Source organism: Thalia democratica, chromosome 2, assembly GCF_965202585.1.
Source record: "Thalia democratica chromosome 2, ktThaDemo2.hap1.1, whole genome shotgun sequence".
Classification (NCBI taxonomy): domain Eukaryota; kingdom Metazoa; phylum Chordata; class Thaliacea; order Salpida; family Salpidae; genus Thalia; species Thalia democratica.
Window position 1 is genome coordinate 80,491,003 of NC_139166.1, and position 72,089 is coordinate 80,563,091.

General features: G+C 26.5%; 4 protein-coding genes across 4 annotated transcripts in view; 3 read left to right on the forward strand and 1 right to left on the reverse strand.

The window, feature by feature from the left end:
* Positions 1 to 27,368: 27,368 nt before the first annotated feature.
* LOC145829005 (uncharacterized) lies at positions 27,369 to 37,799 on the forward strand. The gene is made up of 7 exons (XM_082936747.1): positions 27,369 to 27,510; positions 33,630 to 33,749; positions 34,151 to 34,350; positions 34,960 to 35,064; positions 36,263 to 36,360; positions 36,720 to 36,819; positions 37,294 to 37,799. Exons 1-7 carry the CDS (start codon positions 27,369 to 27,371, stop codon positions 37,501 to 37,503), a joined length of 975 nt encoding a protein of 324 aa, XP_082792873.1. The 3' UTR covers positions 37,504 to 37,799.
* A 6,642-nt stretch (positions 37,800 to 44,441) lies between these two features.
* LOC145849832 (ras-related protein Rab-2A) lies at positions 44,442 to 57,763 on the forward strand. The gene is made up of 8 exons (XM_082954908.1): positions 44,442 to 44,527; positions 45,265 to 45,336; positions 46,301 to 46,368; positions 46,873 to 46,955; positions 49,458 to 49,550; positions 51,538 to 51,649; positions 55,577 to 55,645; positions 56,862 to 57,763. The coding sequence occupies exons 1-8, from the start codon at positions 44,482 to 44,484 to the stop codon at positions 56,958 to 56,960; spliced, it is 642 nt and encodes a 213-aa protein (XP_082811034.1). The 5' UTR covers positions 44,442 to 44,481; the 3' UTR covers positions 56,961 to 57,763.
* Positions 57,764 to 64,597: 6,834 nt separating this feature from the next.
* Positions 64,598 to 70,265, forward strand: LOC145829006 (uncharacterized). The gene is made up of 7 exons (XM_082936748.1): positions 64,598 to 64,784; positions 65,225 to 65,361; positions 65,703 to 65,976; positions 66,521 to 66,633; positions 68,430 to 69,109; positions 69,393 to 69,558; positions 70,065 to 70,265. The coding sequence occupies exons 1-7, from the start codon at positions 64,598 to 64,600 to the stop codon at positions 70,242 to 70,244; spliced, it is 1,737 nt and encodes a 578-aa protein (XP_082792874.1). The 3' UTR covers positions 70,245 to 70,265.
* Positions 70,266 to 70,359: 94 nt separating this feature from the next.
* The window catches only part of LOC145829007 (integrin alpha-D-like), an 8,513-nt gene continuing 6,783 nt past the window's right edge, over positions 70,360 to 72,089 (reverse strand). Inside the window, exons 8-11 of the mRNA XM_082936749.1 lie at positions 72,039 to 72,089; positions 71,715 to 71,820; positions 71,324 to 71,400; positions 70,360 to 70,374 (exon numbers count right to left, since the gene is read on the reverse strand). The exon at positions 72,039 to 72,089 is cut by the window's right edge and continues 58 nt beyond it. Of these exons, the coding sequence (XP_082792875.1) occupies positions 70,360 to 70,374; positions 71,324 to 71,400; positions 71,715 to 71,820; positions 72,039 to 72,089 (249 nt within the window). The remainder of the gene's footprint in view (positions 70,375 to 71,323; positions 71,401 to 71,714; positions 71,821 to 72,038) is intronic.

Here is a 72,089-nt window from a genome sequence, read left to right on the forward strand (position 1 = left end):
ATTCTAACCTAAAGTTTGATCAATCAAATGAGAAAAATTTAAGTCACTTTTACGGCAGTAATTCAAATATCGAGCAGCTTAAACGACAGTTCGACATTCTACAAAATAAAGTGAACAAAATTCTTAATTGTTATACAGATTCGAATCAGACTAATGGTAATCATATCTCTTTCAATCAAGAATCTTCGCCCGAGAATCAAAACTTCTACAAAGCAACAAATTCAAGGCGTTTTCCCGAGCGAATGTTTAGAAAAATTAAAGGAAAAATCCGAGAGAGGAGTTCAAATTGTTTGAGCTTCAGTGTGAAAGCCAGGGCATTTTTGATGATACAACTCAGTTTGAAATTATAATCAGAATATGGCCAATTGATGATATACTTTACTATGTAAAAATTGGTAAACCATCTAGCTATGTCTGTTTCAAACAAGAAATCTTAAGCTTGACACCATGCTTACCGGATATACACAAACCTCCACCTATTTGGAGTCATACCCCAACTTTTAAAGACATTCATCAGTTGGTATCGAAAAGCCTTACTTGCTCGCCAGATGAACTCTACAAACATCTTACTATTAATTATAGTCCCAAATGGGCGAGTAAAATTCTAATAAAAGACCTTAAACTTCCTATCAAAAAGTTTAAGAACCGTCTTATGTGGATTCTCGAACAAGGCCCAACTGATTTGAAAATGAGTTATAATAGTAAAAAATCAAATAACCAATATAAGTTGAATAATAAATTTAAAAGGACATTTCATTAAAACCGAAATGAAAATTATTCGCAACCTAATCAAAACATAAACAACTACTCAAAAGACTATAGACAACATCAAAGTAATTTTAGTAATAAAAAATTTAACAGATGTCGCTATCATGTTCGTTTTGGTGAGAAAGCTAAAAATTGTGAAGGCTTGCAATGTAAAATGTACAAAAAATTTGTAGAAAATAAAATAAAATATTTTAAGCAAAAATCAACAATGGTAAAAAAAGAACTATTTATCGAAGAAAGGTTGAAAAGAGGAAAATTGAAGTGCACATGTGAAGATAAATCAATAAGAATCAAAGAAGCAAGTTCGTGCTCAACCTATAAAACACTTAACGAAAAACTTAAACAAAAGTCAACTGAACCAAAAAGAAAATATAGCAAATTTCGAGAAAATGAAGTACTCTGTGAAACAAAGTCAAATATAAGTACCAAACTACTAGTTATTACAGATAAATATAATAAAATACCTTATTTGTTTGATATCAATGCACAACATTCGATTATTTCTAAAGGATTAATTAGTTCATATGAAGAAGATGAATTAGTACCTGAAATTTGGAACGTCTGGGGAAATAATATGAAAGCTTTAGGATATACAACTCTAAAAGTCAACATTGGTTTACAACAAAATTTACCTCACAAGTTTTATGTAATAGAATCAAACAACCCTTTTGCTATTCTTGGCTCAAATTTTATAGTAAAAAGAAATTTAACAATCAATGCAAAGGAAAAAACGATAACACAAACAGAAACAGGAGTTAAACTTAAACTTGAACTGTCAGATCCTTTTCGTAAAAAAACCATTAGAAAAGAAGTGAAAAATTATTTAGAAACTTTTCCCGTAATCGCAAAAGAATCAAGTAACAGAGAAAAACCTCAACATAATCATGTTCTTGATATAAAACTCAAAAACGAAGTCTTGCCTCGTCATAAAAAAGCTATAGCACCGAATGCAATAATATCAAAAACAAAAGAAAACATCTTCAACAAGTTGTCAAAAGGAAGCATTCCAAAAACAATTAATAATGATAAAAACAACCTCCCAATATCATTTTTACCAACCGTCAAAAAATGTGTAAACAAAACAATTAAATTAACTAAAGCTGTAATTTTGTTTTCTAAAAAGTGGAACAGTACTCAGAAAGTAATTTCGTTACATAGTAATCGATCTCTTAGTTGTTTAATAGAAACAAAAAAAATTACAAGAGACAACTTTTATCTCCAACAAAAAAATGACCTTAAAGACTACACGCATCTAGTCACTTAACGATATTAAGACAACATAAGTTCTGTCAACTGGAATAAGTTCTTAATCCTGTCACATCTACGTTCATTTTTTTCAAGTTTCTTTTGTCAGTGAATAACGAGCTATAAGTTTTAAACTCATTCTAGTTCTTTTATATATTTATATATGTAATGTATATATGTGTATATACTAATTTTATTCTTTTCCTAACATGAGACTTAAAACAAAACACACTTTTTTTTTCCCTCTTTCTAACAATTTTTTTTCGCTTACACAATAACCAAACTAAATACTGCAAGTTTACAATTTAATAATTAAATTATCTGTTCTTGCAATTTTACAATTTTTTTTCTCGCGCAGCTGTACGATAAAAAAAAAGAGAATAAATGATTCTTCTGTTCGTTTTAAATTTAATTCCGGAAGCGTTCAAATTATAATTTTTCTAAATCATTGATATTTTTTTCCGGTATGAATTTGACCCCAGATTAATAAGAATTCAATTTCAAATAAGCACTTGGTCTTTTTCTGTTTATAACTTTAAGAATTTAATTATTTAAATCGTGCTCTAAAAAGAGTGCGCAAACTCACTAACCTGAAATCAAAAATTAATAATTATATACTTATTAAACTTATATGTTGAAAGCAAAAAAGAAGTATTTTTTCTATTACAAGCTGGTCTATTTTAAAGTAAAAATCTTTGAAAAGAAAACATTGTTTTTCTTGAACATCTATTCAAAAAAAAATTAAACTGCTCAAATCTTCTCCCTTTCAAATGATTTTTTTGCCGACTAGTACAATCAACTAAACTGAATGCAGCAAACTTACTGAACTCTAAGATGATAATGGTTTGCCTTTTTACAACTTTAACTGTTAGTCACTCTCGTACACTTGCACGTGAAGTTTGCAGCAATGGAGTTCGTATATAACAGGTGATATTTTGTTTTCAACCCTCAATTTTTTACGACACACGTGTTATTAAAGTTCGAAATATGCGCAGTCAAAATTAACTCCCAAGAGTTTAACTATTGCGCTAAGCTAACTTAAATAACTTTATAAAAAGCTTCTGACAATCAAATTAATTTCCCGTATTTTTGTTTTATCACTTTTGCAGTTCACAAAAAACTTGAAGTATAAATAACTTCCAGCTGTTAAGCTAACTTTTTTTGCCACTAAACAAACTTATTAAAATGTTCCTTCAATCAAATTGCTTAATCTAAATATTTTGAAATGTCGCTTTTCCACCTATCTCTAATTTCAAGTTATTCACTGACAGTGTGGAAGTGAGTTTATAGCATGTTAGTTTTTCAAAAATATGTATATTTTTCGAAAAAAAAATTAAAACTAAAATAAAAACAAAATTATAAAACAAAAAAAAAAAACACATTCTATTAATTTATTTATCTATATATATTTTTTTTTCTCTTGTTTTCTTTGAACTTCATAAACTTTTATTAATATCTTATATCAATTAAGTAAAAGTCGATTTTTTTCTCTTCTAACCTTAAAAAATTAAAAAATCAAACCAATTATCAATTTAGACTTTTTCGAATTCTTACTTCAGATGTTTTTAATTTTTTTTTAATTTAACTAATTCATTCATAAAAAATATTATAACTTTGATATGATAACGTTTCATACTAATTAGAATTAACTTTTTTTAATTTTTTTCTTTGGATAAGTACATGTCTTGTATACGGATAATTAGGTAAGAGTTAAAAACAAATTCTAGTTTTCTTTTGACATTGTTTTTACTATTGTCGTTGTAAACCTGTATTTTTTTTCTTGCTTTATTCTTACGCGATGTCTTGGATCTTGATATTTAAGTGTTTGAATTTTCTAATTATTGGTTTTTCATTAACTATTAATTTTTTTTTTTTGAACTCTAAAAATTAGAAATATCGTTAGACTTTTTATTTACACTCTATACTAAACTGTAATTTTCATTTTTATGTGTCGATGAATTTATGTATAATTAATTTTTGGATTGGTTAAAACTTCCGATTTATTTTTTTTTTCTTCTAAACATGATATCGCTTTATTTTTTTTTTTTATTTCACAAGCTGTTTCAAACTTGGAATTTATAAGTTAATATTCGTCTACCTAATAATTTTTTTCTTATTCATTAATTTTTTATTTTTCTACAATTTAAAAACAAAAAAAAAAATTTTTGGTAAAAAAATAAAAATAAAATAGACAATAGTCGATGTAGGACACTTATGCAAAATCTTATTTTGCCTTGTGTCCAAATTTTGATAACTTAAAGAAATTAATGTTAATCACTTGATATTATATTTTTCCTTTAAAAAAAACAACAAATAAATATAGTAAAACTAATTCCCAAAAAAACTATTTTTCACAAACAAAATAAGTGCTAGTTAAAATGATTTTTGTCTTTGATTTCTTGATTGAACTGGAAATAGCTTGTTTATGGGTGTGGCTAAGGGAAAATGAGAGAATCAAATGATAGATCGCGTGATTATTGAAAATTCTAGAAAAAAGAATCGAAAAACTATAAATACGCCCAATCAGAGCGTGAAGCAGGTCATTTACCTCGAAACAAGCACGAAGCGACACTCTGCTGCTCGCAAATTTAAGCGTTAGCCGCCATCTTGGAAAAGCTAGATGACACCCGAGAAAACCTTCTTATACAACAACGTCGACGGGGCGAACAACTCGATTTGAGTTGTTAACGTGCCATAATCATAAGCCTACGCATACTGTAGCAGACAACTTCTTTGGATCAATTTGAACACTGAATTCCACGATTGAGTCCACAGCGTTCAAAGAAACAAACTTGAACATTCATCTTATTGAGCAAGCCCACACAGATTGTGGCGTCAACCTTAGCTACACTTCTACAAACAAGTTGTTTTCGTACTTTTAAATAATTCTGTCGTAATATTTATACATATTTATATTATCGTATCTACTTACTATTGTACTTGTATTGTAATATTTATACATATTTATATCATCGTGCCTATTTATATTGTATTTTATCGCCACGCTCCGATTACGGGAAGGAAACGGAAGAAGATCAAGCCACGTACATCAAGATTCTGTAAACGAGACGGACCAACGTCGAGTGCCAGAAACTGAGCGACCGGAGACCAGTGACACGTCTCCAGTGACACGTCAAGGAGGGAATCCAGAGCACGTTTTCCTTCTAATTGTTAACTTTAAGTGTTTAGACTTATTGTGAGCTGTCATTGCGTTTATTTGTACATAATAAAACAACATTACTTAGTTTTATTATATTTGGTTATATAGATTATATAGTTATGTTCTTAAAACCCCTAAAAAAGACATTAGTCTTGAAAGTGCCACGCACACAAACGTGCACCGAAATGAGTTGTTCCGAGACTACTGCTAACCTGGAATCTGATGAGATTGTCGAGCCTGAGACCGAGGCAATTTCGAAGGAAATCAGTGAGGCTCCTAGTCTGGGTAACAATAGTTGCTAATACCAACGTAGTTTTAACTAAACTGCATCATAAAACCTAAACTTAAAACAAATAATTTCGTTAATTTTCATATAATCTGTAAATCTTAAATCTACTAGTATAGACGTTTATTTAACTGAAGTTTTTTTATTTTAAAATGAAAAAACTAGTTGTCTCAGTTACACATACTAGTATAGTAATAATAACGTTTAAAGAAGTTACAAAAATAACGTGTTAAAGTATAATAATCCTGAACAGCTTGAGCAGCAGCTCAATGAGCTGCAAAAATAAACTGGAAGAAAGCTGGTGTTTTTGATAGATGAAGAGTGTGTTGCTTACAGGTGGGTGTGTTTTAAAGATATTCAGGTCGTATGAAGATCATGTAGACTCAGTTGCAGATGTGAGCATATTTTCAGTCAAAATTGTATTTTGAAGTAGTTTAAGTGAACTACAACTGCCCCAATTGTAGGTAGTAGACGTTTTGAAAATTCTCAAATAATTTTGCAAGAATTTTTATACCAGGTTGTTATGATTTTCGTTTTTAATTGTATTTTTTTAGTTTTAATTTTTTTTCTAGAAACTAAATCTAAGTTTAAATTACAAATATTAGTATAATGAACTTTTATCAATTAGTATATTATAAATTTCTGTAAGAACAAGAGTTTTATTCATATTTAAATGCATTATATGGTTTTAGATACAACACTTTGAAAAGTAGTTATATGAGTCTTTGAGCTAATTAAGAAAATATTCATTATTTATAAAACATTCTTAATTTCTAACACTTTCTTTTATTTTTACTTAGAAAAGTAGTTATATGAGTCTTTGAGCTAATTAAGAAAATTTTCATTATTTATAAAACATTGTTAATTTCTAACACTTTCTTTTATTTAGCCAGTTTGTAATTTATCGACATAAACTTTAGAATTAAGAACGTAGTTTTGATCACGGTAATATGTAGAGTTGCCAAAATTCGAAAAAAACAAAGAATTCACAATACTGAAAAAGCGTTTCTTTGTGATTACTCAAAATTTAATGCTTGAGTAACTGTTGGGATAACTGCTATTAGAAATATGGCAACCGTAAATGAGCATCTTGCTTTAAATTATTTGAGCTTCTTTTTTTTTTAAGCAAATTACTGTTATTAAGTATACAAAAAAATTACTTCTGACAACTTTTTACTGAACTCAACTAAAATTTGCAATATATACTTACTTGAACACATTTACAGTTTTTATTATTTAGTTAAACTTGTTTTTTTTATTAAAAGCATAAATAAAGCTATGTTATAAATCATTTACAGAGTAAACATTGTTATAAATAAGTTTTTCTTTAACTTGAAATGTTTTATACGATAAACACTATACTATCTTCTTTGTAATTTAGTTTACCAAAATAGATTAATTTCTAAAATAATATATATGTAACTGAAAAAGCGTAATTATTTAAGATGTCAAGTGTTTAAGTTTTCAAAGCTTATGTTGTTACAACTAAAGATGTTTATAAAAACTTTTGTTTTAAAACATGAAATTATTATTATTATTTTTTTCGATGAACTTTATTTTCTTTTACTTTCTAATAAATATAATTATTTAGTTAATTCCTTTGAATATATAAACTAATAATTACAATAATTGTTCTGTGATATTATGGCTAAAAGAATAAAATAAAAAAGCCAGTTTTGTAAATGATCCAGAATTGCATCAGTCAAAATTGCATTTATAGTTAAGAAGATTGAAAATAAATTAGTCTAACTTGCCAAACTAAGTGTAAGCTTTGAATTTTTTGAAATCTTTTTAAACCAGCTTTTATTTATTCATTATTGGAGTTAAGTAAAATATAGGAAAATACTCAATGCTTAAACTTTTCTTCTGCTAAAAAATTGTTTAAAAATTTTCTAAAACTAATTTATATTTTACTTATCTCAAAGTCAACATTTTTTTTACCATTGTCTTAGTAAACCAAATTTTACTGAGCTGCTTAAAGAAAATATTTTTAATAAAAATAACAAAGAACTATTTTAATTTTAAGTCAATTTTATAAAATTCAATAAATAATTATATTTAAAACATGTTTATAAAGTTATTTTTTTTGCTTAACTAATTTCCAAGGTGCGTGTCTAGGTTTTCTTAAATAAGGTAGTATAATTCTTTTTATTCAATAACAGAGTGATTTTTTCAGTAGCTTTTTTAAAGATCTACTGGAAAAACTGTTTCACTGCTGTTCCACTTAGTTAAATATCAAATATTATAAAATCAGTAAAACAGAAAGAAAGTTGATATGTTGTAAGTTATGTTTCAAGATATAGATCTATAGATATAGAATTCAATGTCCTTGCAGGAGATATTTTAGTCAAGACTTTCCAGATGTAGTGAGAGAGCTGAATTTATTTGTTTTTATATGGTTTATAATAAAATTCCTTTTTAAAAAATGTTTTTTCTTGCAAGCAAATTTTTGATCTAAATTTTTAGTAGTAAAATAAAACATAATTTTATACATTCTTAAAGTATGTTCATGCTTAATTTAATTCTTGTTGAAAAGTTTTGACCACATTTAAAGTAGTTATTGTCTATTATGGTCTATAATTTGCTATTTAATATTTACAGGGTTGCTAAAAGAACTTAAAAACTTGGAAAAACCTAGAAAAACCTGGAATTTGACAAATTATGTAAAAAAATATGGAAAAACTTAGAACTTTGAACAAAAATTACTAGAAAAACCTTGAATATTTAACAGTTTTAATATGTAAAGTAGAAAAATTTGGGTTTGACACAAAAATTTCACATATAGATAAAAAATTTTTGTCATCATCAAAAACTTATTTTTTATTTGGAAATACGTTGTAAGTAGCTTTACAATATCTTTTCAATGTTTTTATACTATTTAACATAGTTTCTCACCTTAAATATAACTTTAAACTAAAAGTAGACCTAAAGTTGTGTATTTTAAAGGAAATTTTGAAAGCCTAGAGAAAATTTGTCTTAAATATTTGGTAACCCTGTATTTAAATAACCTTCATTCATGGGCTACAATTGACGTCTTCCAGGTAAAAAATCACCAGTCATTGAGGTAACAGGTAAATAAAACTTTCTACCCAAACAAATTTTACTTGTATATTACCTTTTTTAAGGTAGCATTAATCACTTATTTTATCTCACTTTCTTTCATTTTGGTCTTTTTTATTTAGTAGTGCTAATAGTAATATTTTAATAGGATATAGTTTAATATCTTTAAAATCTAAACTTACACCATATCAACTTTCTTTCTGGTTGACTTGTTTTATAATATTTGATGTTCAACTAAGTGGAACAGTAGTGAAACTGTTTTTCCGGTAGATTACTTTGTATTAATAGCTTAATAAAGCTACTTCAAAAAATACATTGTTATTAATAGAAACTATTTTTTAACATGAGTTTAGAGAAATTAAACTAGAAATATTACATTAAACTTTCAAGGAGCAAGATTTACACTTACTTTCTGATCCTTCTAGAATCCTTTAAAGTTTTAATTTAAGTTTAACCACAACCATATAGAATAGGGGGTTTTAAAAGTCAGAAGTCAATTTGAATAAAATAATAACTCATAAAAAGTTTTTAAAAATTGAGTCCATAAAGTCAAAATAGAACTGACAAAACTTTAGTCCACAAAGTCAAATAACAGCTGAAAAATTTAGCACACAAGTCAAAATAAAACTGACAAAATGTCCTCAAAAACACCATAGAATGAAAGACTATAGTCCACAAAGTTAGAATAGAACAAATAAGTCACAAAGACTGATGACCAATTTTAAGAAAAGTGAGTCATATAAGTTTTTCTGTAGGGCTTTAAAGTCTTGATAGAAAAATAGAAAAAGACCGTGTTTATTAGCAACTAAACAGCAAAGACCTGTTTAAGTACACTATAATCATACAACTATCTTAAATAATCCACACAACTTTGTGGAATGCAGTGTTGTTACTTATTTTTAATTCCATGGGTTACACAGACTCTATGAAACCACTCAAAACAGACTCGTGAAATATAATTATTTTAACTTAATGTAACGAATTAGTTTTTCAGCAATGCTGTTTAATGCTAGACGAAATTTACCTTTTTAATATGTACTTTAGCTTAGTTTTGCTGTTTTTATATTAAAGTGTTTAGATAAGATGTTTAACATTTTGCAAAAAAAGCTTTTTTAAAGTAAACGACTTCATTACCAAGATTCTAAACAGCTCTAGTGTTTAATTATCAACTTTTTAATTATCTTTTAAGCTTTAATAAGTGTCACACTCTTTAAAATAGCTTTAATCTCTTTTTTACTTCAGACTTTTTATTGTTTCTTAAACAACTAAAATCAAACTTTTGTAGTTTAGGAATGTATATTGAAAAAAATTTTTAGACGTTACCTAGTGATTAGTTGATACAATACTACTTACTACTTTTTTAATAACTTTTAATTTTTTATCAGAAAATTTACTAATGATAACTATTAAACATGGCAAATAAAACGTTTAACAGTCACAAAAAACTTCCAAAAGACTCACAAGTATGTTGGTTTATAAAAAATATTAAATTTACTTAACGAATGAAATTAAGTTTATTTAGAAAATATAATTGACAAAAGCTTTAAGCTGCATAACTTCTGAAGATTTAAAAACTCTTTTTCTAATAAGGAAATCTGTTCACCCTTTGAAATCATCAGACTATATTTTAAAAGTACAACACTCAAAAACTAAAATTTAAATGGTACTATCTTAATTAGTTTTTTAATTTTTTTTATATTTATTTAAATGTTTTTTTTTGTAGATTTCATCTAGAAAAAGAAAGTTTGAGGATTTTGATTCGGACAAACAACCAGTCAAAGAGCGAAAAGTTGCAAGAAAAAAATCATCTAAGAAGGTAAGAATTAGTTGAAAAATAAAGTTAATTGTTTAATAAAACGTAAAAATAAATTTAAATAGTTATTTTTAGGGTTCATTTTAAAGCCAATGGGGGGTTAAACACTTTCTTATTACCTAAATTAATACCGGCTCTTATTTAAAAACTTATAGTATATAATTTAAGATAGTTTTAACTGCACAATAAAATTACAATTAATTTTTGTGATACAATAAGTTTTGCAAAAATAAAAGCAACAAAACCATATGAGTTTAAAATTTTCAAGGACTATTTTTCAATTGAAGAACAATTTAAAAATCACTAAAAATCTATCTTCTCCTTCATTTTTAAAACAATTTAATTCAAATTTTTTACTTCTTAGTTATACAAACAACTTATAAGAAGCGGATATTAAAAAGTCAATAAAAGAATTTATGACCAAAAATAAAAATAAATCTTATTTTTTACAAAAAGTTAAAAATATTTTTCCTAAATTTTGTTTAAAATTTGTAGAAAATTACTTTAAAAAGTTTTAAAACCATTGCTCAAAAACTGAAGGAGTAAATGTTTATTTTTGTGTTTTTAGTTTTCGCCTATCATCAGGAACCTAACGAATTGTATCTTTGAATGCTTATATCTAAAGAGTTACTTTTAACTTTAACAAGCAGTAAAAACTAACAAGTAACTTATGTAGTTATGTAATATTTAAGACTAAATTTAAAAAAATATTCTTTCCCTTATTCTCTTAAAATAATTTTGTTATATTACTAGGAATAGTTTAGAATAGTTTATATTACAATTTACTTCTGTTGTTATATTTAGAAACAAGCTAGGTTTTAATATAACTGTAATTTTAAATAGAAAACAATTAACTATACTTTAACAAAATTTGGATAGCCAACTTAATTATTAATTACAAACAATTTTAAAGGACGCTTCTCTGAAGATAAAACTAATAAGATCTGATGAAAATAAAACTTCGTTGCCTGCTATTGAACTAAAATTACCAAAAGACTTTTCACTCAAGGAGGTAAAAATTTGTCTAAAATTAAAATCAAACAATCCCGAGTGTAATCCACTTACCTTAGAATGTAAGCTAGACAACCCGTTTAACTCCCCACAAAGTCAAGATTGTAACGAAGACAGTCCTGTTTATAACAAGGATAGCCCTTGCAACGTTTCAAGTCAAAGATTTAGTCCAGCTTGTAGTACAACTAGTTTAGATGATAATTTATGCAGCCAAGAACGGCCAACTGTACCTCCTAGCAATTATTGTAGCCCGCCTAGCAGTACTTATTTACCCAAAAGTCTGGAATATACTCCAACTAACCCTACTAGACCTAGAAGCTCAGAATATAGACCAACTAATCCTACTTATTCACTTAGAAGTCCAGAATATACACCAACAAGTCCTATTTACTCACCAAGTAGTCCAGAATATAAACCTACTAGTCCTACAAACTCACAAATAGATCCAAGTTATAGACCATCTAGTCAATCTGACTTCACACTTAGTGCAATTGACGATATTCCAATTGATCCACCAGAAAGTCCTGATTTTAGTCCATTTTATCCACCACTAAGTCCTGGACTTAATCCATTTTACTTTCCACAAAGTGCAACTATTCCTACGTGTTTGTGTCAATACTGTAGCCGTTCAAGTCCTACTTCTTTGTTACAAGGTTTGGAATGTATTCCGACTAGCCCTTCATATTCACCAAGCAGTCCAGAATATAGACCAACTAGTCCTACCTGTTCACAAAGAAGTTTAGAATATAGCCCAACCAACCCTACCTATTCACCAAGAAGTCCTGAATACAGACCAACTAGTCTTACCGGTTCACAAAGAAGTTTAGAATATAGCCCAATCAATCCTACTTATTCACCAAGAAGTCCAGAATACAGACCAACTAGTCCTACCGGTTCACAGGGAAGTTTAGAATATAGTCCAACCAATCCTACCTATTCACCAAGAAGTCCAGAATACGGACTAACTAGTCTTACTGGTTCACAAGGAAGTTTAGAATATAGCCCAACCAATCCTACCTATTTACCAAGAAGTCCAGAATATACACCAATTAGTCCTTCCGGTTCACAGAGAAGTTTAGAATACAGTCCAACCAATCCTACCTATTCACCAAGAAGTCCAGAATATAGACCAAGTAGTCTTACCGGTTCACAAGGAAGTTTAGAATATAGCCCAACCAATCCTACTTATTCACCAAGAAGTCCAGAATACAGACCAACTAGTCCTACCGGTTCACAAGGAAGTTTAGAATATAGCCCAACCAATCCTACCTATTTTCCAAGAAGTCCAGAATATAGACCAAGTAGCCCTACTTATTTACCAAGTCCAGGACTTAATCCATTTTACTTTCCACAAAGTCCGTTTTATGATCCATTTAGTCCTACTTATCCATCAGAAACTACAGAAGAAAATGCAAAAAAGCTGGTAGCTTTGAAAGGCAAAGAGTATGAAGCTGACGAGTCACTCACAGATGAAAGATGCGGATTGTGCTTGGGTGATGTGGAGGTTGGTATGAAAATGGTTCGATTGAGTTGCAATTGCAAACATTTCTTCTGTTATGATTGCGTTGTGAAGTGGTTTAAAGAGAAAACCAGTTGTCCAAACTGCAGACAGTAGAATTTTTTTAAAGTTGTTAATGATCTTCTGCAGGACTTTATAGTTTAAATCAGCGATTCTAAAACTGGGGTAAATTTACCCCTTGGGTTAATTCCCTTCTTTTAGGGGGTAAATTTTCTTTATTACATGTTATGTAAACTGATGCTTATTAATTTTATACATAGTTTATTAGTTAATGTTAAACTAATATTTTTAAGTTTAAATAAACTCTTTTAATTTTTTGTTTTTATACTTAATAAGCTTTAAGTTAAAATAATCTAATTTTTTTCCTCAAAATTAAAGATTATTTTGTAATTCGCGGGTAAAATTTGGTAATATTTGGTAATAATCTTTTAGAAAGTGGTTAAAAATTAAAAAAACAATTATGAACAGCTGGTGTAAATATATAATTTTAATAAATTTTTGGTAAAAATTTCGATACCTGCAACTAAACTCAATTAAGAAACGTTAGTTTAATGACGGTTTAATCTTTTTAAGTATATTAAGAGCTTTTTTGGATTTGGATTAAACTTATGTACATTTAGTTGTTTTAATTTTAGTTACATAGTAATAAACTTGCACCAAGAAGTATAAATTACATAAGTGTTTTTTTTTTAATTTGCACATTTATAAAGCAGTTTTTTTTTCTCATGTGGTATTACAAAATAACTTTTTATGTTTAAATTTAGAGTTTTTTGTTTAGAGTAAAAACGGTAATGGAAATATATTTTGATTAGTATCCTTAAAAAAACTATACTTTTAAAAAAAAAAAGCGTTGTACCTTTTGATTGGAATTATGTTTACACTTGCTTTGTTTTGTTTTATAATATTAGTATCAAAAGTTTACAACACATAATCTAGACGCTTCAAAAGGCTTGTCTAAAATGTTTCTATTTGAATGTTCTGTTGTAATTTATTGAGAACTTTTTGTTTATGTTAAAAATAAAGAAAAATTGTACAATTTTTTAATCGATTATAGTTTTTAGATATTCAGCCAATATTCATGATTGAGTAATTTAAGTATATCTGTTAGGTGTGACCAAATTAATGTCACATTTCACACATAAATTGTTTAGAACTAAATTAAAATAAGTATCTTCTTTATAAATTTTTTAGTTAAAATCAACTGGTAGAAATTTGGAATAAAAACTAAATAAATTTGTCTGAAATAGTTTTTTTTTTTCAAACAAGTTTGTTTTTTTTTAAATAAGTTTGTTTTTATAAGTTCTGTACCAACACAACAACTTGTGAATATTAATAGATTAAATAAAAGGTCAAATATATATTCATTTATTTGTTTATTTATTTACTTTTATTTTTATGTAAGTCCTGAAAAAGAGAGGCCCTCTACAACAAATTTTAGGTGCCTCTATAATTATGTTATAATTATTGGCATAAGTTAATAAAACACAACGTTTTACAAATACAGTTCTTTCACTATTCTGTTAAACAGAACAACTCTTTAGTTTGTTTTTTACAATAATACCAAAGTGTACATGAAATTCAACGCAAAAAACTTCAACTAATCTTACGTCACTAAATAATTCAATAATATATAAGACACACTAAGTTTGCATAAATTTTCAAAAGTATTTAAAATTTTATGAATAATTATAAACGTTTATGCAAACTTAGTGTGTTTTATATTTTATCGTTGTCTTGTTAAAAGCGATTAAATAATAAAAAAGTTGATAAACAAACTAAATAATTTATAAGAAATTTCTACCAACAAAAACATTTGTTAAAGTCTACAGTGCCTAAGCTTGGACCAGCTCGAGTTAACAAGGTTTAATTCTCTTAAGAAATGAAAATTTTGTTAAACAGATTTTTTACTATAAAAGAATATTACGAACACATAATTTTCAACTTAAGTATAAGTTTTAAAATAAACAAAAGCTTTAATAATAATTAAAAAACTTGCTGTTTAAAGTTTGCAACCGGAACTTTCAAAAAAAATAACATCAGAAAGCTCAATACTTAAATTAAAAACCGTCATATCTGATAAGAAAGTCATTGTTGTAAATTTTAATTCATCGAAATATACAAATCTTTAAATATTAGCAATTGTTTGTAATCATTTTACAAAACTCAACATTTTTTACTTAACAGTAAATCCTTTAACAATAAAAGTTAATAATAAGACAGTTAAATATTAAGGGAACATTTTTTTAGTACAAAAACTTTTAATATGAACATTAAGAAAAATCGTTAAGCTTTTATATATAAAACTAAATTTTTTGATCTGTAGTTTAGTTTATTGCTTAAAAATTAATGTTTAATGAGTTAAAGTTTTCAACACTAATTTTTTTAGTATATGACGGTTTTTTATTTGAATCCTGTTTCTTTAAGTGCTAATGTTTTTTAACTTCCTAATTCGTTTAAATAAGATTACAATATTTGCTGTGAATATTGCAACAGTAAGATAAGAATGAATAGCTTATAAATTTGTAATTCTAATTTAATATTAAAGTAAAAACTTACTTATTTGTATTCTATTTTGTACCAGTATATATTTTAAAATTAGTTTTTATTTTGTTAATCTGTAAAATTTTACAGTGTTTGTATTGGCTGGGGTCTATTTAACTTAACATGTTAACTAATCTGTTCAAAAGGCTACTTTTTATCATGTCCTACTCATAACATAGACTAGTTTTGTTTCATACAGTTGTTCATAAGCAATGAGTCATATACAAATTATAGACTCACATAAGATCCAAAAACGGAAATTAGACCTAGAGTTAAACATAAAATATGACATCGTGTGTAAGTTAGTGCAGCCCTTTTATTCTCAGAAGTTTAGGAATGTACTTAAGTGCCACAATTACTTTTAATTTCAGTGAGCTTAAAATTTTGCATTTTAAATTAAGACCTCTCCTGTGTATAGTAAAATTCAAACTGATGCCTTATAGATATGCTATGTTTTAAGTTAACTATATAGAAAAAAAAAACTAAAAAAATAACGTCTTTAAAAGTTCAAATTTTGTTCGGTTTTTGATGATAATAATTACTGATTGTGATTTTTATAGAAATAAAATAACTATTTATACTTTTATATCATATTTTATTTTTATAATACGATTAATTATTTTACTTAAATTATTTTGCAAACAATATTTGCTATGTCAACTAACAGAACGTATAAAGCTTTCTATAAAACTTTTTATAATTTGAACACTCAAGTGTTTTCTGTAAAATACAAAGTTTTAAAGCAAAAAATAATAATTAAAACCAATATTCTTGACATTTTTGTACGTTTTTATTGTGTAACCTCCGTCCTGCGTGTTTAATAAACTTTAAAGTTTACTTAAAATAAGTTTATTTAGATATTTATTACTTCAAAACTTTATTATGCAAACTAAGTTTCGGTCAAAGACTTCGCCAGTGCTTAAATAAAAAACCTTATGCAAGCAGAATAACAGATATAAAATTTATCCTCTAGTAGTTAAGATCTCTTTATTTGTTTTCTAAAAATCAAAACATATAATCTAAGTTTATGTATATAAGTTAATAAAAATGTTAAACGTAGAAATTTAATTTGGGTAGCTTAAATTTTTAATTGCTTTTTTTTTCGATTTACAAAGTAAAAAAAGTAAAGTAACTGTTTTATTTTTAATTTTTATACGTATCTGTTTTTATTGTAAAAGTTATTTCTATGTTTCAAATCAGTATTTGATCAATGCACCAAAAATCAGCAAAAAACTTCTGGGCTGCAACACATTTTAAGTTTAACTTCAACTTCAGGAAAACAAATTAAATATTTTTAAGCTTAAATAAAATATCTTAATCCAGTTGTAAGTAAACAGCAATAGTTTTTTGTTTTTGCTTGTAAAAAATTACTTTAAGTTAAGGCTGCCCTGCTGAGCCTAGTTTCCATGAAAGGCTGCTTTTCTTCAACTTTTTTAATGATTTTCTAAAGTCATTTGAGGCTTAATAAAAGTCTGCTGACTCATAGTTTACACTTTGTATGATACTTCTATCAATGGTTTTAGCCTTTTACTAAAACTTATTTATTATAAACCTAATTTAAAAATATTTCTTTTAATCAATCTTTGTATCATTTGACTCATACTTTTTTTAAAATACCAGCAATTTTTATAAATGCTTTATTAAATCTAAAAAAACGAAATGAGAGGTAGTAAGAATAAATTAAAAGTAAATAGATTTCAAATCTAGAAATTAACTTTAAAGTTGCTACTACCCTTTGGCACGAAATAAAAGCATATTAGAAACTAAGTAAAAAAGAAAAAAAAAATCAGCACTCTGTTGGGATCTGGCACAATCCCCAGTAGTCATGGTGACATGCCTCGTTCTTCATGAATATAACATCATAATGTGACGACGTCAGAGTAACGCACGCGTACGTTTCCATTGGCAACCTAGTTTTTTGTATTTCGTTTTAGTAAGAAGAATATATTTTTTTTGTAATTAACTTTAAAAAATGTGAGCAATAAGTTAAGTATCAGTCTAGAAAGTGTATTAAGATGCTTTATACTGATATATGTTAATAAATGAAATACCTGGGGTAGTTGGGTTGCCATGGGAACATGAAGTTAGTGATGACGTCATTGTTGTAATCGTACCACCTTCCGTTGATGTAGTTGATACCCACGTAGGCTTTCCCGTTGAACTTATCGTAGCCACGACCCTTGAAACTTTTCATCGCATCACTGATCTTTCTGTAACCATAAAATCAAAGTTGAATGTTATTCCAAAGTTACAAAAGTTGCTTAATTAGTTTAAGCTTAAAATTAAAATTTAAAAAATATTATGCTTACAAATAACAACTTAGTTGTAGCAAATAAAGGTTTTCATGCAGTAATGATGCTTGATTCAGTTTTTTTTTTGTTTATACAAAAAGTACTTATAGGAAAAACACTCTTATATTTATTCTCAATTTTAAACAAAATATTATTAAAAGAAAGTTCAATAACAATTAATTAGATAAAACTTAAAACTGTTAATAAGTTAGGTTAATAAACTTTTATCTTCTAAGTTCAAATTAAATTAGTATTTAAACTATTTCTACATGCTATTCTCACAACTTTAGTAAGTCTATTTTGCACAGAAATAAGTTAACTCAAGTAAATTTTGTATTCGTTATCAGACATAATTTTAAAATACAATAACTTTTTATTCTTGTCACTGTTTTTTCCTAGTATTTCGGACACAAATGTGCCGTTTCTCATCACACACTGGCTTTCCAAGCTGTAGTAAGTGTGAAAATCTCTACCAAGGTATTTTGTGAATTCGAACTTGTAACACTTTTCTGTTCAATATTTGCATAATTTTTAGCTAATACTTTTTTAGACTAGTTTAAATTAGAGTTGTACTAACTACATGCCTTGTAGCAGTCTGTAATTATTAGCAGTATACTTTTACAAAAGACTGTAAATTATCAGATTTTAAAATATCAAGTTATGATGTGTCAACTATCTGGGTAGTAATGTGACAGTATTGTTGTTGATCTTATTATAAATTTATTAGTAGTAGTATTATTTAACTTAAATAAGTAGCATCTTAAATGTATAAGACGTTTGTTTCAGTTAGTTTGCCGCTGTAATTTTAATTCAGCTTTTGCTAGCTAAAAAAGCTCATCTGTATTTTTTGGTTTTAGTATATACAAGTGCAACGTTTTTGTTAGTACTTAGTATCAAACTAAAATAGACTGTTTAATATCCTTCAAATTAAGTAGAGTAAAACAAAATTATTTCTATTTTTTATTCTTTCTTATTTTGTTTAACAATTTATAATTAAAGTCATCAGTTTTTATCTAATTATCAATTGTTAAAATTGTATTAAATTTGAAAAAAAATTGAAATCTTTTCGAAACATGTGCCTAAAATTTCTATAAATAAACAACCTTCAACTTTATCATCTTCTTTTTCTTCTACTACTTCTTTCTTTTCATTAGTTTCTTCTTCTGTGTTTGAAATGAAGGGTAAAAATAACAAAGTTTTTAAACTTTTCATAAAGAATAAGTGATTTAATATGAATAAGTCGATTTCATGGTGAAATTCATTGTTTGTTGCTAATGGCGCGAAACATCAAAACTTTAATGATGATGGCCGAAATAATTATCGGTTATATAAATTATCTAACAAAAAAATATTTTCATCGCAAGTATACGGTTTTTAAGTAAAATCATGATCATTGAAAAACATAAAAGCTGAGAAACAAAACATTAAAACGTCATACTCAACTGTAGCTTAAAATCTAAATATTTGATTATTAAGCACTTAATTTATTTCGTACATATACCTATAAGCACACCTTCTTCGTCGCAAGTGTAAGGTTGGAAGGTGAGGTCATGCTGGCACCACGTGTAGGTGTGATTACCGTTGACGCAGTTCACACCAATGTGCTCACCTACATCGTACATCATTTTGTTGACGCTGAAATCCTTCACACCTGTGTTGACTGGCAAGCTCGCGTTCGTGCACCTGTTGCCTGTTTGTTTGCACTCGTTGAATCTCTTGGTTCAAACATCGAATTCATATTGTTTTAAGTAGGTATAATATAAAAACACTTTTTTTATGATATTAGATGTCTAATATGGTGCACATTTGCGCCAACCTCGCCATGTAAGCTACATCAATGAGCTTAAATAAACACATCAAACATCAAAATTTATCAGTTTTTTGCAACATTATTTACTTTGAACTCTGTAATTTAGAGATACTATAAACTTATAAAAAAAATAGTTGAGGCTCACCTTTAGCATCGTCTTCCTTAGTAAAGCATTTGTATTCGTCATGCTTGTACACTTTGATCCCGCATCTTTCATGATCCTTGCAAGAGTTTTCCGCATCGCAGACGTCTGATTAGAATTTTTTTACGTCAAATAATATTTTATCTGAGTTAAGCTTCGTAAGTATATCAGAAAAACTACGTGCTGTTGTAATACATGATCACCTTATTTAGACGATTAATAGAGTATATTCAATGTGTTTTAATAGACTTTTATTTTTATTGGCTACACAAATAATGGTAAAAGCCAGTAGAAATAGTGAAACAATTTTTCTATAGTGTTTAGTCATTAGATTAATTTAAAAACATATTAATAAACATTTAATGTGTTTAATGTAAAAAATATATAAACAAAGTAGAGCAAATATACTATGCTTTTATTTATATATATTTATACAATAAATATATATACTATAAAAGGTCCACTTTGATGCCATAAACGTAAAATTTCTTACTTTTAGTGCACTTAGTCATTCTGTCAGTGTGGAAGTAGCCAGGGTAGCACATGCAAAAATATTCCTCCTTGTTGGGAAAGTGCTCCATGCTGGTTCCCTTCTTGTAGAAGCAGTGGCCTTGACCACACTTGTTCTCCTTGTATTCTTTTTGTTTTAATACGTGGTTAGAAAAAGCAATGAATTAAACTTCGAATTGTTGAAAAGTTTTATGGTAAAAGATAAAAGATAAATTATTGAACGTTTTTAGGTTGATGTTGAAGTTATTATAAAAAGTTAGTTTTTTTTTTCTGTGAACCTTAAAAGTAATAGTATTACTTTCTAGCCCAAAATTTGATGCTTAAGTTGTAAAGCTAAGTCGAATGAGCGCATGTACAAATCAACAAACGAAAATTTTTAATTGTTTCATCAATCTCAGACAATGGAATTGTTTATTCAAACTAAACAAGTTTTATTAACTTGGGAAGCAGGATAGTGGTCTGTTGCATTCGCATCTGTAGTAGGGTTTCTCCTCTTGTTCCTTACAAATATATCCATCTCCACACGGTTTGGTACTGCATATGTGCTTGTCTGGAAAACAGTACTTTTTACTTTTAAATTTGAGAGTTGTTCTAATAAATTTATAACACTTTGTAGTTTAAAAGTTGATGGTAGTATTTTATAAGTTATGTTAAAGTTATATATATATTCGTTTGATAAATAACAAAAATTATTAAGGTCAAATTTTTAAACGTGATTTCAAGTTTCATTACACAGTATTTTATGCTACTTATAAACAGTAGTATAGTAAAACACTAAATGCTTATGGAAACTTAACAACAAACCTTCATGTATGTGGGTAGCCTCGCACCTGAACCAGGGTTCCACGGCGTTACCGTCCTTATCGAAAACATTGTGGCACGTTTCATTGTCTGCGCACGGTCCGAAAACACAAGCGTACATTGCTGTTCGAAATTTATGTAGTTAATGGACCAAATAAGTACTTATTATTTTTATAAACCCTTAAGAATATTATGTAAGCTAGCAGAAGGTATATCATTACTATATACCTGTATAAATATAAGTATTATACGTTTACTATTAATTTTGTGTTTTAACTAAAAAGGATGTTTGAAGTATTCTTAAACTAACGGTCGAACCCAATATCGTAATCAATAGTTTCTTCATTGGGGCGATCGTTCTGATAATCTCCAAACTCGTAATCAGGTTCAGCAGTGGTCTCCAGCGTGGTATGTTTGCTCATCCTTAGCGTGCTTTTAAGCGGTGTCTTGCGGGTTATGTACTCGACCTTGTCTGTTTCCGGATTGTACCTGGTTGTGTACTTGAGGAAGCCCAGGGATGCCCCAACTGTCACGAGGAGAATGATGGCCTTGCTGACCGGGCCCATTTTGTTATCGGTCATTTTGTTTTTAAATACTAAAATACTTTTAAAAACTTTATCTTCATTGGAAGTTTTTTAAAGTCTTATTTAATGGTTAAGGGGTTTTTTTAGATCTTAAGTATTAATTTAATGCATAACTTTTTTAGGATACGTAAAAAGATATAGAATCTTTGAAGTTTGTATTATTTGTTTACTTTACATGCTCACAGGGCCCATTTTGTGAGAAGTCATTCTACTTGTGCTATTATGATACTACAAAACGTTAAGAAAACTATGTAGTTGCTAGATGTTTTTGAAAAGTAAAATTACTTTGTTTTTACGGTAGTTAGGTTTTCTTAATTTGCCAGTAGAATTTTATATTGAATATACTGTTTGTTATAAGTAATAAACAAATGCTACTTTAAACTTAACAATATATATTTACTATACAGTGTATAAAAATAGAAAAACCGGGTTTCACGCTTTTTAGGAAACGTGAGTAAAATATTGAAGTTTGCTAGAAATTTTTGAAAAGTATTTTTTATGGAAAAGGTTTTTTTTAAGTAGTTTTATGCTCAATACACTTTTAACAAAAAGCAAAGATATCCAACAGTTAATATTACCTTTGTTTTTAGAAGACGATTAAATAGGTTGTACTTTTAAAGCAACTATGATTTCATTTCTAACTGGTAGAATCAGTGCATTATAAGATTTCCATATTCTTCATAGATGTCACGCAAAATAATTTAGTTTTTCATGGTGTTTACTTGTTTTGACAAATAAAAACTAATTACTTAACTAAATTCATGTTAATAAGCTTTAATACTTTTTAACATACTTTTGTTTTTCTTGATTTTTCTTAAAATATCCAACTACCTTCATTACCGAGTTGTAGTTTTTTAATACAGTCAGAAGCATTGAAAAACTTACTGAGAGAAGAACCTTAAACTTGGCATATCATTAACGTAAGGATCTTATAACGTTTAGTTTTTGTGTGAAATGTTTTCAAAAGCCTTAAAAAAAATAAATCTCATTACTTTGACAATGCGATGACGATAAAAAACAACTTTTACAGGTCACAGCAAACTTCTTTAACACGTCATCCAAACTTTTATGAAGCAAATTGTTATTTTTAAAAACAGTTTTTTTTTCATATTTTTCCCGTTAAAAATGAGTTTTACCATATTTATTTTACAAAGCCTTGCTTTACTTCGTTTTCAGTAGGTAAACTTTCGTTACAGTTTTTAGAAATTTAGCTTCTACTCGCTGTTTTTACACCTTAAATGTTACTTTAAATTTTTTAAATGGAAACACCACAAAAACAATAACTTTTTTAAATACAGACTAAACTAACAAATGACTCTAATTTGTAAATTAATTAAACGCTATTTTTATCTAACCTAGACTAATGGCCTTAAATCTACCATATATATTCAAAATTATTGTCAGCATTTTAACACTTTATAGTTTGAGTTGGAAACTGTTATATAACAAACAAGCAAGAAAAATTCATATAAATGATAATGAATTAAATAAAATACTCTTATAGTAAATAACAACAGGTATTTTAAAAACTCTTGCTTTTTGTTACAACCGTTTGTAAAATAACAAAAGCTTTTGTAAAAAAATTGCAAAATAATTTTTCAAAATATTTTGTATTACAGTAGTTATAAACTATTAGTTAGAAACTCAAATAACTTTAACCGATAATTTTTTAAGGGTAAATTAGTTATTAGTAAGGTATCAAAAAAACATTTTTAACTACTACAAGTTTCTTAAAGTTATAACTTTAAGTGGTTTATTTAATTTTATAACATTTTTAGATTAAATTATACCTGACACCATAAGCATGCTAAAAAAAAATAACTTTAAAGTAAATAATCATAAGTTATCTAAACTAATATAGACGGTGTATTAATGTTAGTTGATATTCTTATTAAATTAATGTTTATTTGAATAAAGCATTCAAAAATCTAATGGTGTAACATTGTTTTAAATTTTTAAAGTTAAATTGTACGAAAATATTGTTTTAGTATATTCTATATTCAATGAATTTAATTATATTAGATGATCGGCAGCCTTTTACGAGAAACAGACCTGATAAATTTTCAAAGAAATGATTTTTTTTTTTTTTGTGGGCACAGTACTTTTTAATAAGTTTATTTCAAGTAAAAGGACACATAAAAGAACAAAAGTGTAAAAATATGAAAAAATAGTCATCAGAGTTTACTCACAAACCAACAGAAAAGAACTTTTTTTAACTAGTTTTTAAACATCACAAACTTCTTTTACACATCAGGACTTGTTTAACACGCCATCAAAAAAATATTTTACATGTATTTAAAAAATCTATTTGAAGCAGTTTGTAAGTTTTTAAAACAATTTTTCTTTTAATACTTTTGCCATTAAAAAAAAGAAGTTTTCTCACATTTTGTTTACAAAGCCTTGCTATACTTCGTTTTCAATGATAAAACTTTCGTAATAGTTTTCATAAATTCAGTTTCTACTCGTCGCTTTTACATGCTAACTCTAAGTTAGCTGCTTTTAACTTGAAAAGCACTTCTCGAGCGAATAACATTTTATATTCGGATCTCATCTGACCCGCTGTCTGTAGATAGTCTGATCTAAACTGCAAATAATATTTTGCTATTAGTTTAACTGTAATTTGTTGTTCATTTCCGAGAAAATGTTGCATAATTAATTATGAACTTGTTTTTGTTATTTTTATCAAAATGAAAATGTACCTAGTGCCTAAATTGAAGATTGTAACATCTTCAGACTATTTCGAAAACAAAAAAGCTTATAAAATTAATTTGTTTCAAATCCAGTTAATAAAACCAAATAAACTTCAAACTAATATCAGTTTATATGTGCTAAACTTCTCTATATTACCATCAAGGTATTTCATGCTTTAGTGTACATTCCTCTGGAATACGTTCTTATATAATGTTCACAATAGTAGTTTGGATTTTCAACCATAATTGTTTTCATTATTTTTACTCTTTGAATGATAATTTTGTGTTTTTTAATCTGTATTTAAGTAATCGTGTAGTTCAGTCAAGATTATTAAAACTTAAAATTTATCTTCAATATAATAATTTTTCATAAAAAACAGTTGAAATTTTTTTTGCTCGTTATGTAAGTAAACTCACAAAGTTATATAAGTAAACTGATTTGGTTAAGTAAAACAAAAATTACTTATGTTTGCATAAAAGTTAATTAAAAAAGATTAGTAAAACAACATTTTGAATAAAGATAATTAGTTTTGTTCTATAATCAAGAATCTATTGTTGCATTATCTTAACTACTTTTTTATAATTATTTTAAAACCTGTTTTTACCCAAAATCCACTTTTACTTGTAGTTTTTATTTACAATATTTTTACTTTGGTCTTTAGTATATTTTCAGTTTATACAAACTTAAGTTTTACTTAAAAAGGTATTTTTAAATTTAGAAAAAGTTATTTTGGTGCTGACTGTCTTAAGTTATTAAATGCACTATGATTAGAAGCTTTTAACATATATAAAGACTAAAAAATTTTATTAAACAAACAAAACCTGTTTGCGTGTTCTAGAAATTCATTTGATAGATTTAAACTTATTAAATTCTGCCACTATAAAAAAAATTTTACCCCTTATGGTTGACTAAAACAATTTCTGTTTCCTTAATTCAAGGCTTTACAGAATCAAAAAAAAAAACGATTCAACTTTTGATATAATTGTAAACGACCAAGCTCTTTATTTTTAAGTTTCTTATTTAACATTACCATCAATTGTAAACAAACGTTGGCAAACTGCGAATCGTCATGTACTATTCAGTTGAAAATATTTTTATACAATGTATCTAAAGACGGATTTTTGTGATAAAAACTTACATTTAAACTCTTAATTTAACATTTAGCAACTACTCATTCTTTGGTGTTAAACAGAGTTTTATATCATTCACTAAAAACAGTTAAATTTTATAACATTGTTTATTTACTATAACTAATAATTCTATTAAATCCGGCCCGCGGAAGACATTTTGTTATAATATATATTGTCCTAGATAAAACGTTAAAAGATATCCAAGTGATATGCAACTCGATAACCGTAAATCTCTTTCCTGCACCAGATCCTAGGACCAAACATTTTGAGCGTTTTTTTGTTGTTCAATAAACAGCGATATAAAATCTCGCCCGCAAGTAATTTAATTTAAAAAAGTTAGTCTTCTACTTACCTCTGATTTTAGATACGCTTAAAATTAACGATCTGTAAAATCTTAAAGGTACAAGGTATTAACGTACCCCTTAGTAGCATAAAATAAATGCAGTGGTTACTTAAAATAAAAGTTGTTATAGGTTTTTTCTTAACTACCTAACATTTTTCTTGTTAAAAAAAAATTTTTTACTTTTATGTTGCGTTTTTAAACTTAAAAGTGAATTAAAAAACTATTAAGTGTTAGATACAAAACTTAACTATTAATGTTTTTATTAAGTTATTTAAATATAAAAGTCGTGTACCTCAATTTAATTAACATTTTATGATGGCTGTACATTCTAAAAAAAGTTTAAAGTTTGTCAAACTCAATTTACGTTCTTTAATTTTTTTTTAAGTTTATAGTTCAATTTGTATTTTAAGCTTTTAAAGCCGTTTTCTAAGCTTAAAAATGATAATTAGTGACTAAAGTATTACCATTTTAAAACTTTTTAAAACTATAGATCACATTGAAGTTATACTTGAGCTTATGCAATTAAACACATGCTTTGTATATATGTAATGAAAAGGTTTATTTCAAGATTTAAAACTTGTAGGACTCGAGTTTTGCGCTTATGCACTCATCGACTTCAAAACAAGTTCAAAATAAAGCACAAAGCAAAACACACAAATGAAAGTTGAAAAAATATGGCATAAATAAATAAAGTTAAATAACTTAATTCTCAATAAATAAATATATTCAAATTCGTTTATAAAAAAATAACTTAACGTTTGTGCTTATTTTCCATTAAAGGCTTTAAAATAATTTGTACTAAAATTAGTTTTAATTAAAAAACAACTTTACTTATACTTTGTACATGCAATAATTTTTTAGTTACAATCTAATGCTCTATTTTTTGTTAAATAAACAAATTCCGTACTGCATATTTTTGTTTATTCTTGATACATTCAAGCTACTAATTATTTTCCAAGATAAAATATATTTTTTGTTCAGTCTAACAGGTAACATTTTACTTGTTAGTATATTTTTATTTTTCAAAACTTTCTGTTTGAAACATAAACAAAATGTCTTAGCTATTGTTTCTACAAATTTAAGTATATGTAATTAAACTTGCAATTTTTTTTTGTAGACATGTGACCAAATATCGCAAACTGATTGACGTCATCAATAAATTTTAAATTTGAATAAATCAGGTTTTTTCTTTTAGTTCTCTTAAAAATGAAGGAACTACTAGCTTTTAGAATATTTTAAAATGCTGTCTCACAAAAAAAAAGTATTATAAAAAGATTTTTTCATGTAGTACACACAAAAAAGTGCCAATAATGTTACAAAGTGTAAAATTAAAGTCGAACGTCTCTATTGAAGTGTTAGATAATCTCAAAACATGTTTTCAGCGATCTATTATTTAGAAAACAAGAACTTGGATAAAACAAATATAACTATTGAGTTGAAAAATAATTCGACAGAGTGATCTTTTCGATTTAAATAAGATTTACTATTTGAAAATCTGCTTTGCAGTGAAACAGTGTAATTTTGTTTGTTAAAATAACAAAACTTCAAAAACCAAATAATCAAAAGTTGGACATAGACTTGAATGTGTTTGATTTAACGTTTCGAAATCATCATCTGTAAATAAAGTTCAGCTGCTGCTCTCAAAAGGTTTGAAGTACCTCTAATGTCAAGCAGCTCGCCTGACCACGAGTTTTCAGCAGACGAGACCCGGGTTTCGTTCTCGTTGAAATTCGCCAGTCAGTCAGCCGAGACCGAAAAACCTGCGGTCGTCTGCCTACAAACGGTTATCGTGGTTTACAGTAATCGTGAATTATTTGGCCATAACAGCGTACAGAAAGTTTACAAATTGTAAATACTGCCAAACAACAAGTTTAACATTTATTGAGGTTTAATGATGAGCAAATTTTTTTTATTATATTTGTAGATATTTCTAACTTAAATTTATTACTAAATTTTTTCTTCCAGGTAAAAAATCTGGTTTATTAGTTGTTAAGACATAACAAAATGTTGACATTAATAAATCTTAAACTGATTTTAGCTATCATTGAAATACTTTAGTATTAAGTTTCTAATAAGATCTCTTCTAAGTTTGTATAAAAAATACAAAAGAAAAGTTTTTGGCTTAAAAAAGTGTTAAACAATTACTTAAGTAATAAAGATGGATGCGTTTAATCAAGTTGTAAGCTCTTTCAAGTGTTGTTTACACACGTAAGTACTGATTGGTTTAAGTTGTTTGTTTAAACAACTCGAAAAGCAAAAAATGATTATTACTTTTTGCTTACTAACGTTGTTTTAATTATAAATAAGATACATAAGGTTTTGTCAATAGAAACAGAAATTAAACAAAAAACAAAAATTTAAACAACATCTAAAATATAGGTTAGTAACTTACAGGTTTATTTTAGCTTAAAAACAATATAAAGTTAAATAAAGTTTAGCTTTTAAATAATATTTTTTTACGTATGCTCTTAATTATATTCTTACTTCAAAGCAATGTTTGTTTAATAATTAATTTATTGCAATTCTACTTTTAAAGAAAGTCTTGTAATTATTGCCTCCCCCCTACTTAAAAACAAATTTCATATTTTTGCATTTTACCAGCTAAGCTTGCAATTATGTTACACTGTATCTTACTGAGCCGCAGTCAACTTTTATAAGCTATACAAAAAATTATAAAACATTTTTTGACTAAACTCAAACGCATTTTTTTTTAAATTAAACAAAGAATGGTAACAAAATACGGAATAAGCGGTGAAAAACAGCAATTATTTTTTCCAGTAAACACGCTTGCTACCGTGTATGAACAGTAGGGCGAATCTGTTGCCCCTCAAAAATAAAAATTCGGAATTTCGCTTAGTAAAGTTTTTGACATTGGGAAATCACATGACTAGAAAGCACAAAAAAAAATAGCTTTTTAATTTTAAGTTGTAAAAAATATGCTGGAGCAAATTATTTTTTAATTTTTGATTTATATTAGTAAATTTTAAAAAGGGAAAAAAGACTATTTAACTAAGAAGTTATTTTCTCTTTCGATTTTTGAGATAATTACCTGAAACGATATGAAATGAAACTTGCAATATTTAGAAAGTTCTGTTTTAACAAAGTTTGAAAAATATAAAAAATAAAATTTCTATGCAAAAATTACAAAAAATTTACTTATATTTTTATCTTTTTAACATTTTCTTCTTATTATTATTGAAGTTTATTGTCAAACGAAGGACCTAGGCATTAAAACCCATGCCACTTAAACTGAAAAACAGTAACATAAAATAAAAAACAAATTTTAGTGTTCAAACAAACATAAAGCTCATACAAGGCCAAACTAAAAATAACTAAAATTTTCACAACCAAAATATTCAACGGTTCCAAAGTCACCAATCTCCAGTTATACATTCCAAAACAACAAATCTTTGAAACAAGCATCTCTTGTTAAAATTCTTCAGAACCTGGCTCGAAATTCTAGGAACCTTCTTGAAGACCACTTCTTTCATCAGACAATAAATTTCAAAACGGCATTTATTTTCAATTTTAGACAGAAATTTTCTAGTTATTTATCTTAGTTATCATTTTCAACTAGTTACTTCCCAAAAATAAAATTTCATATATCTTGTAGGAGAAAAAAAAAGTTTTTTCCGTTATTTTGCATAAAATTTTTATTATTTATTTGTTTTTTAGTTTTGTAAGAATCAAGTTTTCCAAATATGGCAAGAAACATTTCCTAGCCGTCTGAGGTAATTATCTCAAAAACGTAGGAAAAAATAGATTTTTAGTGAAATAGTCTTTTTTACCCTTTATAAATCTAACCCGGTATAAAAGTAAATTTTCAAAATTAATTTGCTCCAACAAACTTAAAGCTACAAAGGTTTTTTTTTGTGCTTTTTATTCACGTGATTTCCCAACGTCATAAACGTTTTACCAAGCGAAATTCAAAAGTCGGGGCAAAATATTCACCCTAATCAACATTTTAAAATCCAGTTGGTTTATTGCCAACTTTGAACAAGCATGTTACAGCACATGTGAATTTGCTCTCGACGTTACTTAATTGTAGAAATATTAATGAAAGGCATAGTTTGAAAACGAGGTCTGTTGTAGAAAAAATAAGCGTTAATTTTTTACAGTATTTTCAGTTGACGTTTACTAGACATTAAGCTTAATTTTGTCGAACTCGATATTTTACAAATTTTGTTCAACAACTGTTTCAAAGTTAAACAACTTAAAGTTATAACTTTTATAGTTTTTTTATTTTCATCTTTTTCTTAATTTAAACTGAAATTTCAAAACGAATTTGCTATATTAGTTTGTTTGTTTACAATTACTTTGTTTTATGTAAAAATAAGATGTCACGCCCCCGTAGTGTTAAAAAATCAATTTCCAACGTTTAATTAAATTCTTGATTAACACCATCATTAAATACTATAGATACTAATTTTTCCCATAAGCTATTAAGATTGAATTAAGTTATGCAATATTATATTTTTAACCTTAAAAAACTGTATAGATTAGTGTGCTTACTTAGAATTTTCTAATTTTAAAAATTTAGTGCTTCTTCTAAAGATAATATAATATAAAAGCAGATTTTATACAAATGATACTTATTTATCTCAAAATGATAGATATTTTGCTAATTGTATATAAGTAAGTTTTGAAAAGTTTTTTAAGTCGTTTAGTTATAAACATTAAACTTTAAAAAGTTTAGAATAAACTTATGTTGTTGTTCGTTTAAAGTTAAAAGACTAAAAAAATTTAGCTACTAGTACTTAGAAGTTCTAAGCTATTACTTTAAAACAACTTTAATATGAGTACAAATTTTTTAGCTTAATTTTTAAGTAAAAAACTTACAAAAGTATAAACGAGCATATGAAGTTATATTTTTACTTCAATTTTCGTGAAAACTACAAAACTTAATTAAAATTTTTTGTAACAATTTAATTTTTCTTAAAAAACTAATTTTCTAATATTAAACTACATTTTCGTAAAAAAAACATTTAAAAAATTAAAATACATTATATATGCTTTTTGCATGCGCAAGCATTTCGTTGTTAACAACAACAAATAAATATTGAAAAAAAATAATCCTAACGTTATCACATTTTTATTATTTTCAAATCTAATTGGGTGAAAGCTAATAAAAGTGCGTCAGTCGCATGTTTTAATAATTGATAACTAAACTAGTTACGTATACTTTGAAATATTTCAAACAAATCTTGTTCAAAATAAGTGTTCTTGGTTTCTATGTTTATTTACCTAGCTTTATAATTTTGAGGGATTTTAGATACTTGATTTAATTGTTTAACAACATTTTTTGTTCTATAAAAATGTTTAACTACGAGTTTGAAATGCCATTGAGTGAATATAACTTAAAAACTAGAAATTGTTTTTTTTTTTTAGAAATTATTGAATTATCAGAAAAGCTGTATTTTAAAATTATGAATAAAAATGACTTTTTTAACCTAAGTTTTATTTTAGAAAAGCTATAATTGGCTTAATTACTTAAGTGCGAGAAAATTGTTTTATTTTAAATAAGAAGGTTAATATTTTTCTCTATAAAAACAATGCATGAAAATTAGTTGATATCTCTAAGTAGAAATACTTTAAAGGTTATTATTTAGAGCTAGAACACCAGAGCTACTAAACAATTGTGGTTTTTATTCTAAGTTGCAATTGTTTTAAACAATTGTGTTTTTGTGTTAGCACTGATCAATCATTGATTGTTTTTTAGATGATCTAATAAACCTAAAAAATACTAGTAAGACGTGTGCATTTAGTATACTTCAAAACATATTTAAGCCATAAGTTAAAAAATAAAACACAGAATGTAGTTATTTAGCGACCGATGTTTGTTTTTTTTTTTTATAACTAGCCTTAAAAGAGTAGAGTTTCGTTTTATTTTCGCTATGTTTTGTGAACGTTTCTTACTGAGTTTTTTAGTAGAAGTGTGTATTTATAAAACTTAAAGGTTGCATTAAAAACTTTATTTAATTTTGTTGTTTTGTGTGTTAAATTTCTATGGTTAAAAATTTAAAGATATATGCAGCGCAGGGGAAAACAAATCATTATAAAACTATCAATTTTTTCTAACTTACTTAATATGTTTATTTTGATAATGCAAAAGCTTTGAAAACAGGAACTAAACAAGTTTTAGTTCGCAGATCTATTTAACAAAAGTGTATTTTAAATGGTTTCAAACATATCAACAGCCTAAAGCTAATTTCTTTACAACTTTTTAAGAAAAAATACCGCTGTTTGAAAAAGTGCTTACTCATAAATTTACGCACGTTGCTTTACATTTGTACTGCTTTTAAAATCATAACATAAAAGTGCTTAAATAATGTTTGACATACCTGCTTGTTTAAGACGTACTGAGTGAAATAATTCACTTAAAAATCGCTCGGACCGGCCGATGATGTTTTCAATCACATTTGAAGTGTAAGGTAACGAAAAAATAAAAAAAAAAACCAACGCGCATAATATAAACGCGTGGCATAGCGAAACATGTCATGTTTGTAATTCGTATTGATTGGTTTTTACTTGCGTGTGTGTGCGATTGTTTAGTGGTATCAACCGCAACATAAGCTGGATTGTGTCTGTTTCGGTGAAATTTACCCAAGGACGCTGTGATTTACTTAAGCTGTTTGCGCAGACATAATTGCACAGGCTTGACATTTACCTAGCAGTAACATTGACGTAGGTTGCATTACGTATTGATCGAATTAAAAAATGTTTATTTGTAAATTAGGCCTACAATTAACTTATTGAACAGTAATGAAAGTATAATAGTAATAAAAATGTTTACGTTTTGTTTTTTTGACTAGAAATACAAAAAGTTTTAAACTTTAAACTTACATTTAAGTCTTTACTTTTGTTAAATAATTTCCAATTCAGCTAATCTTTTTACCATCTAGGTTCGACAACTTTGTTAATTTAATAATTTACAACACAGTTACGTTCATAACAAAGCAATTGCACTTTTGAATTGAAAATTTTATAAATTATATAATTTATAATTGTTTCGGACTTTAGCATTGTCTCAACACGATTACATGTTTCATTCAAATTTCAAACGCTAGCTTCATAAGCGTTTCTTATAAGTAATACACTTTTTAAACTTAAGACTTTAGTAAGTTAATCTAAATTAAAAATAAAGCACGATAACGTTTAAAATGTTAGTTATGTAACTTAACTAGCGAACTTTGATTTTACAAAACGTTTGTACTTATAGTAATCGAAAGAATTATTGCACAATACACATCGTTTTGCCGTTGTTTTATGTTTAAAAAGCTATAGTTGGTATTAACTCACCACTGTACAGCTTTTTGTGTTAATCAAAAGTTTTTGTTAGAAGTTTTAAGTTAAACAGCACTAAAGTAGTTTTTATAGACAACTAGTAGAACTGATTAGATATAATGCATACACTTTTTACTAGTTACGTAAAAGAACACTAATCTTCAAATAATGTTATTGAGATTTTAAAGTGGAATTCAATCAATATAAATATACTAGAACATTTGGATGTTATGTATATTAGTTTTGTACAAAAGTGTATTAAGAAATAAAAAAATGTTTACTTTCATGTTGATATGAAAACTGTTTTTGTAGTAAAGTAAGTCTATTTTTTAATTTTTAAGCTTTGTAAGAAGTATTAAAACTTCTACTTTGCTTGAAAATATTGAAAATAGTAAAATCAAAACTTACAAAAGTTGAATAATATATTTCTGTTGCTATCAGTTCTGCAACTGAAGTAATAAATATAAAAACGAAAGTTTGGTATTTTTAAAGCTAGTTAGTCACCTATCTCAAAAAATTCTGTGTTTTTTTATAGTACTTTTGTTTATATTTTTTGAAAGCACAATGGAAGCTTTATAATTAAAAAAAAACTATACATCAACTGAAATCGAGCAACCCAAACAACTATCCAATCAAACAGCTTCTTGTTACGTCACAAATGCGCACGAAAGACTTTCGTTTCGCGCACCGATAAGTGCTTGTGACGTAGCAGAGGAGATAAATCTGGATGTGCCGGTCGCATTTTACGAATATGCTGGATGTACTGGTGCTGATAACCTTTTTCTAGCATCGATCGACAAATATTAGCCTTGCCGCTTCGACTCGTATAAAGTCGTTGTTTCAGTTGGTAAGAAATCACATTTGTCCGACTCAAGGGATAATGAACGTAGAAAGTGTGATATTGTTACATTGTCGGGTTGAAAGCTTACATTTAGCGCTGACTTTAGTTTAGTATAAGTTCAAAGAAAGCTAGCGTGTTTATAATCTATTCTTTAAAGTAATGCAAAATAAAAACTTTTTTTTTAAGTTTTATTTTTGGTAACAACGGTATCATTGTGGTTGTTAATGAAAAAAAAATTGAATAAGAAAACAAAACAGTTTGAATTTTTAAACCGCTAAGTATTTTAACAAAAAAAAATCGCCAACCATAACTTTGCGCAGGTTTTCATTTCCAAATAAAACAACTTATAAAAATGGACTCAAAACTTACCTCGTGCTCCGCCCTCGTGTTATTGTTGTTGTTGTCGGTCGGTTGCCAGGCGACCACCAAGCACATGGATCAATCAACGGCCGTGTTCTACAAGGCTTTCATGAACATCCGCGATGTGTCGCATACCATGAAGGAAATATTCGAAAATTTCGTGAGTTTGATAAAAAATAAATAATATTTTTAGATTAACTTTGACGAAAACTTTTGTGGCTTTTAAACCTTTTAAAACTTTTTGAAAAAACTCAATTTCATTTGAAAGTTTTGAGTTTTACCACAGCTTTCGTAAACATCAAAGAGATCGTACAAAAGTATATTTGATTTTAAAAATGTATTGTTGGTTTGAAAAAATACTAAGGTGTCTGTTATGTATACGAGCATAAAAATTTTACAAAATACTAATGAAAGATTTTTTTCCAAGGTTGGCAAAAACCAGACTGTTCATGTGTGCGTTGAACTTTTAAAGTGTGTTAATTGTAATGTTTTCAAGTTAGTATTTTATAATGAATAGGACGTTTTCAAATACAGTACACATTTATTTATTATCACTCATAAACCAAACGGTTTTACATTGCACTTCAAAAGGAGCAAAGTAGAAAACTAAATAATATTTCAAAATACAATTACTATGGTTTAATTTTTGACCACCAAAATTCAAATTATAAAAAATTTAATTACTTCACTAACATTTTACAAGTTTACGAAAGTGTGAGTACAAACTGAAGTACACTATAAACTAAATACAGTTAAAATTTGTATTCAGATCAGGAACAACATGGAGTGTGCTGAGGAGGACATTGAAAAATGCAAGATGGATCTCACTAGTTTGAAACTGACCGCATTACCGTCAAGACAGAAGCTGGATGCAGTAAGTTGAAATTAGTAGTAAATAGTAACAATTATGAATAATAGTTGTACACTTCTTATGTTCAGTAAAGCTGTAGAAACAATATACTTTTTTGAATAAAGATGTTGTTTTCTGCTGACTAAAATTTTCTTAAACTGTTCGTGTTGTTATTTTTTGATATAAATAACTTTGGTTGCATAAAAAATGTTCATTGGTTTTTAGTGCTACAAATATAAAACGTATTAAATATAATGAAAATTTACTTTGTCAGTTTTGGTGAGATTATCTTAATTGTCCTTACAAAATCAAAAGTACTTATGTTACTACATATGACATATTTTTTACTAAAATGATAGCAAAGAAATTGTCTCGAAAATGTAAGCTATAATCATACTATTTTGTTCTCTTGAACTTTATACAAAATAAACTAACAAGTTTCATAAAAAGATGATACGAATTACGAAATGAATTAACATAATAGAAAGTAAAGTTACTCCTGATTTAGTTCACTTTTAAAATTCAGCAAAACGACTTAAGAATATTGGATAAACTACAAAAAAAATACTTTTCATGCGTAAATCATTCGGTTTATTAAGAACATTTCTTACGTACACATCCTGACTCAAAATTCATCTAAAAAACTAATTTAATTCCAGCAAACGTTCGATTCAACATAAAGCTCTTTTACATCACCTTGTCGCAGTATTCATGCGATAAATTTATTTAAAAGCGGATGTTGTAAACTGTTTTACGCAGATTTCGTGACGTGCTTCCAGTATTGAAAAAACAAACATTTTTTATTGTTAGGAGTTAATTTATTTTCAATGAATACGTTTTCTTTGCTTTTGATATAAAATAAACATCATTTTGAAAGTCATGAGCATTCAGCAGAGCATACGATGTGTTACAAAAACGTTAAATTTAAGATGCTTTCTTGATTAAGTTATAAGATACGTATCATAATTGTATTATCATTTGTGTTGAACTGTAGTTTTAGTTAGTGTGTCGTGTGATTGTTTTATATTTGTAAATAAACTTTTGTTTACTTTTAAGTATCTTAGATGTATTTATCTTATCTACCCTTATCTATCCCCATTTAATCACCCCATAGTAATTTAGATTGTTACAATCTCAACTGAAATAGTTACAACTAACTTTTGACATTCGGTTTCACGAAAAACATTTAACGTTTTTAAGTCCGTCTGATTTTTTTCTTCAGAAAACATTCGACGGGGAATGGAAGGACATCCTGAAGACCCAGGTCGGAGGGATGAGGATATTCTCAAAGGTCTTGACGGATCTTGTCAATCACAACAGGTGAATATTATTCTTGTGTGTAGTCGACAAACAAGTTGCAGCAATAATAAATCTGAAACAAGTTTAACAATCAACATAAGTCTACTATTATTTGTATATTTTTTAAAGATTTATAAGATAGGTAAACCAAATCAATAAGATTAACAGTAAAAAAAAAGTTTAAGAAAAAATAAAAATAAATAAAGTTTACAGCAACTCAGAACTCAAACAAGAAATATAATTATAGATATTTATAATTATAATTATTTAAATATACATGTTTTTTATATAATAATTTTAATTTTCACAACATTAATTTTATAATATTAATATTCAGATATGTGTAAATATTTTTGTTATAACTTTAAATTTCACAACAGGGACGTTTTCAATGGCCACCTGGCGGAAAGAAGGCAGCTGAACAGATTGGAGCAGGTCAACGAGGACGTGAAGGCAATGGTGGGACCTTTCACCGACAAGGTGAAACATTTGTTGTTGTATTTTAAAAGTGATATGTACAATGTTTGCATTTATGTTCAACGTTAAGTTAAAGTTCGACTTAATAGTTTTTGATTTTATCAAAACTTATTTTGTTAAGTTTATGTAGTCTGCTTACTTGCTAAGGTATCTACTTTTAATGTGTATGTGAAGTCCTAATACTAAATGAGTGACGACTGTTTTACAAGTTAAAAATCTTGAGCTACTACATTAAAATAAAATTAAATAGAGAACAGTTAAATGGATGTTGTTTTTCCACATAATTGCAAAACTTACTGAAACTTCAAACAAATAAAACATTTTTTTGTTCCTTAAGCACTAAACATAATTAAACCTTCCTTGAGCCACAAGCCATAAGTATTACGTCACAGTTGAAAGAAGACTGTTGCTTGTAGATACATAATACAAGTGTCTTTATAAACTTTCTATGACGTCACAAAGCATGCTTTTTCACAGTTGAAAGAGGACTACTGCCTGTCCGTTCCCGAAGACAACACCGCCCAGGTCCGGTGCGAGATCTGCAAGAAACCCCGCCTGCCGTCGCGACCCATGGAAATAGTGAGGAACTACCAGTTCCTCAAGCAGATGGTCGACTACGTGGACCAGTTCAAGAAGACCTTGTTCGTGCTCGCGTGGAAGGAGCCCAGCGAGGAGCAGTGTAGGTAGTTCCCCCCGAGTTTCTAAAATGGTGTTTCCCCGGTAATGATTTAAAAAACTCCCCGTCGTTGATAATGTTTTAATTTTTCATGTTAATATGAACTCCCTAATTTAGTTAGACCAAATATTTTTTACGAAAGCTGTGATGAGCACTTGTCAAGCCTTTAAACATTTTGATTTTAATATATAAAAACAAACAAATCTAAATAATAGACATAAAGTTTTAATTTACTTGTCTGCAATATTTATAATTCTTTTTTGCTTTTTGATGTTTCTAATCGTGTAAACATATTTATTCCAGTGTTCTGCCTACTTTGTTTTTTTTATGTTTTGTGCTTATTTTTGTAATAAATCATTCCATGCAGTTATATCAGTATATTTTTTTAGTTTATAGGAAATTAGTTTTTAAGTCCAAGTTATTGTATAAGAGTGGTTTAAAAATAACCTATGAAAAATACAAGAGCTGTTCGATTTTCCTGGTAAAAATATAGTTGTGAAAATAGTTAACAGTTTTATTAACAATAAAGTTGAAGACATTACTAGAAAAGAAAACCATAATTGGATTTCAGCTTAATCCAGACTTGTAAACGAACTATTACAACTAAAAGTGTAAACAGAGAAAAATACTGCAGTTAAAAAGTTTCGATTGTTTTTTCAGTGCTTGCGTTAAATTAATTATATAACTCTTTTTGAATTTTCCTTTTTCATAGAACTTTTAAAACATGTTTTAAAACAAAAATAGAAATAACATTTTCAACTTAATGTAAAATTTGTTTACATATTGAAGCACTATTTTATGTTTATCAGCTTTAAATACCTATAATAAACGTCTAAAAGAACCGGTTACATGACAGTTCGAATTCGGGCAATTCTAGTTCTTAAAAAACTATTTAAGAGAATATACCTCAAAAACTAATATACTTTAAGCTTATTTCAGCCATATCTCAATAAAAGTTCAAAGTTTTGCAAAGATAAAAAAAAGGCTTGTAGATATCAATAAGACCTACAAATGTATTTTTCAATTTTTCAAAAGTACATTACTTTTTGAAATAAATTATCTTAAATAGTTTTTTGCATACATATACATTTTTTCAATAAATTACTTTTTTAGTTAAGGTTCTTTGAATTTTTTTTAGAGAATTTGAATTGTCGGAGTATGAACCGACGTACACACAAAAGAATCATTGCAAATTTGATTGTATTTCATTTGGTTGAGTAAAAAAATAGTTAGAATATTTTGAATATGTTTTACGAAGAGCTCACAATTATATTTAAGGTTTTTCAAAAAAAAAAAAAAATAACTTCTATACTAACTATTATTATTCATAACAAAATTGTATTTACTATGAAAACTTTAAGTCATTTAAAAACTGGTTTAGTCTTATATTTTCAATTGATAAGCAAAATAAACTTGTTTTTTTTAACTTTTATTATACTAAGTATAAACTGGATTTTATCGTACGGAAAGTATTGTAAATTTTACATGAAGTTGTTAATTCAACTAAACAATAAAGTTATAACAAAAAATATTTGCATTACGAAGTATAAGTAAAAAACATACTTTACTGGAAGTTATAAAAAGTATAAAGGTTTACCTTATTAACAAACTTGAATCTATATTTTTCTTTTCAAGCTTAAGTTTAGTCGTACAAAATCTTTAAAAGTTTCAAAAAGGTAGTACTTGGATTACTTATCATAGTTCTTATATTGCTAAAACGAATTAAAAAACACAAAGTAAAAAATCAGTATAGAAACTTAAAAAAGAAGGTATACAACATAAATTAAGTTCGACTAAGTCTTAATCATAACGTTATAAATTTAGTTGAGGTACGAGAATTAATAACAATAAAATTTTATATCTAACACTATTTAGGTTTTTAATATCTTTGTCAAGTTTAAAACGATACATATAAGTAAAACAGTTATTCTTCCAGAAAAAGAAGTAACCTTTGATTCAAGTGCTTTATAATTTCCGTACGAAACAACGGTACTTTAATACATATGTTTAGATCAACGGTTGTTGAACTTTTACCCTCTTTTTGAAGGTTATTGCCAAATTTACCGCAATAAACAAAATAGTGTTTAATTTTGTGGAAAAGGACTATATTTTTTGCACTTTGAGCTTATTGATAATAAAATATCGTAAAATTTAAACAGTTAATTTTAATTGAATAAAACTATAGTTAAATATTAACCTATAAGTTAAAAATTCATTTGACAAACGTTAGTTTACATGACTTGTAGTAAGATTGTTTATTGAACAATAAAAAAAAGCGCTCAAAAAGTTTGGTCTAAGGACCTGGTGTACAAAGAAACCTTTCGGTTATCGAGTCGTACACCACATCCACATGCTTATAAAATTTCTTATAAGCTATTACACATAGGTTTTTATCATTTAAATATTTAAACCTTTAGTAATGAACAATCAATTAAACGAAAAAAAAAAAATAAAACTAAACGAAGATTAACTGAATTTTGTGTTTAATAATGTATTATGAATCTTGTTTAGTAACATATGAACTAACAAATATATATAAAACGTTAACTTAAAAAAGTAGATAAACAACATTAATAACAAACGTCTGAATATTTTTATTATAGGTTACAACTTCTTTAAAGAAAGTAATTTACTTTACTTTTAAGAAAAGTAAAGAAAGTTATCCTCTAAATCTAAAACAAGGCTAAATTTATCCAAGGTTAAGAATTGCTGGTTTAAGCTAAACAAACTATTTAAGTTTTATACTATTATGAACATTAAAATCATTTTAGTTATCAGAAAATTTTAAACAAGTGTCATTATGTTTTTATAAGTCTCGTTTATTTAAATTCCACAATTTCTTTTTGATCAAAAAATAAGTTAAAGTTTAAATTTATGTAATTTACGTTTAAAACTAAACTCAGACACAAACTGCTAGCTGCAAGCAGTACTACTAAAATTTATTTGATTAAAATTTGATTTGTTTTTATATCTTGTTTCATAAACTTATAAATTTATACAATATCTAAAGCTTACTGTTTGTCTAAGTTGGGGTAGGGTAGGAATCTAATTGATTTTTTATTGAAACTGGTTAGAGATATTAGTTTAAATATTAACATTGTACTGCTGTTTTCCATTTTATTAAGCAAAACGTAATATATTACAAAAAAATCAAAATTACTGCAGCCGATCGTACAAAATACTTTATTTAGTTTTTTATTATTTTTATATGTTATTAATTCTTTCGAACACTTTGGCTTCAGTTTTTAAGCTGAAACTTAATTAAACACTCATATCAATTAAATTTTTCATATTTTATTAACAAAAAAAGACCAATAAAAATTTTTAAGTAAAGTCTATGAAGTTTGTTTGCTGAAAGTATATTTAATAAAAAAGCGTAATTGAGTAAGTGATATCAGAGAGAAATAACATACTATTATTACTTTGTTTTGTAAAAAAAAACTTAAGATTTTAAGTAAAGTCTTTTTATAAGAAATTTTAAAAGGACTTTTAAATGAAAAACTTTCGTGGTTAAAGTTTGCTAAACTTTTCGCGTTGACAAATTTTTTTAAATTTTATCACTTCAAGTGTTTAGAAATCACATGACTTGAATGTTGAATACTAGATTTGTTTATTATTGATACGTTTTATACATGTCAAAACATGAGAATTCTTGGAAAAATAATAGTTTTTGCTTAGGAAAATTAAATCAAAACATTATCAAAAATACTTAAAAAAATATGTTCAGTATAAGTATTGCTTATGACATTTTTCTTATAGTTTGCTTATAAATATTATGGCTATTTTTTTTCTGAATGTAAGTTTTATATCTTAGAATAGAGAAACAAGGCATAAACTCCTTACTGAACTGACTATGTTGATTTATATTTTTAATTATAGCAATGTTTTTAATATTTATTTGTGTTATATATTTGTTCTTAATTTTTAGATATACTTTCTTATATACTCCTTAAACAAAACTAGCTGGCTTCATTTTAAGTTTTTACTAATAAGTTAAAACAAGTTTAATTTTATTTATGTATTTATAAAACATAAATTTTTATCCTAAAAATATGGTTAAATAAGATATTGTATATGAAATATTGGTTATGGTTAACTTTAGGTGAGCACCAATATCAAACTGAAAATATAATACATTCAATGTCTTATTTAACCATAATTTTAGGCTAAAAAAACAATACTTTCTTTTAAACAAGCTATATAAATACAAAGAAAGAACTAAATTAATTTATTATAAACTAAAACATCTTATTAATTTTATTTTACAGTATCATAACCAACATATATTATTTTATTGATATAGTTACTTTATATTGTAAACTAAAAGCAATTAAATACTGAAGTTTATTAGTTTATGATTTATAAGTTTAATTTTATTTAAGTATTAATAAAAGATAAATTTTTAGCCTGAAATAATGATCAAATAATACATCAAATGTATTTTAATTTTAGCTTGATATGGTGCTCACCTAAAGTTAACCATAACCTAAATATTTTCAGTTTGAAAATGGTGCAACATCATCCTAGGCAATTACCTTTTTTGGTAATTTCCTAGGATGATGTAGCACCAATATCAAAGTGTAAATATTTTACACTATGATGAGACAAAAATAGAAATGAAAAGCTCTAAATTTTAAAGAAATTTTGATTAATAAAAACAAAGCTACTGATCGAGGGTTAGGGGTAATAGTGATAGTAAAACTAAAACAAATAAAAATTATTTTAAAAAGAAAACTTAAAGATAGTTTAATAAACAAAAAAAAACTATATATTGAGAATAAGAGTTAGAAGTAGCAGTGATAATGAAGAATATAATAATAGAAAATTATCATAAGAAATAAATCTAAAAAAAAATAATTAAAAACACAAAAAAAAGCTACCAATCAAGTGTAAGGGTTAGGGTTAACAGTAATGATAAAAAAAAAAAAATAACCATGTTAAAATTTATTTAAAAAAAATTTCTGTTCAAATTTGAATAACTGTGTACCTTATATTTCAACTCTATTCTTATCTTATCAAAGTATAAAATTGAAAGTGTATAATATTTTCACTTTGATATTGGTGCAACATCATCCTAGGAAATTACCTAATTTCTATAAATGTGATTTAGACACTTTACTAATCTTTGTTAGCAATGACAATTCAATTCATAAAAAAATATATACATATAGAGGGTGGCCTCTAAACCTGAAAAAAAGAAATTTTGTAAAAATATCACTAAATAACTTTAAAATGTTTTGTAGTAAAGTTTTTATTTGACACAAAAAATCTATCATATAGATAGTGATCACTGCTTTTTTTTACCTTCAACTTAACTTTAAACTAAAAATAGACCAAAAAACAGGTACTTTCTAAAACTTGAAATAAATTTCTCAAAAACCAGTAAACCTACCCTGTATACATTTTTACTAAACTAGGTATTTTCAAAAAGTGTATGTTTCCTTTAAGGGCATAGGGAGGTCTGACATTTATTTTTACAAAAAATAACATTGGATCTGATATGAAACCTTAAAGTAAAAACTACAAGCTAGTTTTTATAGAATTAAAGAATCTTAATTAACTTTTGAGATATTGTAATTTTTATAAAAAGTTTCTGATACAACCGCAAATTTTTATGGGTTGATTTTCTTGGAAATTTAAAAAATTACTATAAATCTATGTTCTCCTTCATTTTTGAGCTAGGACCTTAAACTTTCAGAAAATGTTCCTTTTATAGTTTAAGAGACTTTGAATGTTGAATTTTTAAAATATAAAAATTAAAAAAAAAAAAATAGGTGTTTTTTTTTTGAATAAAAATTTTAATTCTCAAAATTAAAAAAATTCTTGCATTCAATCTTTTTTAAACTTAATGATACACTTTCTGTGAAAATTTGAAGAAAATTGCTAAATAATGAAGGAGGAGATAGATTTTTAGTTAAATGGTCTGTTTTTGCGATCCATTAGGAATCTATTGAGGTCACCAACTTTGATTGCTCAAATCTCAAAAATTACTATAACCATGTTTTTTACAAGTTGATCTGATTTTATAGAGTTTTTTCTAAGCTTCAAAATGCTTTTTATCGTTTTAAAATATTTGAAATATTTTTTCAGGTATGACCAGTCAAAGTCGGGCTGCACTATAGTTTTAACACTTTAAAAATTTTTGTCTTAAAAAAATTATAAATTAAATGTTTACTATGGACTTAATATGAAATAAGAAAGTTTGTAATCTTTATATTTCTCACTGTTTATTTAAACCTTACAGTTAAAGTTTAGTCTTATTAAAATTAGTTAAAGGACTTGAAAAATTTAATAATCCTAGAGCTTGTATTTATTGCTAACTTTATCAAAATGTTTTTATCTAAACTTAAATAGTAAAAAAAAATTAATTAAGTTTTATAATTAAATTTTGTCTTAGTTTTAGGTAAAGCTTAAAACTTGGAACTCATTTAAAGCCTGTTAAATTTTAGTTTACATGTTGCACAGTTCGTTTTAAGGTTTTTTAAACAATACAGAACCTAATGTGATACAAGCAAAGAAAAAAAAAAAGCAAAATAAATTCTGCTCTAAAATGAAAATGACACTCCGTGCTAAAGTGACCCTGTGCTAAATTGTCACTCCGTGCTAAATTGTCACACTGTGCTAAAGTGTCACTCTGTGCTAAAGTGTCACCTGTGTTTTTCTGACCTGTTCCCAAAAATTGATATTAACTTTTTAAAAACAAAAAAAGCTATCTATGGCCTTTATTTTTGTATATATATATATATGTATACCAATTTTATCAACTTGAATTTTTATTTTAAGCTGTAATTATGTTTAAGTAAGTAAAAATAATCACCATATGGACTAACAAGCTGTTAAGTAGTAGTCTTTATAATAAAGAAATTTAGTTAATTTTAGTTGATAAATGTTTATGTATTTATAAACTGTTTTATTTTTGTTTATTAATAATCATTTATTTTGATGATTCAGATATTTATTAGTATAAATCTCTGCCATATACCATCACCATGTCATACGCTTATCTTTTCAAATACATTATTATCGGAGATACTGGTTGGTGGTTTGTTTATTTTCAAAATTTCTTTAAATGTGTGTGAATTAGTAACAGACTTTAAAAACCCTATAACTACAATACTGTCTGTTTTTATTGTTATATGGTAAATGAATATCGTTTTATTAAACCATAAAAGTCAATTAAATTAACTTATTTTAAAGATACTTTTTTCGGTTATAAACAAAAATTGTTTGCTTAGTTGATAAATATCAGTAAAATTTAATAGATTTGGAAGTATTGATAATTAATTGATTGAATTAATAACCATTATTGATCTTTTTTACAGCTCAAAATTAAAACTTCAACTTTTTATAAACTCTCCAAGTTTTTCATAGTCATTGTTTTTTATTTTAAATAGATTTTGTAAAGTTATTGTTTTTTTTGCAGATATTTAAATTAACATTCTGTAAAACATTAATTTAGCTTTTGTTTTAAATATAATATTTTTTTATTATTTATAGAAGAGCAAGTATTTCAAGATTTTTATAACATTAAATATTAAAAAATTTCAGCCATAGTTCAATATTTTAAGCATGTGATGACTCAATAAGCAATTTAACAAAATACTTAATTCTTTCAAACTAACTGAAATATTTAACAATAAACTCTGTGTTTATTGGTGAACCTATTCCCTTTTTTGTCTTTGAAGTGTGCAATATTAAAACACTAAAAGTATACCCAACACAATACATAACAACAATACAAGTACTATTGAAAATATGTTTTCTTTACACAGGTGTAGGAAAGTCATGTCTGTTGCTGCAGTTTACCGACAAAAGATTCCAACCAGTCCATGACCTGACTATCGGTTAGTTTGTATACATTTTGACTATTGTATAACAATTTTACTTTGATATTGTTTGGTTTTATTTAATGTTTATCGGTATAAGTATTTCATTAGTACTATATGTTTTGTTGTTATGTTATAAGAGTATGTTTGAGGAATAAAATTATCTTTCTTTTTAAAAATCACTGAATTCTACTCGTGTTTAGTTAAGTAGGGTGGCTTACTTTTACAAAGTAAACTAAAGAGAAAAAGTTACTTTGTAAGTAGTGTGAGTTTAATGTCTGCCTTAAACAAACAATATTATCATTGAAATTTAGAATTTACTTATTTGTTATATACTCTAAATTGAGGAGATCCTATACTTAAAACTTAACACATTTTTTTTATACACAATAAATTACAAACAAGCTAAGCATGTAAATTTTAACACTTAAACTGTATGCATGTAAATTTACTGGTGCTTAAAATTTAGAGTAAAGTATTTATTAGTATGCCATAGATAATACAAAATTTTAGTAACCTACATAAAAAGCAAATCCAATAAGGAGATGAATAGTTACTTTATTTAAATTTAAACTGAATAGTTCTTTTTGGATAGTTTTATGTTTTTATAATTTTTCAAAGTAGTATCATGTTCAATTTAGTAATTAATTTTGAAGGTTTTTTTTCTAAATAAAAATTTAGAGTAACTGAGTATTTTTTTTTTAGTTCTTGAAACTGGTTTTATGTTTTACAATTATAACTAAATAAACTTCCTTTTTTTTTGTAAAACCAACATATTTTTTTACTTATATTTTCAAAGTGTTTGATATTTTTTAAGTTGTTGTTCAAAACAAATTATTGTTCACAGTTACTTTTTATCATGTTTAAATTGGTAACAAACTAAAAATAAATTTTAGGTGCATTAAAACATACAATTACAAATTAAGTAAAAGTAATACTAAACATCAGTACTTTTTTATCTAAATATAATGAAATATATTAGGAGTTGAATTTGGAGCCAGAATGATAACGATCGATGGAAAGCAAATTAAACTGCAAATTTGGGATACAGTAAGTTGATATACTGATACTTTTTTGTATAATAAAAAAGTAAATTTTTAAATAAACATGTAATAACTTGTAAAAGTTATAACATAATTATTGTAATTATTTTTTCAAACCATCTTGGGTTGCTTTTTTTTCATTTGAATATTTTTGTATTTCACTCTTGTTATCTTTTTACCAATTTACCCAACGAAACTTAACTTTTTCTTGAATCTGTTTTTTCTTTTTACAAATAATTATTGACGTTTTGATCCCAAATGTTATTTACAAAGTCTGTTTAAGTTCATTTTGCAAAAGTATCACACCATAAGTAGACTTGAGTTACTATTATAATATAAACTTCAAATACTACTTTCTGAATAACAGGCCCTCCAGGAATATTAACTATACAAAGAAATTTTTTTTAAGTCCTTGAGTCTGTTAAACTTCTCATTGAATAGAACTATTGATTTTTAAAATACTACCGCATTTATACTTTTGTTATTTTTTTATTTTTTATATAAATAACAGGCTGGCCAGGAATCTTTCAGGTCGATCACCAGGTCTTACTACAGAGGAGCAGCCGGAGCCCTTCTCGTCTATGACATCACAAGGTAACTGATTGTAAATTCCTTATGAGGTCACAAACTATTTATTATTTGATTCAGGGTTGCCACTTTACCTGGAATCCTGGAAAAACCTGGAGTTTTAAACAAAATACCTGAAATTTTTAAGAATTTTAACACGTTCAGTTGTAAAATTTTGGTTTTACTTAAAAAATTTATTATATGATAATAAAAATTTGTCATCACTAAACATTTTTTATGTACTTTTAAAAACCTGGAAGAAATTTGAAAACCCTGGAAAATTTTTTGAAAAAACGAGTGGCAACCCTGTTGATAGTGACATCACTAGGTAAATAATTGTTTGATTGTGATATCATATAGTAAAAATTTTGTTCATCTGTGAAATCACATAGCGTAAATGTGCAGGGTTGCCAAAAAATCTTGAATTTGAGAAGTTGTGAAAAAAACCTGGAATTTTAAACAACTTTTATATGTAAAGTAGTAAAATTTCGATTTGACACAGAAAAATATATTGTATGTATAAAAATATTTTGTCTTCATCAAAAAACAAATTTGATTAAAAAACACATTTATAGAAGCTTTACAATATCTTTGCAATGTATTTATACTACTAAACACAGTTTTTTACTTTAAACTTAACTTTAAACTAAAAATAGACCCAAAAATGTGTGCTTTTAAAAACCTGGATAAAATTTTGAAAATCTGGAGAATATTTGCCAAAAACGTTTGGCAACCCTGTATAGTTTTGTAATTTGATATGATTTATAAAATTTGTTTGCCAAATATAGTTTCTGAGTTAAATTGGTTAAGATATTTTTGTTTTTATTTAGGATAACAATTGTTACAGGAAACATTAGTTTGTTTCATTAATATATGTTCAAACTTAACTACAAAATTAAAGTGGGTAAAAAATATTTTTTAGTAGAATTTTTTTTGACACAACAGCCTATTAACTCAGGGTTCGTGCGCGTCAGGCTAAGTCAGGCTAAATCAGGCTAAATCAGTTTTTTTGAAAAAAGTTGAAAAACGTCAGGCTAAATCAGTTTTTGTGTTTAAAAATTTGAGAATCTCAGTTTTTGTCAGTTCAAATGCATGAAATTTTTTTAATTAAGATCAAATTGAGATGTGAATTAATTTCTAAATAAAGATTTAGTTATTAAAGACAAAATCAGTCAGTATTTGTAAAAATAAGTGCATAAAACCTTTTGTTGAATCTCTAAAATAATTTTAAGAATATTCATTATTTTGTTTATAGTAGATTATATACGTCATAATTATAAAAATTCATAAACAAGTACAGTTTAAACATTACAGTTTAGTTCAACAACTTAGCTGTTTGTCTGAATTTGTTTACATGAGCTTTGTTTTTCAGAGCTTAGTTGGAACTGTTTTAATTTCTCATATAAAGGCTTTATACCAAATACTTTTTAGATTAATACTCTTAGCAGTTTGTTAAGTCACATTTCTGTTTTAATAAAAGCTTCTGGTCCAGTCATGTAACTTATAATTGACGAATTCAAGTACTAATTGACACGAACCCTGTATATGGGTTATAAGTGGTGGATGTAACTAAGCCCCAAAATTTAATAAAGGTATGAATTCATTGAAGCAGAAATTATAATGACCAGTTAAAAATATTCAAGTTGCTGGGTAAGCGATTGATAGATGTTGAAAAATAATTCATTTAAATTTTTATTTATTTTAAAAGTAGTTTTGTAAATACTTTTATTGCGTTAATTTGCTAATTAAGACCCCCGATACCCAAAATGCCTTCTGAAGGTGATTTTTTCTACTTTGAAAAAATGTCAGGCTAAATAGGTCTCTGTCAGGCTAAATGAAAAGGAATTTCGCGCACGAACCCTGTTAACTGTTGAATGTGACATCTGTTCAATATGTTATTACAAACAATGTATGTATATATTAACAAACGTGATATTTGAATGTGTAATTTACTTATAAATGAACTGTATATTTCAAATAGTAAAAATATTCACCATTTTAAGTACTAAAATGTAAAGTATATAGTTTCATACAAGGTACTATACTAATTTAATACATTTTACTTATTTTAATACTTATTAGTGTACAAAGTTTACAAGTCACATTTTAAATCGCATAACTATTTTTTATTGAAGTATAAACTCTGTACGACATGTACTTATTAAACTTGCCCAACGTGTCACCTGTTCAAATAGAAGTGTTTGTTTTGAAAAATGAGACAAAAATGTAAAAAGTTGTTAATGTTCTTGGTAGTTTTTTACCAACACGCGTTATTTTTTACGTATATCAACACTTTATCTTGTTAACAAAAATAAAGAAAACTACTTGTTGCTCGTGACATCTGTAGTATGTAATTACTATCAATAACTGATAACAATACGCTAGCAAACATTGTGTTTCAATGTTGTACTTTTTTTTTTTCTACCTACATTTCTTTCTATTTAATACTTATTTAATGCACCAGTGACACATTGTACCACCTGACAACTTGAAGATAATTTGAAATTTTTAGTTTATTTATTTCAACAGGCGTGATACATTCAACCATTTGACAACTTGGCTCGAAGATGCGAGGCAGCATTCAAGTTCCAACATGGTCATAATGCTCATCGGTAATAAAAGGTTACTTTTTGATTCTTGTGTTTATAATTTTTCTTTTAATATCAAGTACACTTCTAATATTTAGATTTCGATAAAATTCAATTAATTAAAAGTAAATAAAAAAGTATAAGTCTTTGACAACTAATTTATATATGCATACTTGTTTTTAATTTAAAGTATGATTCGATTAACTAGACTTTCAATAACAAGCTTTTTTTTTGAAAAGATGGCAGTTAAAACATTTAAATGTTTAAACAAAATCCTGAATTTCTCTGTACAATTAAATTACTTTAAGCAAATGGTTTAGCACTAATTTGATAGCACAGCAGTTTCAGCCACACACATATCGATTATATTTATTACAAATTTGTAATACAAGTGGCATGAATGCGTTCAAATCAGTTTCCTTTTTACAGCGGTTTCGCAATAACACCTACTCACACACACACACACGTTTACTGCTCTGTTTTACTTGATTTTTTTGCATTAATATAGAAATTTATTTAGAAAAAGATGCCTGAACTTTAAGGTCATTTGCTTTCACAAGCTTTGGTTTTACTTATAATTCCACAAGTTTATATAACTTGAACAAATTTTCAATATATTTTCTATAGAAATTGCCGAGTTAATTTATTTATTATAAAAATATACAATAGTTTTTTTAACTCTTTAAAAAATAAGATAAATATTTTTTTAAGCAGTTTTTAAAACAATAATTAATAAGTAGTTTTCGAAACTAATGCTAAGTGGAATAAATTTAAATTTACTTTATAATAGATATTACTAAAAAGTAGTTTTATTTCAAAAATTTAGTTTAAAAGTATTAAATGTCCTAAAATGGTTGCATGCTGAAAACTATATTAAAAACACTTTTATTCTAAGTACTTTTTCACATACTGATCATTTTTAACACATGTTTTGTTCATCGGCAAGCCTTATCATTCTCGTACAAATCACACTTAATTAAAAGATGCATTCATAAATAACAAAAACTTATTTCAGTATTTCTTGTCTCAGATTAATTGAGAAAAAGTTTAGGAAAAACAACATTGTCACAAATTGTGTATCTTAATGCATTTTTGTAAATACTGAACTTTGTACTTGCATGATTCATCTTTTTTAATTTACATGAATTTCACTGCGTACTATAAGTAAAATAACGTAATTAAACAAAAAATTAAACATTTTAACAATAAGGCTGTAGAATAAAATTAAACAAGAGTATTTCGTTTTTAGTATAATCTAATAAAGTTTTTAGTATAGGTTTCATTTTTTTACTGCTAATTATTTAAAATTAGTAATCTTACAACCTTGAAAAGTTTATATGATTTCATTAATTTTAAGTTGAAATTTGGAACTGTTTTAAAACATTCTTGCTTACCAGAATTTGTTTTTTAAATTTTAAATATATTCAGGTACTGTTACTATGTTGTCTTAAATATAAACATTTTAATTAGTTAAATTAAACCTTTGTAAATGACTGTATTAACTAAAATGCTTATTATTTTCAATTTCCACAATGAACACACAACCTTCATTTTCACACACTTTGTATTACTTAAAATTTTACTTTATCTTTATATTAATTAGTATTATAACTTATTATACTGAACTGTTTTTATAGCTTTGCCAATTACAAACAAGTGTTTATTTTCTCAACACTGCTACTAGTTTACACAAAATGTGCACACCATACTTTGAAATATGCCCAAAAATGTAAAATATTTAAACGTGCAAAATTAAAAATAAATAATAAGCTAAGAAATTATAGAACTAAAATCTTTACATACCAAAATAATTGGTATAAAAAAATGTAGTAATACAGTGAACAGTTTTTAGAAATTCTAAAGTTGTTAGTGTTAAGCTTTTAACAAATAGTTATTTAAAACTCTTATTAAAATGTATTTTTATTTTTGTTTCCTCGCCTACAATGATCGTATGATGTAAACAGTTATTTTAATGTTGTTATATTGTTTCAAACATAAAAAATATATGATAATTGTTACAGTGATTTGGAGGCAAGAAGGGAGGTCAAGCGTGAAGAAGGAGAAGCTTTTGCGAGGGAACACGGATTAATATTCATGGAAACATCAGCTAAAACTGCTGCCAATGTTGAAGAGGTAATTAATAATTTTATTGTCTGAGATAATTATATAAATTTAAATGTTGGTCTCATTTTGGGGAGTTATTTCTTAACTATCAGACACTTTTTACTGCTTATCAAAATATGTAGTTACTTAATTTTCATGAAAACTGCTGCCATTGTTTAAGTGGAAATTAAGAATAAGAATAATTATCTCATAAATATGATCTAGTATTTATGAAGACTTCTGCTAAGGCTACAGCTAATGTTGAAGAAGTATTCAAAAAGATGGTTTTTGGTCTTTTTTCCTAAATATATGTTAACTATATTGTTAGAGTTATGTTAATAAAACATCTAAGGTTTTTATTTGCAAAATTAAATTTTTTAAGTTAGACAATATTTGGGGCTGACCTTGTTTTTGGTCTTAGTTTGTTGATTTTGATCTCAACTATGAAACACTTATTACTGCTTAACAAATTCAAATAATTTTGTATGATATAAGAAACTCGTGTCAATTTGTTAACTAAAATTCTATTTTCTTCTTAATTTTTTATCTAATGTTCTAAAAATTTTGTTTTTTTTATTTAGAACACTACTTAAATGTCCTTTTAATTTTTTTTTTGAAAAGTTTTTTTAAGTAGTTTTTATCTATTAGTTTTATTTTTTTAGCTTTAAAACTGAAAAAAAATCTAGGTTTCTAGCTCTAAAAAATTAATTAATTTTCATAAGGAACCTCTATAAAGTATTGTAGTTAGTTGAAACTTTTATTGAAACTGGCGTATAGTTTATACTTGAGTTTTTATGTAGGAGCCTATGTTAAAAAAGGTTCCTTTGAGCCCTTACGACCTTATGAAAGTTATTAGATAATTAAACATGTAAAATAAATTTGCTGAGATTAACTGTTTAAACTTGTAACAATATACATCTGTTTCATAAATTGTCATGTAAACTTTTATTTTATTTATGAACAAGTATACAACCTTTATAATAAAAAAGTGCTCGTAAAATTTGTTACACATCTAAAATTTCTTCAATTACAATCTTGGTATAAAGAAATCTTATAGAAATATTCATAGAAAGAAATTATTGCATGTTTTAGTGTACAAATTAAAGTATACATTAAAATAACATTGTGTCCCATAGAAAAGCATTTATAAAAACTGAGGCATTGGATTATATCTTACAATTATTTGTCTAATGACTGTTAAACAAGTAAAGCAGCCAAAAATAACGCTCGCTAAGACTAATTAATGTTCATAAAATATTGATTGTAGAAGAACTTGGTTAAGGTGTTTTTGTTTTAGCTATAAATAATTAATAACTAATAATTCATGAAGATTTTGTTAAAAGTGTAAACAACAAAATACGCACAAAGAAAAAACTTTTGATCAAAATAAATTAAATTATAATAAATATTTTGATATGTATCAAAAAGCTTCATGTGTAAAGTACTAGTTAAATATTGATGTTCCACGTCCAAAACTATGTAAAAAAGAAATTATTGTTACTTTTTGATAATTGACTTTACTTGCTGCTGTTTAAAAAATAAGATAATTTTATTTTCAAGTGTTTAAGTTTGATTCGAGATAAACTAAGCTTTTATAAATCATTACTAATAAATCAATTATAAAATTTGTTTTAATTTGTACAATGTGGCTAATTGAAACAATAAAAACAATAAATAAGTTTTTACTCAATTTAGTTTGATATTAAATAGATTTTTTTTTCTATTTAAATGTTTCTAAAAACTGGAAAATATTTACAAATGTACATACAATAACAGACATTACATTTTTTCAAGAACACAAAACGTTCATAAATTATTACATATTAATTATTTATAGATTTTAAACCAGCTACAAAATGTCTACAAATTTTCTCCTAAAATCAAGTTTTGTGGCTTCTCTTTTAAAAGTCTTGTGTTGCAAAAACATTAGTTGTTTTAATGTTTTGGTAGTAAATTAAAAACTTTAATATATTCTAGAATTAATTTACTGCTAAAATTTTGTTAAAAGCCTTTTTTTTAGTTGAAGATATCCAAAATTAAAAAAAAAATTTACTAGTTCTTGAAAACTAATTTAACAATCCAATAAAGACTTACTTTTTTATCATTAAACTAAAGTAGTTAAGTAATAGATTGCTTGTTTGAAAAAATAAGCCTAAATTTATTTTACTTACAAGATCTGAAAAAAAAATCAAGTCTTGTAAGTAAAACGCCAATTTAAAAAATAATTTCCACAAACTATTTACAACTACTTGAATACGTAGTAGTGGTGAAATAAATATCAATTTAAGCATTTCTCCCTACACATTACACGTATGTTGTATACTTCCCTTAGTTTAAACAAATTTTCCAAGGCGTCTTATGAATATGCGCTGTGTGTAAATAAGAAATTTTTCACAAAAGTATTGCATTTTTGTGTCCTTTTTGCAACATATCGTAGTGTGGCAATTTTTTGTGTTTTTATAACTAGCTTATATTGGCAAAATAGAATTGTTATGTTTATACAATCTCAAGTGGCAATTGAAGAAAAAATTTACCCTTTTTTGCTTTATTTTACAAGTGTACTTCAAAAGGCTTGTTTGTTGTATAACTTTTAATTTTAAACTAACGTATTTTAAATAACTTATTTTGTTGGATCATTTTTATTTATTTAATATTTTAAAAATCATTATGTTGGTATCGCAAGTTTTGAATGAAACTAATATATTTTACTGACAACTAATTTATATTTTAGATGTAAAAAATGTTTGCAATAAAGTTAGTGAATTCTTTTCGACAATTCTGGTTTGTTATATTATGTTAAATTACTGCTTCAAGCTACACTAGCCTGCAATTAAATTGATTAATTACAGTTAGTGCTTTTACAAAGAGTTTTATCAACTTTTTATCTATTTGTGCTCTAGCAATGTTGTCTTGTTTTTTATTGGCAAAGATTTTTTTCTTTTTGTAGCGTATTATAAAACTTATAATTAAAAAAACTTTCTATGGAACAGTTTTTTTTTGAATCATCTTGTAGCATTTAATTAATTAAAATCTTTATAGTTCGAATTTGAAAACTTAAATTCTAAAAAGAACTTAAATACTAAGTTTTTAGTTGATTTTTTTTTGAAAATAATCTAAATAATTTAAACTGTTCTAGCTTGATAACAAACTGCTTCAAGATACGGCGGTTATTATTTAAAGTGATTGATTATTCTCTGTGGTTTTGTAAAAAGTTTACCAAACAAGATTGACTGTTATCGATTAACCATCATGTCTGTATAGTGTTTATGTATATTTTATGTAGAGTATTAAGCTCTTTTTGATTTTAAATGGAAATAAAACAAGCAAAAAGTAATGTTTCCTGATATAATTACTCTAAGTTTATTAACTTCTCTATGCTACAGTACTTCTGAATGAAAGTTTTAATTCAAGCTTACAGTACTCTTTTTAAACCTACTATATTTTAAGGATTTTTTTCAATGTGCTTATAATTACTAAAACATTAGCATAAGTGTTTATATAAGCGGTTATCAATTTTGTATTAAAATTTATGATTTGTATTACAATATTTTAAATAGTTTTCTTTTATTTAGTTAGGCTTTCAAAATTAAACTACTTAAAAAAATTAAAAAACATAAATAAACATTCAAACAAATTACATCAAGACAAATTGCTGCTTTAAGCAACATCCTTTTTAAACATTAGAGTAATCATTTATGGTTTGTGGCTCTGTAGACTTTTTCTTGAAGAACAAGCTTTTAAACTTAAATCATTGTGAATTTATTAGTTTACTTATAAAAATCTAAGTGTAAATATGTATTTTTATCAAAAAGGCATTTATAAACACTGCAGTTTTACACTTATGCATTGTATTTATCAATGATAATTATTAAATATATTTTAATCAAATTTTGTACTTATTATTGAGTTAAATACAAAAATACAATAATTTTTTTAAATACAATTTTTCTCAAACAGGCATTTATAAACACTGCAAAGGAAATATACGAGAAAATTCAAGAAGGCGTATTCGACATTAACAATGAGGTGATTAATTATTTAATATATATCAATTTAATAATTCATGTATTTACTACCTTGTTTGCACTTACGAGCGTTCGATTAAACTTTGTACTTTTGCATGACACTTGTAGTAAATCAGCTGTTTATTGATTAATTTCTCCAAAGTAAATTTGTATGTTGAAATACTACAAAAATTTTATTTTAAATGTAACCATTTTTTAGACTTCTTCTATACTCTGTAGTTTTTTTAGGTTAAATATTTACAATTTGTAGAAGTTTTAGCTAGGTATTTTGTTTAGTACATTATTTTTTGCAAAATTGCTATTTGACATAGAAATTGAGAAATAATAAATTGATAACGTAAAAGTTTCTAAACAATTTTAAATATTATTTTCGACATTATACTTGATAATTGTATATTTATTTTAAACTTAACTTTATTTAATCTATTATAATAGTTACAATTTTAAGTTTTTTTTTCTACTATTAAATTTGATTAAAAATTCTTTACTTTCAAACGTCATTCACCTGTATTTGTTTTTAAACTAAAATTTGCTCTACAGCACATTCATTTGTCTCAAAATCTTGCAGTTTCTATAATTTCTGTTATTTAAAACAATATCAAAAAAGTATATTAGTAAAACTATATTAATTTAAGCATTTTAATTTTACCTGATTTAAATTAATGACTAATATATTTATTCTAGTAGTATTTTTATTAAGTTGTAAACTTAAATAATCAACTAAACATAATTCTTACATAAGTTTTTAACTAATAAATAAAATATTATAACTAAACTTATCATTCATTGCTAAAGTTTTTGCATATAAATTTCTATAATAAAAAAAGTTGTAAACCTTGAAATTTTAATGTCAGTGACTAAAATGTTACACTAAATTTTTTTGTAAATTTTTTTCAATCAGTTTTGACTGACAACTGAAATATTAAGCATTGCGAATTTTCAATCAACTGTTTTTTTAGTAATACTGATTAAAACTTCAACTCTTTAAATAGTGTTTGTGCTATTGACGTAGCAAAATGTACATTTGCGTTTTTATAAACATAATTAATTACTTTCTTAGTTCTTAATTCATAACAAAAACAGATCTTATAAACACATTTGTAATTATTCATAATGTATCAGCATTGAAACAAATGGCAATCAAACTACATATAATTAACATTCTGTTCTTCTTGTTTTCTCCACACACACTCACAGATTGTTACTAATTCCAACAGGCCAACGGCATCAAGATCGGACCGCAGCACTCGCCCGGCAGCGGGGGAAGGGGCGGCAACAGAGGGGGCGCCCCTGCCAACGACGGCGGCTGTTGCTAGGTGACAACAAGAAGTGGTTTCCCCCGATTGTAACTCTTGCACTTTACAACTACTAGGACTCAATATCGTCATTTGAACAAAAAAAAATCTTTTATTAATTAAAACTGCAATAGAATTAACATGAAAATGTTTAACAGCCTGATTAATTAAAAAGAAACAGTTTTTACTTTAAGTGTAGCAGTTTTTTATGACATAATAATTATGACTTGCATGTTTATTCTTAATCGGAGTGTCGTGAAAAATGTACAATATTTTTGTATAAAACGTTGTGCAATTTCGTACTTTTTATTTAAAAAAAGTGTTTTTATAAATTTATCCAGAAAAATAATATATAGATTAAACGTTACTGTTTTTGAATTTTCTTTTGTCCTTTTTTTTAAGTAGCCCAAAAAATTTTTTTTTTATTAACTAGATTTTTATTTATTTCAAAAAGAGTTATACAATTTTTTAGTAATTTTAAGCGTTAAATTTTCAAAAAAACAAATAATTTTATGCTATCTTTTTGGGTGCTATAGTTGTACTTGAACTGTACAAAATATCCTACACCTAAATACTTATGTACTTTGAAATTTTAAATACTTTTAAAATGATTTTCTGTCATTCCATTGATAACTTTTAATGAAAAAGTGGAATTTTTAAACAATACCTTCTTTTTTATTTTAAAATTGAACTTTAACTAAATGTTCAAGCTTATACTCGGGATTTTTAAACCAGTTTTATTGTAAAGGTAGTATTAATGATTGGGTATATTTATTTTTCTTCACTTTTTGTTTATTTTTGTTGTATTTGAATAAATATTACTTTTAAAATATGTTTTTGTTGGTTTAAACAGTATATTCAAAAGAGACACTCATTGCAATAAATCAAATATATTTCACGCTATTTTCATCAGTGGATTCATAGCAACAATTAATAGATAAATTTAAGCTTATATAGTAATAGAATTAATCATTATAAACAAATCTTAATTGCACAAACTAATCAAAATACTGTTTATGATTAAAGCTGATTAAATGTAAATAAATAAACACAAAAAAAAAACACATTAAGTAAACAAAGCAACACTATTATCACTTTTGTATTTTTTACAATGTTTGTTTTTTTTAAACCATAAAACTAAAAAAATAATAAATATGAAATTTGTAGTTATAAATATTCTTTTAAATTTATTTCAAGTAATAAATATGATAACATTTCAAAACATGAGTTTGAAATTTTTCTAGCTTCACTAATGTACAACCATTAACCATTATCAATTTTTGTTTGGAATCTGAAAACATAAGATAAAACACCTTTTATGCTAATCATATTCTATAATTGATCAGTAACTTCTTTGGTTTGCACAAAGCCAGGTCTTGCCCGCGGCGTACATTTTAGCTTGTGAAAATAACCAAATTTGAGCATGTTAAAACAAACATTTACAAATTAAATTTATTGTGAGTAAACCGTAGTGCTCACTAAATGACCAAATTGCTTTTAAAGGTTCATTAAGTTAAGGCAGCCCGCGTAAGATTTAAAATTAGTAAATCCGTCTATTACATATAAAAGCACACCCCTAAATTAAACTGTATTAAGATATTAAAATTGTTATGCAATTAAATTATTCTTCAGAAAATGAATTTTATTTATAAAAATATATTAAATTTTTCAAAATATCAAAGATTTTACTGTCAAAGGCAAAAACAAGTAAGATTTTTAACTTTTAAAAGTTTATGGTAATGAACTCCTGGAGTTATTTTATGTACCTCTTTCTCAATTCCAATACTGTAATAATACTCTTTATTTTCACATAGAGGTCCTAGAAATTACAATATCTTGTACTGTTAGTTTAAGTAAGAGTTGTTTTTTTTTACTGGTATTTTCACGTTTAGTTGGTAATGCATCAGAGACTTTCAAATTGATTGAATTTCAATCAATTTTGTTATATTTTTCTAGTTAACATGTTTGTAAGACTTTTCAAAACCTGAAATACTTAACAAACGTTACACTCTATTTAAATAAAGACAAGAGTAAGAGATATAAAATTATCAAATACTGCTGAACAAATAGATTTAGTTTTATGTGTTTCATTTAGATGCTAACCTCTGAAGAACTTCTCCAAAAAATGTGGGATATGTTGTTTCTGTCAGGACTTAAAAGTAAATAAACATGAGTTCATTAATTTGTTCTGTATTAAAACGTGACGAATTGGAAGAACAAGTTTACTTTTTGCATTACGTGAATTAAAGTTTTTTTGGAAATAAAAACTTTATAAAAAGTTCCTGCTTTAAAAATTGCAAAAATCCTAAGTCTGTTAAATTAGTTGGTAATAAAAACTGAGTATTAAACTAAAATGCTATAATTTTGCTATGCTAAATTGTTCTTGAGTTGTTGTTTTTCTGATAAAAATAATAATTTGGCACAAATTTCAAAGCATTGAAAAATAAATGTCTAATAATGGTCAGATGATTTTTTAATTTGTACGAATATACTTTTTATTTACAGTCTACTATAAGCCTTTTATAATTGCTTAAACTTTATTATAATAAAATTTCTATAAGACTATTTAACTATATCTATTAAACTTTAAAAACAAATTGTTGAATTAAACATACTTTTACTCCAAAATAATACAATAGTCATCTAACATATTCAAACATATAGTTTTTAATAACGGAAAATCTTTCAATTTTGAATAAACAGTTCCTATAACTAATCATTAAAAATTTTTAGTAGAGAATGTAAAGCTGGTTTATATTTATAAATTTAAGTTTACTTTATGCCTTTAAGTTTTACTGCCGTTAAAATTTAAATAGATTTAATTTTTGTTGTTTTTCTACACAAGCGCATCTCAAAACCATACTTTGAATACAAAAATTTAAGAAATATATAAAGTTAAATTTATGTCAACTGATACAAACTTCAAAATAAAGTTGTGAATTTGGTACTTACAGAGCTTTTTATAAACTTATTTTCACCACAGTCTACTCCCTAGTTTTTGAATATTTTGATATTCCTAACAAGCTTATAACATGAAACTCTATACCAGACGTCTTAAATGAAAAACTTTAGCATGGTTAGCTACTACGAATTTTATTTCTACTATTTATATTATTCAGCTTAATCTACTTGAAAAGATAGTTTAGTATCACCATTTGTAAAAATTTTTTTTCATGACATTTTTTATACTAAAATACATTTTTAAAATATTTTTAATAATTAACTAAACATTCGTTTTGTCGTTTAAAACTAAAGCACTAATTTTGGCTATGACAATCAATTAGCAAAGTACACTTAATAGTCTGAATGGATTCATACATTACTATTTCTATTTGAGGTTTTTATTTAGAATTAATATACAATCAAAATCCACCCAATTTTCTTTATATTTTCTATATTTATTAATTTATTTCATAAGTTTTTTTATTTATTTTTCACTATTGCTGTTACCCCTAACCCTTACCCTCGATCGGTAAGCGGTTCTCGAATTTGACCGGTCTGTTTTTAAACGGGTGGATTTTGAACGTGGGTGAATTTTGAACGTGCCCCTTGAAGTTAAGTCTGGTAATAATTTTGTGTTTATCAAACCGATGGCCAAGCTAATTAACATTTTAATACTTTGAAGAAGTTTTTGTGAAATTAATTTTTATGATAAAATTGAGATTGTTACTTTGTTACAGAGTATTCTATTTTTTGTTGTAATTACAGTAACCTCTCGGATCTTTACGCACTCGTGACGTTACGCACTCTCGTTTAGTTACGCGTTTTAGAATTCTGAAAACTAAAAAATATTTTTTTTTAATATTGCACAATTAGGTTTATTGTATATTTTTAATTAAAAGTATGTTTTTAAATGCTAGCTCACCTCTCTATGTATTTAGACTTTGTAAACTTATGTTCCTTGACTAATTAAAAAACATTTAGTTATTAGTATATCAGCAATTTTGTTAACAATAAGAGATTAAGTTAAAATTCTAAAAGAAATGTGACTGTGTTAAATAATAAAAGTATAATGAAATTTTAAAACACAAATAAAAAATACAGCACTCTTGCCCTATATATGAATAAACATCTAAAAAAGAAATCTAATTAAACTTCCTAGCAAAAAGTAGCGGTGATACTTAATAAATATAGAGCTTACACTTAACACAAATCTCAATTGTTATTTTTAGTAAAAGTATCACTAATTTTCATTTGACGCTTTTTTTAGTTTAGGTTTATCTTCTGTAACACAGCAAGCGTTGAAATTTTTCGCACGTTGCCTTCAATTCTTCGTAATGCTCACCAGCACCAGTTACTCCACCATTTTTCTTATGTTTTATATCTTTTTGTTTAAAAGAAGAAATCCATTACAGCACCAAATGCATATTTTTGTAAAAGGCTATAGAAACAGATTTTAATATAGACACCTCACCATTTCCTAATTGTAAACAAATGCTTAATTATAAATTGAATTTTCTAACTAGAATACAATGTAAATGTTAAGTATCAAATAAGTCACATATAAATAAAGAAAAGGATAAAATCTACTTATTATTAAAATTGGTAAAGTTTTTCTACGAGTATTATTATTTTATATAAACTTAAATTTGTTTTTTTTAATACATGCACAGTTTTATCTTTTGTTTTTATATATATAAACAAAATAAACAAATTGTTATAAGTGGAAAAGTCCCAAGTATGCTTTTAACTAGAAGCATTATCAAAAAACAGCCATTATAGTAAGTATATTTGGTACCTCTCGTATCTTTACGATCTCTCATATCTTTACGCACTTTTTCTGTGGACACAATGTGCGTAAATAAGCGAGAGGTTACTGTACTTTATAAGCAGGCGTAGGTCATACTATTCTAGCTAGAGTTTATAAGAGTTTTAAAGCGCTGTTAATTAGATTTGTTTCTACAAAAGAAAACTAACAAGAAGTTTTGAAATATTTTATGAACTATTGTAGTTTGTTAATACTTTACTTAAACCTAACGGTTTTCATAAAATTGTCATTTATATACTTTTTATGTACTTTGTAAAGATTCAGGGCTTTATAATTTTTATTTATATACATTTAGATCTCTGTAAACAGTTTATGTATTCGTTATAAAAACTTTAAACAAGGAAAAAAAAGCTTGGATGTATAAGTTTTAATTAACAAAAAAACAAAGGTTTTTCTATCACATGATGATCAAAGTTTAAACAGTTTAAATTAAATAACTTTTGTAAGATTTTTGACAGGTATTGTTTTTTTTCTAAAACCAACAAATAAAGAATTAAACAAGTTGTATTATTAATTCAGTACATATAACTTTCAAAACATAAATTAATATTACAATACATTTTTTTGATAATTAAGTAATTTTTCTTCTTTTGTCTTTTAAAAAACATTTTTTAAATTAACACAACACTGTTTTATTTATTTTTATCTTTCAATAAATTAGTCCTTCTACTTTTATCAACAACAAAAACAGTTCAAAATTTAAGCTAATGAGGGTTTCTAAAGTTGATAAGACTTATATAAGACAAAATTTGATTTTGTTGGTGTACTATAACACAAACTGTAAAGTCTAAAATTTACTTTCACAATTTTTTATACATTCAAACTCAAACATTAGCTACAAATTTTATTGATGAAAAACAAAAGAAAATTTAAAAAACTATTCGTTTTTTGTTCACTTAAACATCTGTAAATAACCATTTTTTGTGAGAACAACAAAATTATTTTACCTGCTAATTTTCTTTTAAGCACAGTAGATTGGTTTTTTTTTAATCTTAGTTCAATTTTTACAACAAAGTTTACGTGTTTTTGCTTTATGAAAAATTATTTTATGTTGTTTATTTGTAAGCTAGCAATAAAAACCAAGCTTTTTTATACTTTGAAAAGTTAACTAAAGTCATATTATATTAAACGAAATTGTAATACAAACAATTACGAGGAAAATTTATACTTTAAATTCAAGTTGCAAAAGTTTTTTAACAGTTTAACACTTCAGAAGATTTTTGTATTTATTTAAGTTTAATAATTTCAAGACTTTTATAGTTAGAACTTTGTATTTTTAGTAAAAGATTTCAACATCTCTCAAAAAAATTAAATTATGTGGTTTTTGCAAGCAGTTAAAAAATTTTATAATTAATAAAATTGGACATAACTTAACAATATTTTTGTACAACAAAACTTTATGAAGCACGGGTTTAAAATATATCCATACATAAAACTACAATAAAAGCTTATGAAATTGAAGTCAAATCAACAAATTAAAAATTGTTAAAATTGTTAAACTTCATTATTTACAAACTAGTTCTTAAAATTGCTCATAGTTGTTAGCTAAATAAAAATCTGACTTTTAAAATTCTAGATACAAAAACCTTAAGTAAGTATTTGGTAGTAAGTTCTTAGCTGTTTAGTATAGACAGTAAAAGTTTAAAATAATTTTGTAATGAGATTATTTTTTTTTTTTTAATTTTAACTGCAATAAAATTATTAATTGTAAAAATTTGTAATAGTTGTAAGATATATAGCGATAAAGGAGTGTAAAAATAAGTTTACTGAATTATGTAAAAACCATAATAGTAAAAAAAATACTTTCGAATCGTTGATTTTTAAATGTTCTTGATTATTTTAAGGATATTTTACAATAAAACCTGATAAAACTTAGCTTAGATTAGTTCTTTAGTGTAAAACAAGTTTAACTTGCATAAATAACTATCAGTAAAAAAAATGCTAAACTATGTTAAAACTATGAATAAATACTTGTGTTAACATGAATTATTAAAAAGTTTGTTTTAGTACTTTTTATTTTAGTTGGTTTGAAAACTGAATCAAATATTATTATTTCTGTTGTATACTTAATAAAGTCTGACCAAAGACTCCTTAATATAGGTTTACTAACAGACATTAAATGAAAATTGTACTTAAAATGTTGTACAAAAACTAAAGTATCAAACACAGCTACAGTGTTTTATTAAATTATTCAGTTTCGAAAATATAAAATAATATTTTTCATGCTTAAAAATTGGTGTGCAAAATTATCACGAAGTTACTTTTGTAAACAACTTTCTAGTGTTGTTGTTTCATAAACACCCACAAAACAAACTAGGTGACAGAAAAACATAAACAGTAAAAAACAAGCCCTGTTTTTTTTTCTACAATTATTTTTTACAGACAAACAAGTTTCTAAATGCACTTTTAACAGCTAATGTAACAAGTATAACAAAGGTTAAAAGAAAATTTTCAGTGATTTATCGAGTAAGTGCGTACTTGTGATTTTACTGTTTCCGTTACAAACATGCATGTGCTATGTTATTATTTGTTAGACGTTTGAGTTTATTGTTAGTTTTTTTTAAGTCGTTTAACGACATTGTATTAGCTTTGTAATGACATTTTTTTGTATAAACGTTTTTTTTTATGCACGTTTAGTCGAGCTATTAAGTATTTAATGACTTTATAAGTCAATATTTTTGTAGTGTAAAAGTGTTAGCAGTGGTTTAACAAAACACCTTAATAATCTTTAGTAAAAATTTTATTTTATTATAAATATCACTTTAGTTTTTTGAAGTTTAATTATTTTTTTTTTATTTACTCAATAAAAACTAAAAGCTAGAACACAGTTTGAATTCAATATGATTTAAATGTTGTACAATTTTTCAGCTTTTCACAAACTATTTCACTAATGAAATTAGAGCTGAACTGTTCAGTTTTTATAATTTTCTTGCTTTTCGGGAATTCCCTATGTAAGTGGTTGGCTTGCACGGATTACACGGAGAAGAACGGGGATTACTGGGACCCCGAAAAATGTAGGGGATTTCCTAGGGACGCGCCCACCTACGCCAACAAAGATTCGTTCGGAAAAGACGTCGGTAAGTAGTGAGTTGTAAAATTCAAAATAAAAACGAAATTTGTAAAAGCAAGTTTGTTAGTAGAATAGCTACGATTTATTATCATTATCGTAGAAAAACCAAACTTACAAGTAAAGCATTGCTATTTAAAATTTATGTTCAATTTGCAAATTCTCACTTTAAATCAACAATGTTTAAGAATTAATGTTAAAATAACAATAAAAGTAAATTATAACAATGTTTAAAATTATTTAGTTTTTATCTAACAATTTTCACAGACTATTATAATCTAGGCAGTTTTAAGTATTTAAAAAATAAACGTTTAAATAATAATAACACATGGTTCCAAACAACAAAGGTGTTATGTCAGAAAACCACAATTTTTTAATCAAAATTCATACAAGTACATGATTCAAACCGCTACAAAGTATATATCAAATCAAACAACAAAATATGAACAGGATACGATTACAAGCCGGAGTCTAACAACTGGCAGGCGTGCAAGACGGAATACAACACCGCCACTTCCTATTCGGGGAGTTACCCCACGGCCGTCTACTACCCGGGCCAGCAGGTCGTGTTGGCCCACCCCATGAAGGTTGCGACGTCATAATACAATATTTTTTGGAAATTTTTGCATTGAGCACCTCTTAATGTAAAAGGGCTTTAATAATACTTTAACAAAATCGATTCGAGTTTGCACAAGATTTGAACCAGTTTTACTGGAAAAATGCTAAACAAGTTGTAAATGTGTTTGATTAATAAAAGTTAAGTTCAAAAGGTTTAAAAATCACTTTCGGTAGATTTGTTTTCTACTTGATGAAAAAAAAACAAGCAAAAAACAAAACAGCTTTGAAAACTTTCAAGCTAAACAACATCGACAAAAAGGATACTTTAACAAAAAAAATTATTTAAATTGTAACAAAAAGTATATTTCAGCAAGCAGGAGCTGCCAGTTGCACCAACATATGGATACCGGACGGCGGAGCCTACGTGTACCGTGGCCTGCCCGGCGAGCCGTACACGTCCCTCAAACTGTCCGAGTACGAAGCCAACTTCGTCTCGTTCCTGGGCCAGTCGCCGGTGGGAATGGACAACACGAGCCCTGACAGTTACCCGAAGCCCGGGTACCAGAACGCGCCCAAGTTTTGCGAGGACGTGGACAAGTCGCTGGGCACTTACAGCTTCGACGTCCCCGGTTCTCTGCAAGCAGGTGTGTGTGTTAATGTTAAAAAATGGTTAAATAGGTAAATTAAGTTAAAAGTTTTTCAAAAGTCTGATTGAAAATGAATTAAATTTAATCTTCTGAGTTTGTGAAAAATTTATTATAATGAACAAATTAACTAAGATCTGCACTTAAATGCTGTTAAATCGTTTTGAAAACTACTTCTGTTCAAAACGCTTTGTGCAGCAAAGCGGTTTTAAAAAAACAGACTATTTAACTTACTTTACTAAGAAATCATTTAAAAAGGTTTTAAAAGTAAAATACTACTTTAAAGTTAATAACGTTGAATATTTCTAAAACAGAACACTGAACATTTTATGATATAAAACACTATAAACTTGCAACGTTACAAATATTTACACGTTTACTTAATTTCTATTTAAACATATTTTAGCAACAAAACATTCATTTCCGCATTAGGATAAAATCAAGCTTTCACTCTGACTTACAGGTAAAACCTGTACATAGTTTCAAAACAACACACCGAATACTTAACGATGTGAAAACATTCTTAACTCTTGATATTACGCAGGTATGTACACGTTTGTGTGGAAGTGGCAGTTCAACAACGAAAATGACGTGTACGCGACTTGTTTCGACGTACTGGTGACGTCATCAAAATCTGAACGCGACGCAACGTTGACGGTAAGCAAGTGTTGTTAAGGATAAATAAAAAGAAAACACTTTTTTTTTATTTAGCGGTGTTATCAGTTTAAAGACTAAGCTCCAATCAACCTTAGTTTTTTAAACATCAACGTTTTTTATAGTTATAAATACGAAAATTGACTTTAAAAAAATTTTTTGTGAAATTTTTACTTTTTTGAAAAAGATAGAAATTGTTTTTGAGCGTTGGTGGTTTATGTTAAGTTTACCTCGACATTGCTTTAAGGCAGTGGTTCCCAACCTTTTTGATGCCCCACACCCCTAAAGTCTCTTAATTTGATTTCGCACCCCTAACACTATATGCTATAACTATTTATTAATAATTTGATTATAAAATCATTGGTTTGATTAATTAATGATTTGTATTTTAATTTTTATGATAGTGTACTGTATTATCAAAAATAAAATACTTGGAAATTTATAAAACATAGCAAACTATATTCGAACAAGTTTTATCTATTTTTTATAAGGTAGAAAACATCAGCTGTTCTAAGTTAAGCTTATGTTAAGGTTTATTTTCAAAACTATTAGCAGCTAGGAATTTTCAAAATAATAAAGGTTTGAGTTAAGATTTTTAAAATTTAAAAGATATGTATAAAAGCAAATACAAAAAAAAAATTGCATACTTACAACATAAAAAAAAAAAAGTAGATTGAAAAAGGTAAACTATTTAGGTTCAAAAAAAAATGAATAGAAATAAAGTTTATGCATTGAATACTTTTGCTGATCTACTAAAATTGGTTTTACTAAAGCTAAAAACAAGTTTTCTTAAATGGTATAACATACAGTAATAGCTGTGAACTTTACAATTTACTGATGTTAAATCTTTAAGCACCATTTTCTGCACAACGAAGCTTAATAAACGATTAAATTATAAATGTAATAAACTTAACAGAACCAATTTAGAACCAGTTTTAAACAACTAATGGCCACTTAAGAAACTAAAATATTTAAATAATAGATGATTAAAGTTCACAGGTGTAAAACTCTAAGAAAGCTTAACTGAAGTGTTAATTCTAAACTAACAGCTATTAAATGAAATTAGTAAAATGAACTTACTTCTAGAAAAGCGCTCTTGCTCTATGACGTATTAATAAAATTAATTTATTCAGAAAATGAGCGCCAACTTCTTTTTATAACAAAATTTACTTTTTAACTTTATAAACTTTATCAGAGAGTGAAAATCTCCTTATTTATAATTCAAAAATTAAAAGCCATTTCGCACCCCCTGGAATGCTACCTCGCACTCCCAAGGGGTGCGAGCACCCCTGGTTGGGAACCCCTGCTTTAAGGGTAAGCAAATATTATTACATAAAAAATAACTTAGAATTTGTTAGCTAATTGTTATTACTAGTTGAGTGTGAGTAATTTATGATGTGTTCAACTTAGTATATAAAAAGAATAACAAATGAAGCTTACCGCGACATGACATTACGGGTGAGCACTAAAGATAAAAACGATTTAAAATCAGGTATCTTGATGTTTTTAACATTTAGAAAGTTCTTATACTTGTTTTAAAAAGTCAGCTAGTTTAAGCTTAGTTTTGAGCAATTTTATTTTTTTCCATTAGCTTGTTCAGCTGTTTTTTGTTGATAAATATTAAACTTAATAAACAGAAACAAAACTTTTACGTCTTAAACAAATGCTCGACCCTAAAAACTGACACTGACTTTAAAATCCTCGCAAAAACAATTTCTTATTTATTAGTTGTAAACGACAGCTTTAGACTTATTATATCAATCAAAACATATCTCACCTTGTTCCTTTTTTCATAACAGAGAAGAGGAGTTACTGACCTTTCAGTAGCTTGCGGCGGTGTCCTCTCAAACGAAGAAGACGGTAGCTCCGTAGGATGCACAATTGAAGATCCCTTGGAACCTCCCACAACCCCAACAACTAAACCCACAACTAAACCTACAACTAAACCCACAACTAAACCTACAACTAAACCCACAACTAAACCAACCACTAAACCAACAACTAAACCTACAACTAAACCTACAACTAAACCCACCACTAAACCCACAACTAAACCCACAACTAAACCTACAACTAAACCCACAACTAAACCAACCACTAAACCAACAACTAAACCTACAACTAAACCTACAACTAAACCCACCACTAAACCCACAACTAAACCTACAACTAAACCCACAACTAAACCTACAACTAAACCCACAACTAAACCTACAACTAAACCCACAACTAAACCAACCACTAAACCAACAACTAAACCTACAACTAAACCTACAACTAAACCCACCACTAAACCCACAACTAAACCTACAACTAAACCCACCACTAAACCTACAACTAAACCTACAACTGAACCCACAACTAAACCCACAACTAAACCTACAACTAAACCCACAACTAAACCTTACACAAAGCCTACAGTTTCAACTTCTACCAAAAATACCCCCTACACCAAACCAACCACACAAAGACCTGTGACGTAAGTTTTGAAAAATGTCTGGCACTTGTTAATGAATCTATTTATATACTAGCTGTAAATTAAATATTTTTACTTTTTTAGATGCTTAAAACTTTCATAAAAAGTTAAAAACAGTTACACATTCAATAAGGTAAAAATATTTTGAAAAATAAATTAAGCAAAATGATTGACTTTTTTTCAAAAGTGGAAAATGTTTATAAAGTTAGATAAAAATGAAAAATTTCAAACTTCGAGCTAGGTAGTCTATAAATTACTCTAACTATTTTTTTCTCAAAATTTATAGTACGCCTGGTAACTACGACAACAACTTGATTGACAACGATGACGGATACTGTCTCCCGGTCATGGTGTCCCAGTTCACGGGGAAGATCGATGTGGGGAAACCCCCCAGTTCGATAATCAGCAGGAAAGTGAAGATCGACTTCGTGTGCGACATACTGTTCATCACTGTTTGTTTTTTATTTATCTTTATTTATCATTATTTAAATATATAAAGTTATCTATAAAATGATTAAACTGTTTTTCAGTTTAAAAATTACTAAGAAAAGTATACAAAATATTTCGTAAAAATTATTTATTTGTTCATTACTGTTTGTTTTGTTGTATGTTTACATTATATTTTTTTGAATCAAATCTGATAAGGTTTTCTGTAAGCTAGTTAATTTGTTTTACTTTTCGTCCCTGTTTGTCTTTTTACATTAGTGTGTTTTTTTCGATAAAAGCTGAAAAAATAGTAAAAACTTAGTTGAAGCATTTTTAAATGCATTACTGTTAAACTATTGAAAATAGAACATTTTTTGGAAAATTACATGATACATATAAAAAAAGACTAAGCTCAAACATTTGTTTTATTCCAAAAAAAAATACACAACTTATCTAAAAAAAATTTACAAGAACCAAAACTTTAAAAAACTTTGTAAAAACACCAAAAAACGACGAACTCAAAACTCGAAAGGTTTGGAGCGGAAAGCTGGTGAACGAGGTCGCCGACGACGGCTACTATTACGTCACACAAGAGGGCGATGACGTCAGGTCGGGAGAAATATTCTTCCAGCTGACGTACGACGGCGAGGGTTGCGACTTCTCCAGGTACCAGCCGAAAGCCCATCTCGTCAGCGAGACGAGAAAAAATTGAAAGTTTTAAATATTTTTGATCAACCAGCTTTTTTTATTTATTTTAACTTAAGTATCGATGTAAAGTTTTAAAAACTTTACATTAAAAGATTAAAACCCATTTTTTCCAGCTTTAATCAACCTACCAGTATCTGTTTATCATTTTATTGATTTAAAGTACGTGCAAGCAAAAAAATTAAAAAGGTTGAAAGATAAAGTTTATATTAAAAGAAACTTTACGTTTCATTTTTGAAGTGGTAGTAAACATTATAGTAGATTTTTTTTTTGTTCAATAAAATTATTTGAAAAAAAGAAGTCTCTCTTAATTAACATAAATTTAATTAATTTTTTTAACATGCGTATAAGAATTGCAGTGGTATGTGTTTTTTATGAGGCTACGTATTATAAATTAAATGAATCATTGTTACCCTCGAGTATAAGTTTGTAAGAAAATTTCTAGTCTATTCAACTTTTGAAGCTTATTAAAACTTGAATTCTAAGTTTTCAGTTACGTACGAAAAAAATGTACTAATAAAGTTCTTTTAGACAAAATTCTTATTTCAATTCCTTAGGTCGAATAAACTTGCTTGTGTTTGAACCATAATCAAAATAGTAAATATATACACTAACGAGTGGTGAAGTATTGACGAAAAATGTTTAACAAGCTTAGTTAAATAGCAAAACACAACCTTTAAATTATTATAAAAGGTTTAAAACTAGAAGTTTACTCAAACAGTTATCATTTAAAAAAAAAACTAATTAACTATTATAGGAGAACGAATTTCTTTTCCAATCATCATTATTCTCACTTCTTATTTGACAGCAACAAAAACTCAAATGAACATTTACACATAAAATAAACTAATTTAAACTATTTAATTAGTTACCTACAATATATACTATTTTATCAAAAACTTTTTTTCTAATTAATACAAAAACTAACGCATTTTTCTTTTATGTACTTCTTTTTATTCTTGGCAGTTTTTCTTGCTTCTCAGACGACAACAATTCACACACACAATTACACAATAAGTACTTATATAACTAAATTAGCAACGTTTAAATTAAATAATTGTATATTTTTTAATTAAAAAAACTAACGCCGGTCCCTGGTGCCGAGGAAAATCCTACTTGGGCGAAAGTGAAGTTCAGGCTTTGTTCGGTGTTTGAAATGCCACCTGGCGGTTAAGAAAAGTAATAAAAAGTTTTAAATCGAGTTGTTGCAAGTTTTAAACTTTATTTTTATTTGAGCAGAAAAAATTTCGTAAACAAGATTTCTTGTTGATTTTTTATTGCTTACTTGAAGGTTTGTTTTGCTCGTTATTTTTCAGTAGAATACTATTTTCATTTGCTAAAGAATACAAACAATAAAACAAATAGTAAGATTTTGCTTGAGAGTGCCGTAGTAGGTATTATAAAATACTACAAATAAACTGTAGAGTAAATTTTTTCCAAGTTTTAAAAAGGTTGGTCAATAGTCCAACAAACTGACCTTCTAAAGCTGACGCAACTTGAGTTTGAAGCTTGACAACGATGTTTCCGAGGTCGTCGAATCTTGAGACGTTGTAAACTCGAGACGGTTTGTTGTTTGCTATTTCCTAAAAAGTTTTTAAATTTTCTTAAAAACGCATAATCGAGTATTTACAAAATTTTCGAAAACTAAAACAAGTCAAAACAAAAATTTAGGTTATATTCTTTACTATCACAAGCTAAAGTTTTCTTATATTTTCGATATCATTCGTTTTAGTTTCATTGTGCAAAAATCTACAAACAGCCTCACAAAAATAAACTCGAAAGCAGTAAATAAACTTCTCACTATAAGTTCGTCGTATGTGAACTCCCCCACTCCAATAGCGAAGCCTTCTAA

Excerpts from the sequence above, each read along its gene's own strand:
- LOC145829005 (XM_082936747.1), top strand. The coding sequence starts at position 27,369 with ATGTCAAGCAGCTCGCCTGACCACGAGTTTTCAGCAGACGAGACCCGG. Across the intron at positions 35,065-36,262 it reads CAAGACAGAAGCTGGATGCA|AAAACATTCGACGGGGAATG; the intron begins GTAAGTTGAAAT and ends TTTTTTCTTCAG. Across the intron at positions 36,820-37,293 it reads TGGGACCTTTCACCGACAAG|TTGAAAGAGGACTACTGCCT; the intron begins GTGAAACATTTG and ends GCTTTTTCACAG.
- LOC145849832 (XM_082954908.1), top strand. The coding sequence starts at position 44,482 with ATGTCATACGCTTATCTTTTCAAATACATTATTATCGGAGATACTG. Across the intron at positions 46,369-46,872 it reads AACTGCAAATTTGGGATACA|GCTGGCCAGGAATCTTTCAG; the intron begins GTAAGTTGATAT and ends TATAAATAACAG. Across the intron at positions 51,650-55,576 it reads CTGCTGCCAATGTTGAAGAG|GCATTTATAAACACTGCAAA; the intron begins GTAATTAATAAT and ends TTTCTCAAACAG.
- LOC145829006 (XM_082936748.1), top strand. The coding sequence starts at position 64,598 with ATGAAATTAGAGCTGAACTGTTCAGTTTTTATAATTTTCTTGCTTTTC. Across the intron at positions 69,110-69,392 it reads ACCACACAAAGACCTGTGAC|TACGCCTGGTAACTACGACA; the intron begins GTAAGTTTTGAA and ends CAAAATTTATAG. Across the intron at positions 69,559-70,064 it reads GCGACATACTGTTCATCACT|GTTTGGAGCGGAAAGCTGGT; the intron begins GTTTGTTTTTTA and ends AAAACTCGAAAG.